A 72089-nucleotide genomic window follows, 5' to 3' on the forward strand; every position below is an offset into this window, starting at 1 on the left:
ACAAACTAGGTTCAGATTACTTATTCAACGTCATGCAGCCTTTGGCACATACTGGCAATGTGAATTTGACCAAGTCTCTTAACTTCTCAATATCCCAAGCAACTCTCTGAGACTATAGGTTATAGAATACTTGGTATTTTACATTGGTAGAGGGAATTTCATCTCCAGAAGCTCCCCTCCCTCATTGGAATCATAGGTCTGAATAAAAAACTTGTGCGTGCATGCACACACACGCGCACACAGAATCCAGTATTGTGGTACCAATTTGTTTTCCTCATACATATCTCTAGGACCCTATAATAAAATTAATTATTATTGGTGATACTTTCCATAGGTTGCCTCCCACTTTTTCTTTTGTCCTTTTCTCATCCTGATGCTATTTCCAGAGCTCTGCTTTCTCCACCCTTCACTTTGCCAGTAAGAGGTGCAACTCTAAAATTACTGCTGCTTTTTAATTTATGGCATTTGGATTTACTAGACAAAAAACAGCTTTTTTGCTCTGTTAGTAATCTGATGGCATGAAGGCTTTTAAAGATGTCAAACTCTTTAAACAAATTAAAAAATCATATTTAAGCTAATATAGCCAAATGTTTGATTATACAAAGACTGGTTATATAAATTTGTGAATAATCCAGGCCCTTTGCTTCTCTTTTTCCTCCTTCCTACCATCTGTTTTTTGAGCATTTCACTGCTGACTACCCCTAAACTAAAAATGAAGAGAAAGAAGAAATAAAATGCAAATCATTCATTCATACATTAAATGAATCAGTAAAATTTGTACCTTGCTTTCAGGTGAGAGTAGTTTTGTTGCAAAGGAAGATTTAAATGAGTGACGGAAATGAGGTTGGATTTTTTTCTGTGGATTTCATTTTTTGCTGCCTCTATGGGCACCTTTAGCGCAAATGGCAGAAAATTAACTATGGACACCTTTGATAGTTCCTGTCAAGCTCTCCCTTTTCCTTAATATTAGAGTTGGAAGGAATCTCAGAAGTCACCTAAAATAACCCCATCATTTTACAATGGACAAATTGAGGTCTAGAAAGTTTAAGTGACTTGCCTGAGGTCGCATAGTTGTAGAGGAGCTAGTACTTCAAACATGTCATTATCCTTGCCTTACAGCACTAGAAGCTTTAGGGAATTCCCCATTAGGTGAGATCTGGGACTCTCTCTCTCAGTTGAGCTATCTCATTCCCACTGGGAGAGCTTACTCTCTCTGTGTATTATCTTGTGTATGGGGTGTACAGGTGTTCATGGAGGACTAGCACCTCTGTTGTGAGGGCTTCCTCAGCCCTTTTCAGGGCTGCTTTCCACCTCTGGTGTTCATCTGTTCCACCTAACTCTGACCTCTGGCTCCAAGAAGCTGTAGCATGCACAGCCGCCACACCCTGGTAAACCATTTTGGCAGAAAGCTAAACCAGATTGAGGGTAACTGAGGAGTTTCGAACCCTTCAGTGAGTCAGGAGGGTGTCTAACCCAAGCATGTGAAGACTTCCCTCAGTGGAATGGGCAGATGAGAATACTTTGTTCCAGGGGCCATGAAGGTGGCTGAAGCAGGTGCTGTGGAGCACCCAGAGCTTGGTCAGACATCAAAGGTGCCAAGGTCATCCACTGTGCCCTGAGCCATCACCAGTCGTCTTGATTTTGTCTTGCCACTGGACTTTGAGGACTCTGGAAAAGAGTGAGGCTGACAACTTCACCCAACTCTATCTCACTTAAATCCAATTTATGAGCAAGTCAAAAGACATCCATACCATTTTGCAATTTTTGCTTCAAAGTCCTGTAGGGACACACAAATGACAATGCAGCAGGTGCAGATACACTGGGAGCTGTAGTCACAGTCCTGCACACAGGCAGCCCAGACAATATGGCCGTCTTCTCACTGGACTGAAGCACCAGTGGGATTCAGCAGCCCCTGGATGTCTGAGCAGCCATTTATTTATTTAAAAAAAGTTTTTTTAAAATTTATTTTGATTCATCAACAATCACTTCCATAAGCTTTTGAGTTTTAAATTTTTCTCCTCCTCCCTCCCACCCCCTCCCCAAGACGGCTTGCAATCTGATATAGGTTCTACATAGACATCCCTATTAAACATATTTTCACATTAGTGATGTTGTAAGAAAGAATTAGAACCAATAGGAGGAACCACCAGAAAGAGGAAACAAGACAAAACAGAAGAAAAAAAATAGCAAATAGTATGCTTCGATCTCCATTCAAATTCCATGGTTCTTTCTTTGGATGTGGATAGCATTTTCCATCATGAGACCTTCAGAGATCCTTGCATTGCTGAGAAGGGCTAAGTCTATCAATGTTAGTCATCGCACAACATGGCTGTTACTGTGTTGAGCAGCCATTTTTTTTTCAAAATGCTCACCTCCTGGTGTGAGGAAAGGGCTAGAAAAGGTGCCCTAAAAATTGCCTCCATCATCTAACCCTGGCCTGCTTACCTTGGCAGGTGTGGATCCCACCCTGTGGTCAAAATACACACAAAAAAGTACAAAAACTTTTGCAAAGGTGATTCCATTCATCATTGGTACATGGAATGTGCACATACTTATAGACAACATGAAATCCAGTACACCTGAAAGACAAACAGCTCTTGTGGTGAGAGAACTCAACAGGTATCACATCCCTATAGCAGCCCAGAGTGAAACAAGGCTGGCAAATGAGGACCAGCTTACTGAAGTCAGGGCTGTATACACATTTTTCTAGAGTGGCTGCAGTGATGGGGAGCACTGTGAAGCTGGTGTAGGTTTTGTAATCAAAACTAATCTAGTCAACAACCTGGTATGCCTCCCAAAAGGAGTGAAGGACAGGCTCATGACAATGTGATTGCCACTTGTAGGAAAGTGCCACACCACCATCATCATTATGTATGCTCCCACCATGACAAACCCTGATGAGGTCAAAGAATGTTTTTATGAAGACTTGGAGATTCTCATCATCAGTGTGCTGAGAGAGGACAAGTTTATAATTCTGGGTGACTTTAATGCAAGAGTAAGCACAGACGATCAGACAGGGCAGGGAGTCCTTGGGAGGAGTGGAGTCAGAAACAGCAACAGTTAGTTACTTATGAAGATTTATACATCTCATGACCTTCTCATCACCTATGCTGTCTTCTGTTTACCTAAATGCAGTAAAACTTCATGGATGCACCCTCCAAGCAAACATTGGTATTTAATAGACTATGTCATTGTAAGGAGAAGAGAAAAACAGGACATGAGAGTGACAAAGGTGATATGTGGTGCAGTGCTAGACCAATCTTAGACTTATCCTCTCTAAGCTAAACATTCACATTCAACAAAAGTGGCAGCCCCAAGGCAAAATGACTACCAGAAGACTTAACACAGATTAGAGCACTTTTCCCACTATAAACAGTTGGTTGCTAACTGGGAGGCAAAGCTGAGCCAACAAATGGTTGGCAACAGTGAAACAGAAAAAGAGTGGGAAGCTTTCAGACATGTGGTGTACAGCATTGCATTTACTCATCTGGGCCAGAACATTTGTAAACATCAAGATTAGGTTGACAAAAATGAGGGGGAAATTCAGAAGCTACTAAATGAAAAAATGAGAACTCCACAGGAGTTTACCAGCAGGATAGTTTGTCTGTCTCTAAGAAGGCAGTGTTTAACTCCATCAAAAGTAAAGTACAATTGAAACTTAGAGAGATGCAGGAATCTTGACTCAGTAAGAAGGCAGATGAAATTCAGTTTTATTCTGATAGTAGCAATCCAAAGTACTTTTATGATGCCAAAGACCTATGATGCATCTCAACTCCTCAGAACTGATGGAGCCATATTGATTAGTAATAAGGTCATGATCCTAGAGAGATGGGCTAAACCAGAGGTGGGAAACCTGTGGCCTCGAGGCCACACGTGGTCTTCTAGGCCCTTAGGTGCGGCCTTTTGACTGAGCCCAAGTTTTACAGAACAAATCCTTTTATTAAGGGGATTTATTCTGTGAGGTTTGGGTTCAGTCAAAGGGCCACACTTGAGGACCTAGAGGGCCACACGTGGCCTCAAGGCCACAGGTTCCCCACCCCTGGGCTTCCATAGTGTTCTCAACAGACTATCATCAACCAATGCTGAAGCCATTGACCTAAGATAGAAGTCAGTCCCTCTCTAGCCACACTTCCAACTGAAAGAAAGAGGTTTTGAATGCCATTGAGCTCCTCTCATGTGGCATAGTGCCTGGGGCTGATTCTATTCCAGCTGAGATTTATAAGCCAGGTGGTCCAATGCTCTTACAAAAGCTGATGGAAATTTTCTGGGTTATATGGCAAGAGGAGGTCATTCCCCAAGTTTTCCTGCTTTGTCCATCTCCATAAAGGAAAAGGAAATAGGTTGTTCTATGACAATCACAGGGGGGTCTCTCTCTTAGTCATTGCAGGGAAGATTCTAGCCAGAGTCCTCCTTAATAGGCTGATCCTTCACCTGGAAGATGGTAATCTACCTAAGAGCCAGTGTAACTTCAGAAAGGTTGAGGAATGGTTGCTATAGTGTTTGCTGCTTGACATACGACATTCTTCCATCTAACCAAGGCCTTTGATAATGTCCATCGTGAGGGCTTGTGGAAAACTGTGTCAAAATTTGGTTGCCTGAAGAAGATCATCAGGATTGTACGTCAATTTCATGACTGCATGCTTGCCTGGGTTCTGGATAATGGATGATGCTCTTGTGCTTTTCCAGTCACCAATGGAGTGAAACTAGACTGTGTGCTTGCCCCCATGCTTTTTAGCATGATGTTTTGAGCCATATTGTCTAACGCCTTTAATGAGGACAAACACAGTATCAAGGTCAGCCACCATACTGATGGTAAATTCTTCAACTTGAAAAGGCTACAAGACAAGACTAAAGTGGAGGGAGTGTCGGTACATGATTTTTTGTTTGAAGATGATTGTGGACTCAATGCAGCCTCTGAGACTGAGATGCAACAGAGTATGGATAAATTCTCTGCTGCTTGTGCTAATTTTAGCCTAACAATTAACACCAAGAAAACACAAATTCTCCATCAGCCAGTACCACACCATCCAAATGTGGAACCATTCATTATAGCAAATGGAGTAGTTTTGAATACTGTGGGTAGTAAGTTCACTTACCTTGGCAGTATACTTTCCAGAGATGTACACATTGATAATGAGGTTGATGCCCACATTGCCAGAGCTAGCTCAGTGTTTGGGAGCCTCTGAGGGAAAGTGTGGGAGAGAAGAAGTACTAGGGTGCCTACCAAACTGAAGGTCCACAGAGCTGTTGTGCTGACCTCATTGTTGTATGCCTGTGAAACTTGGACAGTATACCAGTGCCATGCCAGGGAACTGAATCGCTTCCATTTGAATTGTCTTAGGAAGATTCTGAAGATCACTTGGCGAGATACTGCCAGGACAGTGAGGACACTGAGGACACTCAAGTTGAACTGCCAACCATTCAAGCCCTACTGTACAGAGTGCAACTCCAGTGGGCCGGCCATGTTGTTCAAATGCCAAATGTAAGCCTATTTTATGGAGAACTCACACAAGACAAGTATATACATGTTAACCCAACAATACTATTAGGGAATTTATCCCAAAGAGTACTTAAGAAATTCCTGTCTTCTATTAAGGACAGAGGGAAAAGGACAAAAATAATTATAGGAACCCTTTTTGTTATGGCGATAAACTAGAAACTGAATAGATACCTATCAATTGGGGAATGGCTGAAGAAGCTGTGGTATATGTGGATGCAATGACATTTTATTACACATAAGAAATAAGAGTTATGATAGATTCCAACAAGTATGGAAAGACTGTTTTGAACTAATACAGTATAAAGTGAGTAGAACCAGGAGACAATTTACTCGATAACCACAATAATGTGAAGGGAAACAACTCTGAAAAGCTGCAAAAACCTTTGACAAAAGCAACTACATTTGATGAATTCAAATGACAGATGATGACGTATATCTCACACTTCTTGGTAAAGAGGTGATGGACGAGAGCTATAGGACCAGATGCACAGTCTCATGTAAGGCCAGTATCTTGACTGTATATGTTTATTATAAGGGAAGGCTTTTCCTGGGGGTAGGGGAACTGGCAGGCAGTGATCAATATGAAAATGAAGCATCAATAAAACATTTTGAAAATTAAAAAGATGAAAAAAGAAAGAAAGACTTGGCCTCAGTGTATATTTTTGCCCCAGGTAAGTATTGCTTAGCTGAACTATAGCTAATAAGTCACAAGCAGTTATTCTGAACAACTTGTACAGGAGTAAACATCCCACAAATATTAAAACTTAGAGCACTGAAGATCAATCAGCAAATATTTATTTAGCATCTCCTATATGCCCAAAATTATGCCAGGCCTTATGAGAAGATAAAAAAATAGCTTCTGCTTTAGTCTTGTTGGGGGAATTAGATAACATAAAATAATTAGAGAATTTTAAAGTTGACTGAGGTAGAAAGGGCACCTGATTTGGAGTTCATAGAAGCATACATCTAGGGCAAATATGAACCTGAAAGGCTCTCTAGTCCAGGTGAAGAAATTCATGATCAAAGGCAAAATTTGAACCCAGGTCTTCTGACACCAAAGCCAGTGATCTTTCATCTGTGTCATGCTGAGTTAGAGGATCTGAGTTTTAAACTTTTGTGACTTTGAGCAAGTCATTTCAACTTCTGGGGTCTCAGTTTCCTAATTTTTAAATTGAGGGGATTAGATTATGTAAGCTTCTAGGCACCTTCCAGTCCTAAATTCAATGAATCTACTAAGATTAACAATATCTGACTTAAGCCTGACATTATTTCCTTTATTCGTAGACCTGGCAGTCATTGTTTCCTTGACCTGACAGAACTGCCAATACTAATGAGAGGTCATGTTTTAAGCCCTTCATTTCCTGTTTTCTTCTCAGGAATAATGAAAACTTGTACTAAACATAAAATTTTCTATATATCTAGGATTGTTGTTGTTGTTTGTCTTTCATGTACTTTTTTGTTGCTATTGTTTTTTTTTTTTTTTTGCAAGGCAATTGGGGTTAAGTGACTTGCCCAGGGTCATACAGCTGATAAGTGTCAAGTGTCTGAGGCCAGATTTGAACTCAAGTCCTCCTGACTGCAGGGCTGGTGCTCTATTCACTGTGCCACCTAGCTGCCCCCTTGTTCTTCATTTTCAAAGAGGACCAATGACATCATGGGATGATGTCTTGACTTGTCTATGAGTTGGATTTAAGTGAAGCAGAGTTGCATAAAGTTATTAGCCTTATTCTCTCTTCCTGACTCATCAAAGTCCAATGTTAAGACAAAAGTCAGGATGACTGGCAATGGCCCAGGGTGCAGTGGATGATCTTGGCATCATTGATACCTGACTAAGCTCTAAGTGCTCCATAGCACTAACTTCAGCCACCCTCACGGCTATTGGAACAAATTGTTCTTGTTGTTCCATTCTGCTAGGGGAAGTCTTCACATACTTGGGGTAGACATCCCCCTAACTCACTGATGGGTTTGAGGCCTGTTAGTCAGTTACCCTCAACCTGGTTTAACTCTTCTGTTGAGATGGTTTATCAGAGTGTGGCCACTGCACATGCTACAGTCAGAGCCACAGGTAAAGTTGGGTGAAGCAGGTGGACGCCGAAGGTGGAAAAGCAGTCGTGAAAAAGGGCTTGGCAAGCCCTCACACCTGAGGTGCTGGTCCTCCTGAACATCCTGTACACCCTACATTTAATATGATGTCATCATGTGAGAGATGGGGAAACTCAGGTATAGGCAGCAGAAGGGATTGGTCTTGATTGGTCCCCATCAGGAGGGTGCCAGAGCCAACTTGTCCCAGCACTGACACTTTGAAAATCAAGAAATGCTACATATCAGGGCTTGATTTATTTTGTTGACTGTCTAGATTTTTTAAGTGATGGAGAAAATGTTAGTAATACATGTTAAACATAAAAGTGTCATGTATACTTTTTTTGAGAGTCATTTGTTAAAAATTTACCAGTACACTCTTATAAGACAGTTGAGAGAGTAAGGTATAATGAAGCTTGAATCTGATCTTTCATAGAATCATGGATCTGGAAAGGATCTTAGAGGTTACCTAGCTCATTCTTCTGACTAATGCATGAACTCCCTGTGAGAGTCTTTATTTGAATATCACTATTGACAAGAAACTATCTATCTACTGAACTAACCCATTCAATTTCTGGATGACTTATTATTAGCATTTTCTTCTTCCATATATTGAACTGAAATGCAGCTTTCCTCTGACTCCCCAACTCTGTTTTGCCACACAGAACCACACAGAAGAGGGATTACCTTCTTCTGTTGCATAGTTTTTCAAACATTTGAAGACTATAAACCTATCCCTGATAAGTCTTCTTTTCTCCAGGCTTCTCTAATGATCTATTCACTATTTTCTCTTTTAGAAGAAAAGTGAAGGGAAAAAGACAGAAGGCAGATGGCAGATAGTCTTCTTTTTATTTTTTATAAAAAACAGCATTTTTTTTTGTAAAAACAACAAATTAACCAACAAAACAGCTGTGATCTTCTTCATCCCTTTATCTTCTTTTGCTTTTGTTTCATTTCTTTTAGCACGCAACACTTTAGTACTTTCTCGGCACAGCTTCCAATCTCCTTTTTCTGGCGTGGACAAATGTCATAACAGTTGCCTTGCTTATCGAAACATACCAGAGTGTCATTCCCCCAGATTTTCCCTGGATCGAGGAAAGAGCTGGACGTTATTTTCTCCAGTGCAAAGAGGAATGGACCAAATGGGAATTGGGGTCCTAGATCCATATTTCTTTATTGGACGTCATTCCCCTACACCTGACGTCAAAGCACCATAGTGACAGTGAAGAAACACTGGCACTGGATGGATTGTACCTATGATCCTCCTGCATCAATATTTCGCAACCTTCTCCCCATAAGCGAGGAATTCAGTTGTTAAAAACGAAGGGTGTTCAGTCATTTCCTGCCAAGATGACCACCTGAATCAGAGGAAGACTGTCTTAGTCCTCCTCACCTATCCCCGTAAAATCTCAAAGTTTTCACCAGATTGAATATTGATTTTTAGAAATCCAGTGCAAAACTATCATCCCAGAATTACACAAAAAGTCAGCCACCTGTGGTAAAGTCAGAGCCAGCCCAGAGTGTTGCTATCAGAGGTGGCAATAGACAGGTATAACCTACAAACTTCTGTCTGGGGACAGCAAGAGCAGAAGCCTCCCCTGATGAAGCCCCAGGCTGATCAGAAAGCCCTTGGGTGGGCATGTTGGGAAAGCCCAGGAACAGAAATAGCAGAATTATCATGGTATGTGTGGTGCTGATCAGTGAAGCACTGCAGTCCTCCAGCCCTAACAGCTTAGGGGCTCTGAGGTCCCTGTCTATCCTGACATGCCACAGAGGGCTCTGAAGATCTGATGCTCTGAACCTCAAAGACTCACATGAGGGCAAACACCAGTGAAGTGGAGGTCAGTGCAAGAACCCAGGAGACCAAGGGTAAGAGCTGACCACCTCCCCCAAAAGTGCCACAGGGGAGCAGAGCCTGGCCCTGGCACAAAGCCCTAACTCATGAACTCAAGCTGGAGAAATGAGTAAGTTTAAAAAATAAACAATCAAACACCATCCAGAGTAAAAAAAAATTATTGCAAATTGAACTCCATTAACAACTTTAAGCAGAGATTCAAAGAGGAAAAAAAATAGATTTTCCATAAGGACACCATGAATACCTAGAACAAGGGTTCTTAAGCTTCTTTATATCATGGACCCTTTTGGAAATCTGGTGAAGCCTATGGCTTCCTTCTCAAAATAATATTACTAATAGTAAAGAGAGGTTGCTAAATCATTTATCCCTTTAACTCTACTGCAGCCATAGTTCACATTCTTTCTATAAGAAAGCAATTCAGTTGTCAAAGATTAACATAAATGCATAAAATAAAATACATAGGGTTACAAAGGAAACTAATTATATTGAAATATAGTTTATATATAAAATATATGCATGTATATACACATACACACACATATACATACACATACACATACACATATACATACACACACACATACACACACACACATATATGTTTGTGTGTCAGAGACACCAGTAGGGAGGAGGTGGTTAAGCTAGAGGATAATACAAGGAAGGGAATAGTCACAAGCAAAGTAAATTTCCTGATTTTGAAGGATAAATTAAAGAAGAGAGGAAAAAAATAAAGAACTAAAATCTAATGGGGTACATTAGATGGCCTCTTAGACAACAGATGAACAAATTGTGGCATATAAATGTAAGGGAATATGATTATGTTGTTAAAAAATAATTAGAGACTGTTTGAAATAATCTTGCATGATATGAACTAATGCAGAATGAAGTGAGCAGAGTCAGAAGAATAATTTATACAAGGTTAGCAATATTGTAAAGAAAAGCAGTTTTGAAAGGCTCAAGAATACTCATCAAAGCATTGACCAACTATGTCTCCAGAAGAATGTTACCCACCATCTTTTGACAGAGAGGTGATGCACCACAAGGTACAGAGGCATACATTTTTGGATGTTACCACTGTGTAAATTTATTTTGCTTGACTATGCTTATTTGATACAACTTTTTTTCCCCCTGTTTTCCTTCCCTTAGTTAATTGGAAAGGAGAGGTTACTGGGGAGAAGGGATAATGAGCAATAATGATTTAAAAAGAGAGGGTCATTGTAACACTTTTTAAAAACACAAAGAACTGAAGAAAGCTCAGAAGGAAGAGCAGACAGGCAGGACAGTTTGTAGAATTCATTATATACTTTTTTTTTTAAAGCAAATGATGGAAGTAGATATTCAGTTGTGTTTAAAGTTCTCTTTTTGTGTACTGCTGTATGTATAGAAAAACTTTTTTGTTCAAGTTCAGGATTGAAAATAAAATTCAAAAAAAGAATGAAGGCAGTTTAAGCAAGAGATAGAGGCAATTACAAAAGATAAATAGATAATTTTGAATATATGAAATTGAAAGCTTCATAAAATTAATTCATTTAAAATAACAAGGGAAATAGTGAACTGGGGGGAAAAAAGTCTTTGTATCAGATTTCTCAGATAAGGTTTTGGTATCCAAACTATATAGGCAACTAATAAAAATGTATAAGCTCAAAAACCTTTCCCCAGGAGACAAGTGGTCAAAGAATATGAACAATTCTTTCTCTCTTTTTTTTTTCTTCTTAGGCAATTGGGGTTAAGTGACTTGCCCAGAATTACACAGCTAGTAATCAAGTGTTTGGTCTGAGGCTAGATTTGAAATCAGGTCCTCCTGACTTCAGGGCCAGTACTCTATCCACTGCGCCACCTAGCTGCCCCCTAATATGAGCAATTTCTCAAAAGAAGAATTGCAGAGTATTAACAACTATATGAAAGAATGTTCCACATCACTGATAATAAGCAAAATGAAGATCCAAACAATCCTGATTTCACCTCATACACAGAAAATTGGCAGAGATGACATGGCAATAGCCAGTATTGGATGGGTTGCAGAAAAACAGGCACTCTAATGGTTGGTGGAGTTGTGAATTAGTACAACCATTCTGGGAAACAATACAGTATTATGCAAATAAAGTTACTGAAATATCCATAACCTTTGACCCAGAGATTCTACTGTGAGGGATTATACCCCCAGAGGTTACTGACAAAAAATAATGCTCCATATATACCATGGGTTCTTAACCTAGGGTCTATGACCTTGTTTTTTAAATATATTTGATAACTGAATTTTGATATAATTTTTTTAGTAATTTTATACATTTTATCTTATGTATTTAAAACATTACAAGAAGGGATCAATGATCTTTACAATTACCCCTTTACAAGGGGTCCATAACACAAAAAAGATGAAGAATTCTATATCCGCCAAAATATTTATAATATAACTTTTTTTGTGGGGGGTAGAAAAGGCCTAGAAACAAATTACAGTAGGGCCCAAGACCTACTAGGGATGGCTGAAACTATAATATAAACAAATGCCTGCTGACCCCATATATATATATATATATGATCTCTCTCCCACTCTTGTCCCTCAGTGCCCCCCCACCACACCATTAAAAAAAATTTTAAAAAGTGAAAGTGGAAAAGGGAAAATAAAAGCAGAAAAACTGACTCAGGAATTTGGTGTCATCAGACATCCTTGTCTTGGCGATTTGGGGTTCCTTTGTGGTTACTGAACTTATTCTGAACTTGATGTGGGAAGTGAAACCTGTAAGGAATGACAAATATGATTAATTCAGAGAAACATGGAAAGACAAATCAATTTATGCAGTGGAAGAAAACAGAGCCAAGAAAACAACATATGGTTGTTGTCCTTCTTTCCTGAGGAGGACCAAAATGGCATCACTATATTAGGATCAAGGCACAGTGTATCTGACTGTGGTTGATCAGAACAATACAAGCTTGGGGAAATCTTGGAAGACTCTACTATAGGTCAGGCACAAATAGTCCATATGCATAAACATTTGGAGTGGAGATGTCTCTAAATTTGTGCATCTCACATTTCTTTTGAGCTACTGTAATTTGTTTGCGACCCCTCAATTACCCTCAACTTAGTTTAGCTGTTTGCCAAAATGGTTTATGAGGGTGTGGCCGCTGCAAATCCTACAGCCGCTTGGAGTCACAGGTAAGAGTTGAGTGTATCAGGTGGACACCAAAGGTGGAAAGCATCACTGAAAAGGACTTGGCAGCCCTCAAACTAGCGGCACTAGTCTTCCCTGACATCTTACACCTCAATTAATAGAATTAATTGTTTGTTCATTACTAATTAATTAATTCAGATAATTACTAGTTAATTCAGAGAAGCATGGAAAGAATTACATCAACTGATGCAATGTGAAGAAAGTAGAGCCAAGAAAACAACATATACAATGACTACAAATACATGAATGAGATTTAAAAAAAAAAAAACAACCACCACAGAGCAATTGAAAATGAATGTTGCAGAGAGGATTCTGGGAAGATGGCAGAATAGGTCAGAAAATTCCAAGCTCTCCAGATTTCCCCCACAGACAACACAAAATAGTGCCTCAGGGAGCATGCAGAGTGGTAAAAATAAACAAGAGTTGGGGCAGAACAGTGTTCCTCCAGGGACAACCAGGAAAAGATCCAAAGAAAAATCTCCCTATATTTTTCATTATTTCACGTGTATAATTGTTATCATATTGCTTCCCTTCTCAATTGATGGGGGAGGGACAGGAGGGAAGGAGATACTTGGAACACAATGTTTTTTTTAAATGTTAAAAATAAATAATACATCATCATTATTATTATTTAAAATGAGTGTGATTCTGCAGCCAAAAGAACTAATACAGCTTTAGCATGCAATAAAATGGGCATAGGGTCTGGTATGAAAGAAGTGATAGTTTCAGTGTACTCCGTTATGAGCTGGAGTACTGTCTTCAGTTCTTGTTACCACATTTCAAGGAGGGCAACCAGGATGCTGAAGGGCTTGCCATGTGATTATTGATTAAAAGAACTGAGAAAGGTTTTAAGGAAACAGTAGCTTCCTTCAAGTATTTGAAGAGCTGTTCCATGGGAGGTGGATTAGACTTTCATTTATTTTTATTGGTATTATTATTATTATTATTATTATTACCACTACTACTACTAATAATTCAAACCTGGAACCATGGTATAAATCCAACCAGGTTTTAGTATATACTCTTTTTAATATTTACTATACCCTTTTTGTTAATATTCTATTCAATTTTATTTAATATTTTAATTTATCTTAAATTAAATATTTGAAAATCTAATGTCTTTTCTACTCTTATTATTAATGATAATAATTATTATAATGATGATAGTGACTTGCCTGAGGTGTACTGGTCTAAACTGTACTTGAGCAGTACAAATACCTCTTCTATAGAATCCTTGGAAAAATGGCCATCCAGCCTCTACCTGAGAACCTCTAGTAAAAGGGAACTCACTACTTCCTCATACAACCTATTCGCTTTTTTATGCTCTAATTGTTAGGTATTTTGTCTCTTACATTACCCTTAATTCGTTTCTTCTCCAGTTTTTTTTTTAATTAGAAAAAAGGCCAAACTCCCAAACTCTTACTCTTTCACTTCCCTCCCCTCACAGTATGGTAAACAGTGGCCATCATTCCTGACACACATCATTCCTGACCTAATAAAAATATATAGATTCCAAGGGGAAAAAAAGATTCTAGATCTCATTGTTATCTGTAAAAACCTAGGCCAAGGAACTCCCAAATAAAGCAGGACCTCCTCTTGGGCACCATGGCTAGTGGAGGTACCCCCTCTTGATTGTCTCCATCAGCTTAAGGGTCTCTTGGAAGAAGTTATTAGAACGTGACTCTTACTATTCTTGGGGTTATTGGGCAGCCTCCCAGTTGAGTACTCTAACTAATCTGGGCCACCCACAAAATTGGACAGTTCAGAATTTACCTCACATAGAAAAGAAACCTCAAATCTGGACACACTGTCCTTGCAGCTGCTTGGGATGGTTTCTGTAACTGCTGGATATGCTCTCTCTTCTCAGCAATTGTTAAACTAGCCCCTTTTCATCTCCTTTCCTATCATCTCTGGTGAACCTTGGCATCCAGTTTCTGAGTGCCAGTGAAGGTTTGTATAGGGGTGTAAGGATCAAGTCCTGGTCCCTTAAAAAAAACCAAAAACCAGTGGAATTTCATTTCTACCACACATCTTGAGTTCTCTTTCCTAGTAGGTTCTCAACCTAATTTCAGAATTCCTTAAGGAAATCATGTAACCTCTTTCCAGCTGTAAAGGATAATCAGCATCATCGTCCCCCACCCCAAGTGGAAAGCACAGTCACCTTAAATCTTGAGGTTTTACTACCGAACTTAAAAGTGAAATAAACCTGTTAAGGTAAAACTTTAAAAAGCAGAAGTTTAAAGAATTTTAAAAAAAGAAGAAGGTAAAACTTTAAAAAGCACAAAGTTGCCCTATCAATGACAAGGCAAAAGGGAGTCTCCCCCCTGTCCTTGTAATATCACACTTGTAATGTGGGGGTGTCAATTATGGTACAAAACTGAGAAAATACAGGGAGTTCAAAAATACTGTAATAATGGCTGACTCATGCATTGTTATAAAGTGACAATGGAATCATGAAAACGTCCTCTAACCATTAGGAAGGCACACACAAGAAAAGATAGACATCTTCCTTAGTACAAAGAGATATAGACCATCAGAAAAGAAAAACTTAGAGTCCACTATGCAGAAGAATATTATCCCATAAGAACTTCTTTTGGAAGTTCTCTTACATGGGAATATTTAGATAGCATCTAAAAGTGAAGAATTTGCTAGCCCCCTCCCATTTACTTCTTTGCAGAGGTGGGGAATCATGGACGTAGAACATTGAATACATCAAACTTTTTCAGTATGTTGGCTAGTTTTGCCAAACTGACTTTTTCTTTAAAAAAAATTTTTTTTGGGGAGGTGGCACTTTGGGAAGGGAAAGAGAGAAAACACTTTGGGAGATATTCAGTAACACAAAAAAATCAATAAAAATTTATTTTAAAGAAAAGTGATTTGCCAATAGGTAGGAACTCTTAAGCAAAAGATAAAAATGTTTCTACTCTAATCTAGTGGTAGAAAGGTCTTCATTAAACTGAACATATGATTTCTGAAAAGAGATTGTTCTCCATTTAGATATTCTTAATACAAATCCTTTATACTAATTCCATTACAACACAGATATCTCTATGAAAAACATTTTTTAGCAATGGATTCTTTATTTCACATTATATTTGATACAGCAAAATAACTTGGACAGTCCCTTCAGATTTACCATAGTGGGATTTGACCTATAGTTATAAATCCCAGGTTTTGGAAGTGGGTTAAATTGGTAGATCCCCTGTTCAACACTTTAACCCCTTGACTAAAGACCCTGACTATCTTTATCTTCTTTTATTTGGGGAAACAAATTCAATATTTTAAGTACATCTTTCTAAAGTTCACCTGTTACATTCTGTCCTCTGGCCCCCCAACATACACATCATTTTAATCTTTATTCATGTTTCCATCCTACCTGCAGCTGCCAAGAGCCAGACAATGTAGATAAAGTAAAGTACCCTCATTGATGAAGCTCAACTGGAATCTCAGTGTATCTGGAGAGGAGAGATGCAATGGTCAGCTATATCAGAGGCTTATACAATAAAGGAGATAAAAACATCCTCACGCAGTATTTATATCAAGATATAATCAGGTTTATTGAGGGAGTGAATGTGACTGAAATGCTGGTCACACAATGTTTACTGCTTAACATTTCTTTGTATATGTCATGGTCACCTAGCATACTTCAATGCATATTTTCTACCCATTTAATAATACCCATTGTTCATGTACTCTGAGCTGTTGTCTAACCAATAAAGAGAGTTTCTGTTAATTAGAATTCTAAGACTGAGGTGTTACTTTGACAAGCCCCAAATTACAATAGGTCACGTAGGCTGGGATTTTATCCTGACTCTGCTACTTATCACCAAGGGGAGCTTGGGCAAGTCACTTCTCTGAACTTCAATTTACTATCTGTAAAATGGGGATAATAATATCAGTTCTGCCCATTTCACAAGGATGCTGTGAGGCTTAACTTGAGGAAATATATGTGAAAACACTTTGTAATATTAAAATTATCTACAAATGTAATGTGATTTTATAATTGCTGAGGGAACATGGAATTACTTCTGAGAGCCCCTCCAGTGTAAAGGGGCCCTGTAGGCCAGTGTGAAAAGCACTGCTTTCAGAGTAAGAAGATTTGGGATTGGTATTGACTCTGTCTTTTAGTACCTTGATGATCTTGGACAAGTCACTTACCCTCTATGGACCTCACTTCGCTCATCTGTAAAATAGAGGATTGGACTAGAGAATCTCAGAAGTCCCTTCTAGCTTGAAACCTATGATCCTCTGTACTGTAAGTCTTCCCTTAAATCCTACATCTTAGAGGAAGGAGATAGCAAATTAGTCAGAATTTTGAAGATATGTGAGTTGAGAAATATTTCTTCTATCAAAAAACCATTTTGCCCTCAAGTACAATAATTTAACAGTAGGAAGAAGAAAAGCTTTTATAGAATGCAAACTACATGCCAGGCACTGTGATAAGCAATTTTTTTTTTTTTTACAAATATTGTCTCATTTGATTTTAACAACAACCTTGTTTGGTAGGTATTGTTATTATCTCCATTTTACAGTAAGGGAAACTGAGCAAACACAGGTTAAGTGACTTGCCTGTGGTCACTCAGCTAGTGAGTGTCTGAGGCCAGATTTGAACTCAAGTCTTCCTGACTGTGGATCTGGTGTGCTGTCCACTGAGCCACCACCTAGCTACCTCAAGAAGGAAGAGTTAGGGGAAAAAAAGTATTTAAGGTACCATCAAGGGGCAATAAGTCAAGAAAACCTGGTGTCTTGACACATGTGGGGTGTGTGACCCTGGGGCAAGTTATGGAACCTCTCAGTACCACCATGCAACTCTCTTTACAACTACATATTACAGAACAGGTACGATTACTAATACAGGCATATGAGTAGAGAGAATTTCTTCACCAGGAATTCCCTATACTAAGGAAATGAGAGATCTGCTTAGAAAATAAAAGTGTTAAAAAAGATTTATGTATGTGCAAATACACCCATATGGTATAGTTATGTCAGACACATACATAGGTCATTCAAGAACATTATTTGTTAGAGGATAAGTAATATATTTATATCTACCCATAGCTACATTTATATCTAATCTATATCTATATCACTCTGCTCTATTTAGCAATTGGGTAAGCACCGAATAATCATGAAAAGATCATGAGAGGCAGTGAAGGCTGGCTTCTTTCCTGAGCGGCACTGGTGGGAGATAGGCGTGAACAGACGTTCCTATGTGCGTCAGGCAGTACAGGCTGTTCTAGGACAGTCAGCTTCTCCCAGAATTCTACAAAGTAATGTTCTAGCAATGCTTCCTAGTTTGGCACAGTCAGCTATCCTTTGGTCAAATCCCAGACATTCTGTTTACCAGTCATACAACAAAGCCTGGAATCTATAAACTGAGGCAGCAGTGGGTGTCTGCTTTCATCTTAGGCACACTGAAATAAGTGGAGAGAAGATCAAATGTCATTGTAAATGTGGATTGAGTTGCTGTGGCAGGATGGGTGGGAGTGGGGAAGGAGAGGGAAGCAGACACACAAACATTTTCATTAAAGGTTTGCTCAAGGATGGGGAGCAGTGAACAACTCAGCATGGAAATCAAAAGGCTATTAATTCCTATTTCTGCCACTGCCTAGGTATTCTGTAGTAAGTTTTTTTTTTTAATGTCATTGGGTCCCAGTTTCTTCATCTTGAAGGCAACAATATCAACTGAGATGCTAATGGTGAAGGACAAATACTACAGAAAATTGAGACTAATATGGTGCCAAATGCCTGTAATCCCAATTACTGGGGAGGCTGAGGCTGGAGGATTTCTTGAGCTTGGGAATTCTGAGCTACTGTAGGGTAAGCTGAATGGGTATCTGTATTAAGTTCATCACTTTGATGAACCTCTGGGAGTAGAGGACTACCAGGTTGTCTAAGAAAGGGCAAACCATCCCAGGTCAGAACAGAGCAGGTCAAAGCTTTTGTGCCAATCAAAAGTGGAATTAGGACTCTGAATAGTCTCTTGCATTTCCAGACTGGGAGAGATTGGGTGAGTCTTAAAAAAAGGATATGAGGAAAGCTGAGGGGTTTTATCTAGCCCCTTTAAATTCTACATTATAACCATGAAACCACTGGACCAGAGAGGCTTACCCTTCCTAGGATGGCACCAATCCATCACAGACATGGCTTCTGGGAAGTTGGACAACTGACTTGGGCAGTTGGGTATATGATGATGCAGCAGTTGATTGGCAAGGACAGACCTATTGCCCTGAGATGGGAGAGTGCCATTTGCTAGTTGGGGACACACTGAGGGCCAGTTGGGTTAGGTGGATGCTCCTTCTGGCACAAGGAGTTCAGTAGCAGGAATAGCTACATTGTCTATGGAATCACACGATCCCCTACCCATCACAATATGGCATTACTAATATCCATATTGGCAGTGGACCCATTCCACATGCTCTTCTCTCTTATAATTGCTCCAACCTGGTTGTTTAGCATATGATATCTCTCATGTGTGCTGACATGCTTTATAAGCTACTGCATACTGCAGGAGGCTTCCACAAAATTCCCCCATTAATTCTGACCCAAAAGGGGAGAACTTTTGATTGTTTTGTTCTATTTTCTCCAGGGCACAGATCACTTGTCTAGCTTTATGGCTACTACCTAGGAATAAGAGCAGATGAAGATCTTCTTTGCTCAATCCCTCAAGGCTTTCTTATATTTCAGACATGTTGCCTAGTGCTCAGTCCACTGGGACAATAACCATTTGCTAGGGCATTCTTTGTTACTGGATTAGTGGTTGTTGAAATCTAGGCATATATGTCTCTCTTTTAGTGGATGGAGCCATCTGTAAACCAGGCAAAATGGTACTCCTCAGGAGCCTGCTCTTTACAGATGAGGACCCATTGAGCTAGCAGGGGAGGCAGAAATTTAGGGCCTGGACTGAGGCCTTAGTCTCTGGCATATGTGCCACCTGTCTGTAAAGAGCAATGACATAGCATGGACCTAGGCAAGTGATTTTGAATGTACCATTTTCATTTAACAATAGAGACCTATTGTGACCTACCCATCTTGTTAGAGGGATCATCATTCATCATTCAACTTATAATAGGCAACTTTATACAGAGGGTGATTTGTATAACCCTGTGTCATCTGTTCAGTAGCAACTAAGGACCAAAAAGAGCTGAGCAATTGCTTTTCAAAAGCAATATGGTGAATGGTTGCTTTGCGGAAATTGCAGTTCCAAAAGTCTAGCAGTTGCTTATTCTGACCACCTCTTGGTGCCTGCCAAAGGCAGGACAAAGACCTTTAGAAACATGGACCCTTCAGGTCATAAGAGCACAAGGGAGGGATTGCTAGAAAACCTATTTTAGATTTTCCAGAGCTGTAGCCTGTTCTGGGCCCCATCTGAAAGAGATGGACTTGCAAATGCTTCAATAAATGGGGACCATCAGGAGCCCCAGATAGGGAATGTGTGTTCTCCAAAACCTAAAGAGTTCAAAAATCTTTGGGCTTCCTTCTTAGAGCTTAGAGAAGAGAGTGTCAGTACCTTATTCCTGATTGAGTCCAGAATCCTTTGGATTTTTCCCAGTTGTATTCTCCAAAACTTTACTGAGTGGGCTGGACTCTAGTTGATCCTTATGGTTGATTTCCAACCCTTTGATCGAGGGCCAATGTCACCATGGTCTCATTTGATCTGGATAACATTATGTAATCAGTGTAGTGATTATACCAATGATTTTAGGAAGGAAGATCTGTCAGATCTCTGCCTACCATAATGTGATCACATGAAGGAGAGTTAGGGCTTAGCACAGTGTCTGGCACATAGTAAGTGTTGTATAAATATTTATTGATTGATTGGCTAAGGTTACATAGCTCTGGGGAAGGAAAGTGAAAATATACTGGACTCCTTCCTAGGTGAAAGTATATTGTTCTAACTAGTCTCAGCTACAAGAATAGAGAAAAAAGTTTAGGTGATGTCAAAAAACCATACTACTTATTCTGGGCCTGGGCTACCTTGTTTACAACATTGATGAAGTTGGAAATAACAGTAGTGATGAGTGTGAGGCCTTTGTTGCATTCTCTATAGTCCACTGTCAGCTTTCAGGTGCCACCTCCCTTTCTCATGGACCACACAGGGTTGTGTTAAGGGGAGTTGGTAAAACAAAGTACTTCTGCTTCCTTCATCTTCATCACTAGAGAAGAAATATCTTTCACCTTTTTGTGGATGCAATATCATTTGGTGTTTACTACACAGGATGATTTAAGCAACTCCAAGGTTTCCATTTGACCAAATCAACTACAATTACTACATAGAAGTCACTTGAACAGATTCTGGAGTCCAACAACCCATATACCCTTTCCCTTTATGGTCTGCCTTCTGATCCCTCCCTTGAATGATCTAAATGGAGCAAGGGCTTTAGAGGATGCCTTAGGCTTGGGTGGGGCTGAAAGGTCTGGTGCTTAATTTCCCTGTACAGTTTTTTTTCACTAGCACCCTCACATGCTACTTATAAATTGCTTTTTTTTCTCATAGGGTGTTGCAGGCTGTGGGGAACCTGCATAAATCCAATGTATTAAACACATTTCCTTTAGGAATTTCACTCCTTCCTGTGTAGATCCCCAGTAAGGAACTGACTGCAATGAGAATTTATCTTTTTGGAGCCAGATGTGAATACCTCCCTGTTTCATTCACCAGAAAAGGGACAAAGAGTAGTAGTCTGCCGAGAGCCTCTTAATGATTTAGCTACTTTTGTAACAATAAGTACTCGGAGAGCTCCTCAAACCTATGGAATTCTTTAGAGAGAGTCTCAGCATCGGCTCCATTAAACCACACCTTCAGGAGTCATTGATCCAGAGATTGTCAAGTCACTGTTTGAACTTCTCTTGCAACCTTATCAGTTCTTTGGTAGTGAAATCCTGCCTATTCCCTGCTTCCTCAGGGAAAGAAACCACCCTCCTCCCAGGAGCAGTAAGAAGACAAGTCTGAAGCTTTCATTGTAACTACTAGTGGGATTTCTCAAGTCTCGTGCTCTCATTCTTCTGTTTTAGGGTTCTGATGTCAGTGGGGTGCAGCAAAACCTCATGGAGATCTTGTGGGCTCATTTCTGTGGCCCGGTGAAGCTTACTCCTATCAAAACAACTCCCTTCACTTGAACTCTGATCAGCTCCATTAGCTGCCTTCATTGCATGGTGCTGAAAAGCTCTCTCTTAGGAGCTCTATGTCTAGTTGCTGAATTTGGGGTTCAGTTTACTTTGGTCTTATTATTATAGCAATTCAACTACTGTAGGACGGTAAACAACCAAAGAATGCTGAACTTGGTGGTGTGTGTGTGTGTGTGTGTTTCACTCTTCCTGGCAGACTCCTCTAGCATCTAACAAGCTAATTTAACACTTCACATGAATGAAGTCTGTATTCTTTGTTCTCATATACTGCCAGTTAGTCAATTAACATTTATTAAGCATCTACTATGTGCCAATCACTGTGCTAAGCACTGAGGATACAAAGAAAGATAAAATACCATCCTTGCTCTCAAGAAGCTCACACTATGATGGGGGAGACATCATCAAAACACCTATGTTTGAACAAGCTATAGGTAGGATAAGTTGGAAATCATCAAGAAAGGGAAGGCACCAGGATTAAGGAGGACTAAGAGAAGCTTCCTATAGAAAAGTGGGATTTTAGTGGGGACTTGAAGGAAGTTCTCCCAGGAGGCAGACATGAGGAGGAAATGCATTCTAGACTTCAGGGACAGCCAGAGAAAATGCCTTGAGTCAAGAGATGGAGTATCTGGTTCAAGGAACAGCAGGTAGGCCAGTGTCACTGGACTGAAGAATATTTAATGACATAAATAACATGGATTGACATGGATGCACATGGATCACATAGTAGAGACTGAAAAGGTTGGGGAGGTCAGATTATGAAGGGGCTTTGAAGGCCAAATAAAGGATTTTATATTTTGGTCCTAGAAGTGATAGGAATCCATTGGAATTTATTGAGTAAGGGAAACTGTTATGGTGAGATCTGTGCTTTAGGAAGATGATTTTGACATTTGAATGGGATGAACTGGAGCGGGGAGATATTTGAGGCAGGTAAACCAAACAGCAGGTTATTGCAATAGTCCAGGAGTAATGAAGGCCTGAACCAGATTGGTGGCAGTGGCAGGGGAGTGGAAAGGGCATATGCGGGAGATGTGATGAAGGTAAAATTGATAACCTTGGCAACAGATTGGATATGGGGAGTGAGAGTGAGGTGCTAAGGATGATACCTAGGTTATGAGCCTAGGGGACTGGGAAGATGGTGGGACCTTCAACAACAATAGGGAAATTAAGAAGGGGGAGGATTTGAGAAAGACAATGAGTTCTGCTACCTGCTGTACTTTTGGTGGTAGTCCCTGCTCGATTTCAATCTGGGTCACCTGACTGACTTCTGCCTTTCTGATTAGGTCCCCTTGGATCTTTGAAGTTCATAGTTTTGCATCTTCAGAGCCTTCTTTGGCATCTGAAGACAGTGGTAGGGACCTCAGGGTCCCCGGGCTGTCCCAGTCTGAGCACTGTAAGGATGTAAGGTCACTGATACCTTCTTCTAACTTCCTGGCACTTCCGAGGTTTTCACCCTGGACCTTTCTGATGATGCTGAGGCTTTCTCAGGGAAACCCTCCACTTTAGCCTCGCAGGACACAAGTGCTTCTAACCATCTCTTGTTGTCCTGGTGGTCACTTCATTGGAAAGGTCCTCCTTTCTTATTGCCTATAGGATTCCAGCTGACTTTTTTGTGCAGTGCTGGGATGGAAGAAATTGCTTAATGCAGTTTTTCACTGGTTTTCTCCATCATTCTTCAGTCTGGTGTGAATTTCAGGTTTTTGCTAGAGTAGGTATGTGGGAGTTAGGCAGCCTGTTTCCCATTAAGGGCACCATCTGTCAGCTTCTTTTGACTAAGCTGAACCACAGAGTTCTAGAATCAAAAAGGACCTTAAAAATAATGTTAAAGTTGAAAGCATCAAGTCCCAGAGAGGTTAAATAGTTTGCTTAGGCCACATAGTCAGTTGTTATTGTTGTTTGTCCTTCATTCTTGAAGAGGACCTTGGCATCAGGAAAGAGATGCCATGACTTGCAAGTAAACTGGATTTAAAGGTTGTGGTTTTGAGGACTATGCAAAGTCACCAGCCTCACTCTGTCCTCTGGAGCCATCTGGGTCCAGTGGCAAGATATAGATCAGGATGACTGAAAATGGCCCCAGGTGCAGTGGGAGGCCTTGGCCTTTTTAAGCTCTTTCCCAGGTCTCAATTTGACTGAGGCAATGCCCACTCAGTGATTAAGGCTAGGTAAAAATGAGGCAAAGAATGGCCTCTTTTACCTAGTAAAAAAATAAAATAAAATCAATCTGGGAGGGGAAGACCAGCAGGGTTTCTGGCCAAAACAGAAACAGTTGCTATTTATACTCACTCTGAGCCATTAGGGCCCAAACAATGACCAAGTAGGGCTTGGCCTGGGACCTACTGTTGGCCAAAAAAGAAATCTAGCCTGTAAACCCTAAGGTATCTTGCAAGGTTTCAGTGATCAAAATTTATATTCCTTTAGACAGACAAGGGTATGATTCCCTATGTGAACAAAGGGAGAGGAGGAAAGGAAGGAAGAAAAGAAGGAAGGAGGGAAGGAAGGAAAGAAGGAGCTACATAGCCCAATTGGAACTGACCAGTTGTGTCTCCAGTGGGGCAGCTACAACTACTCACTCAGGTTGTTGTTCTTCCTTTGTTCTCACAGAGGACCGTGACATCAGGAAGGAGATACTATGACTTGCAGGTGAATTGGTAAGTGAGGGAGGGTTGTGCAAAGTCACTCTCTTCTCTGGAACCATCTGGGTCCAATGGCAAGATATAGATCATGATGACTGGAGATGGCCTTGGATGCAGTGGGAGGCCTTGGCCTTTTTAAGCTAAGGTCTTTCCGTAGTTTTAGTTTGCCTGAGGCAATACCCATTTTAAGGCTAGGTAAAAATGAAGCATCACACTATGTTTCTTCCTATCAGATTATATAGAAAGAAAATGGACATATTTGAAATTATTTTGGGGATTTTGGCTCGTGAATCACATGTCCAACATGTAATACCATTCATAGCTCAATGGCTAGTGAATCAAGATTCCTGGGTTCTAATGCTAATGCAATCATCCATAGCCTCGCTATAAGTTTGATGAATGAATGAAAAAGCATTCATCACAGTAAGTGACTACAATGTGCTAAGGCTTATGGATAGAAATATTTCTAGACTGAGTTACTTCCCTTATTGGGAACTCATTCTCCCTTTTATGTAAAATGGAGGATCCTTTCCTTATCTCAGACATCTTTCAGACATCTTGTTCTTTTCTATAGCCCTTTTGTAGAATATCTCTCTTTGAAGAGGTCAGAATTTTTTACAGGCATGAATTTATGTATCCTCACACACCCCCTACACATCCCCATCCAGCTCTGGATTTATGAAAGCAGCTTTAGTTTTTTAGGGTACTGATTGAGTTTTTATAACTTTTCAACCAATAAGCAGCATTCTGTGGCTAGGATATCTAAGTAAAGCATTTCACAGAGAAAAGGGGTGATCATTCCAAGGAGAAAAGGAGAGTATTTGGAATGCAGTCAGCAGGATTTATTAACAGAATAAAAAAAAAACATTCTCTATTCCAGGGGAAATGACCAAATACTTTTACAATTGTGGAGGAAGTCCTTTTAGAAAAAAAACACAGGGCTTCTTTTTATTCATGGACAGCATGTAGTTACAACCATTCACTTTACTGTGTCCTTGCATAGGACTCTGGGGACTTTCTAATATTAGGCCATCAGGTGGTTGGGGGATTTCTATTTCTTTAGTCTAACAAGATGTCATGAAATGATTATGGTTCTTATTTTTACCTACAGTGGCAAAGCTAAAATTTGAACCCAATTCTTCTGAATTCAAATTTAAGTATTACTTAGAAGTTTGGCAAATGTTTTTTGTATAGTTGAGATGCTGGTGCTTTTAGAATATGGGAAAGGGAAGTTGGGAGTATAATCGTACACTTTGACCATGAAGATGCTAAGATGCTATTTCAGTTGCTGCCTCTTAGAAATTTCTCAAGACCAAAATGCTTCTTGAAACTAAAATCCTCTACTAGGGGGCCTTCATTTTTAAGACCCTTCCCAGTGGGAAACAATGTCTCCCCCTCCACATTTGGCCCTATTTTGGGCATAGTTTTCTTGGTTCACTCCCAGAGATTTATTATCCCAAGGAAGGAGGGATAAAACCATGAAAAAAAGCTGTCTTCAGTACTGTAAAGTTTTATTGGTTGTATTATCTTTAAGATGCAACCTCATAGTTTTATTGGTTATATTTTTTTAAAAACATAGTCTCAAAGTTATTGATTATGTTCTGATATGCAACAGCAAAAGTGGACTGAAATGGCAAACATGAAGCATTCTGGTGGCTTCTTTTTAGCCAGGGGTAGTGCCTGCTGTCACTAGACTTTAAAAAAGAGAATCTTTGGGAAATCCATGAAAGCTGGACAATTGCTTTCCAAGTTTGGGGTTAGTGTCTGCCCCTTGGTGGGCAGCCAGGAAAATCTGAAAAGTTCAGAAACAGACTTCTGGGGTTGGAAAGGTGTTTGCCCAACCTCACATGGGCACCAGGAATATTCGATTCAGTTCAATTCAACTCAATAAATATCTATTAGAAGGACTTATGGCTTCAGAACTGATTCTAAGATTTTGGGGATCTTTATTCCTTTCTCAATATTCACTTAAAGGCAAATCTCTGCTTTTCAAAATCAAGCTAATATGGAGGGAAATGCTAATTCCACACGTTGGATTACCATCTCTGAGACTTGTCTAGTGGTTTTGTTATGGTAAACTCCTTCATTTTTTGCTTTTATTGGGCAGATAGTTGGTTCAGTGGATAAAGTAGTAGGCCTACAGTGAGAAGGATCTGGGTTCAAATTCAGCCTCAGATACTTAATAACTATAGGACGCTGAGCAAGTCACTTTCCCTCTGTCTGCCTCAGTTTCCTCGTTTGGAAAATGGGAATAAAATAATAGCACCTACTGTGCCGGTCACGCCATGCACTCTCCTCCTATAAGGAGCAGGCTGCCAGAGTCATACTTACCAGTCTTCAGTGCCCACCCGGATAAACACAGAGACGAGCCCGATCAGGAGGTGCAAACACTCGAGCTTTATTCAGAGGCCATCACAGCAAGGCCAAGCAGGAAGGCCAGAGCAAGAGAGCAGGAGCAAAAGAGAGCGAGCTCCGATCTCTACTGTTCCTTAAGTACCTACTTAGCCCCTCCTCAGCCCGCCTACTAGTCATTGATTGTAGGATCAGATACCGGAAGGGGATGTCTGGGTTTAGCGCTGCACCAAGGGAGAGGACGTGACACAGGAGGCTAGGACCAGATACAGGAAGGAGGCGTCTGGGGTCAGTGCATAGACAAAGGGAGAGTATGTGACACAGGAAGTCAGGCCCAGATACCGGGAGGAGGCGTCTGGGGTCAGTGCTACACAAAGGGAAAGTACGTGACCCAGGAAGTCAGGAAGGAGACGTCTGGGGTTGACGTTGCACCTAGGGAGGGGACTAGACAAAGGGAACTCGTTCTTTGCCATCCCACTCCCACGTGGCACAGCCCCCTGCCTCAGGAGCACGTGCTCCGGCTACTTCCTTGTATTCTGTTCCTTCCCCAGCTTATCACAGCCCCACATAGCACTGCCCACTGCCTCGGGAGCGTGAGCTCTGGTTACTTCCTAATATCTTGTTCCTACCCCATCTTGCCATAACCTGCACTTGGCAGTAGTCAACATCAGACAATCCCTTACAACCTACCACTCAGGATTGATGCAAAGATAAAATGAGATAATATTTGCAAAGCATTTTGTAAACTTTAGAGGGATATCCATGTATGTATGTATGTATCTATCTATATGTTAGCCAATGTTATTATTGCATCCTATTATCGGTGTAAGGAAGTTGTGGCTTTGATTTTCAGTGTCTAGAAACAATAATAAGCTTTAAAAAATCTGACAAAATGCACACTCTCTGTGAAACCTTTTCTATCTAATTTCTGAATGCCTGGTATCATATATTATGGGCATTAAGTTATTATTATTATTTTTTTTTGCAAGGCAATTGGGGTTAAGTGACTTGCCCAGGTCACACAGCTAGTAAGTTTCAAGTGTCTGAGGTCGGATTTGAACTCAGATCCTCCTGACTCCAAGGCCAGAGCTCTATCCACCACCTAGCTGCCCCCATTAAGTTATTATAAATTTATTATAATGACACTATTCTGATAAAATTAGGTTTTCCTTTCTCTTTCTTTTAACATGAAGTAAGAGCCCCCCTCTCAAACTATGAATTTTTTCCTTGTTTTTCCACCAAATATATGTCTCTAAGTAAGTTACTGATCTTCTCTGGGCCTCATTTTCTTTTCTGTAAAATAGGGAGAAGAATATTTGCACTATTTACCTCATAAGTTTGTTGTCAAAATCAAATGATATAATGAAAGCAAATGCTTTGTAAGTGTGAAGCATTATATAAATATGAAGTATTATTCCCAACCACTTTACTCCATTCTTTGGGTCCCCTATACCACATAAAAACATTTGTACTAATGACTGTTTATAATATAAATATTTTAATTATGTAATCTATAATCTGCTTGTGTGTTCAATTTATAGCCAGCTAAAAACCTAGAGGTATTAAGCTAGGTATTTTTTTTTCCTGGGCTCAGTTCCAAGAACTGTACCTTCCTACATAATTACTAAACCAAACCATGGGGAAAAAACCCACGTAATTGTAATATCTTATTTACAAATCTCTTAAGATTTATATGGTATTTGTCAGAGATCCAATATGTAAAATTTCACTGCTGTGAAATTTATGAACTCGTGAATTAATGTGTACGTAAGGTGAAAATGTGTAATTATAGAATTGTTAGATTACAATATATTGCCCCTCTTTCTGTGTCTCAGTCAATACTATCAAGTCATCGTGGCCATATGACAACTAGCCTGTGCTAGTCTGTCCTGCCCCAAATCTAACTGAGAGCCAAGCTAAGAATAATCACTGGAGCTGCTACTATGATATACGGCTGGAAGGGGAGGGTAATCCCAGAATAAAAATTTCCCTTGTAAGCTGCAGACAGATGCTTTTTGCTTTTTCTGCTTTATGAAAAAAGAAACAGTACTCTAAAATAGTACCTCCATAGGATCCTGTCTTGTACAGCACTTACAGATTAAACAAATTTCCTAGAGCCAAGTATGGGTTCCATTTTAAGGTCCCTAGAGAGGAAGGATTAAGACATAATTAAATCAACAGTTGTGGAGACAGAGGTTATATCCCAAGGAAGAGAAGGTAAAAAGGGTTGTGTGGGGACTTAGGGGAAAAAAGCAAACTACACAAGTGCAGGAGAAGCTATAGTTACAGAATTCAAAACCATATAAAAATTAATGCTTGTTCCAAATAAGGAGGCAGTGAGGTAGTATAGTGGGACACAGGGCTTAGCGTCAGAAAGACTTGAGTTCAAATATGGCCTCAGACACTTACTACCTGTGTGACCCTGAGCAAGTCACTGTCTGCCTCAGTTTCTTCATATGTAAAGTGAGGATGATAATAGCACTTACCTTCCAGGGTTGTTGTGAGGATCAAATGTGATAATATTTGTAAAGAATTTAACACAGAGAATAGATGCTTAATAAATGGTTATTTCCTTCCTTCCTACTATGTCGATGCCTCCTGTTATTATTATTCAGAACCTAGAAGTTTTAGTGAATTGCAAGTTAAACATGAGTCAATGGTGTGACATGGTGATCAGAAGAACTAATACTTTCTTTTTTTTTTTTTTTTGGCTAGGCAATGGGGTTAATTGACTTGCGCAAGGTCACACAGCTAAACTAGTATATGTTAAGTGTCTGAGGCAGGATTTGAACTCAGGTCCTCCTGACTCCAAGGCCAGAGCTCTATTCACTGCACCAACTAGCTGCCCCAGAACTAATGCTTTCTTCAGCTGCTTTAATACTCTCTAGACTAAGTTTCCAGGTCTTGACCCTGGCCCACCTAGGTAGAAGGAGCCTCTATTTCTGGTATGACCCTGAGCTGAATGGAGAACATCAGGAAGCGATATGGATAATCTCCACTGGTAAACAGTGTCCAGGGATTTGACTGTTTATCTAACATTTCTCTTCTGTGGTAGAAATGGTGATTAATAAGCAACAATACTTTGTAGTTCAGAAAACCGAGATCACTATTTATATGGAGTTACCAAGCAAGTGCCTAACTGAGTCAGGAATAGAACCCAGCTTATCCAATTATCCTTCCATTAGACCACAAAGCCTCTAAATTTTCAAATTTATGGTCCTTTAACTAACAAAGCAGAAAGCATCCATTAGATCACATCAATGGAGTATTGAGTTACAGAGCCAACATGTAGTGTACACTAGAAAGAGTATTATAGTAGACTGTATCCCAGTGGGTCGCAGCCTCCTTGAGGGAAGGTACTGTTTTGTTTTTGTATTTCCAGTATGTATAATAAGTGTATTACACATAGGATGAGATAGGACTGGATCTGTGATTTCACTGGTGTCGGTAATACTCCATAGCACCTTCTCTTCAATGGATGGCTTCGGAGAGCTGCTTGGGAAGCACTGAGAGGTTAAGTGATTCCTCCAGGGTTATGCAGTCTGTTTGAGTTAGATTCATTTTGGTTTCTGATGCCAACTCCTTATTCATCATGTCTTGCTGTCCCTGCTTTGCACGTAACCTGTGGTTAATAAATGTCTGATGAATTGAACAGAGTTAAATTGTTGGTCCTGGCATCAGGAGATGAGGGTTCAGTTGGTGAGATGCTAGCTTTGTGAAGATAGGTAAATCAACTGACCTTTCTGATCCTCGATTTTCTCATCTACAAAAATGAGCATGTTAGCACAGCGCACTACCTACCTCACAAGTTTTCCACAAGGAAAGCACTTTGCCAACCTCAAAGCATGATAGTAAAATAAGTCATTCCCAGTAAGTACAGACCTATATAATTCTTGAATTGAAAGGGATCTCATAGATCAAAGTTTAAGTGAGTAGTAAAATGATCACATGAGGGGAAGGAGAAGTAAAGAGCAAAATATTCCTAATGAACTGCTAGAACAGCCCTCGGCGGAGTGCACTGCAGTAGAATGCTGAGCCATGACTGGATCAGAGCGGGTGCGGCATGGTAGAAATGGGCTGGGTGTAGAATCATAGGATCTGGGTGGGTTAAAATCTCAGCTCTGCCATGTCACATCAGGCAAGTTACTTTACCTTTCTCTATAGGCCTTAGTTTCCTTAGTTGCAAAATGAGATGGTTGGGTGAGATGACAGCCAAGGTCAGTTCTAAACGTGGTTGTAGCTGGTTTTTTTTTTTGCCTTTTTTTTTTTTTTAAGGCAATTGGGGTTGAGTGACTTGCCCAGGGTCACACAGCTAGTAAGTATCAAGTGTTTGGTCTGAGGCCGCTTTTGAACTCAGGTCCCCCTGACTTCAGGGCCAGTGCTCTATCCACTGCGCCACCTAGCTGCCCCGTAGCTGGTTTTTAATAAGGGTCATTTCTCCTTGGCAGTTGGGCTTTGGAGCAGAAGCCAGTCACCTATGTTAGCCACAAGAGAGGCTTGCTCTTGTCCTTTCTGAATGGTGCTGTCAGGTCTCTGTGCATTTGAGGAAAAGCTGCCTAACTTCTTGGCATTCCAGGTATTAGTAGCAGCCAGAGGCAGGTTGCCAGAGGCAATATCAACTAATGGCCTGAGCTGACACAGCAAATTCTATAAAGATACAAAAGAGAAAGCCATGGATTAGCATGGTATGTAGATTCTATGTCTGGCAAGCTGGCTGGTGGAAGGGACAGCCAGCAAGAGGGGACAAGAACTTGATGCTACCATATGCTCACTGATATTCAAACATTTTGACTATGTTACAAATTGTGTGAATGGAGTAGGGATAGCAATGGGGTGGCTTAACAGAAAAGGAGACAAAGTGAACTAAGGACAGAGGCAGTGTGCAACAAAGGAAAGAACATTGCCTCTGGACTCAGATTACCTGGGTTCAAATCCCACCTCTGATGCTCATTACTCTTATGACCTTGTGCGAGTTATCTAAATATTGGACAGTAGCTTCACAGACAAGTAGGATGGAGGGAGAACATTTATAGGGGAGGTATAAGTATGTTTATAGACTGGAAATGGAACTAGTTTATTAATGGAACACTGGAATGGAACCAGTGGAAAGAGAGAGATTGAAGATACACAAGAAAGAAAGAGTGATTTTAGAAGCAAGGTCTTGGACAGGAGGGGATGATGGGATCATATAATTAGAGTTGGAAAAGACCTGAGATGCCATCTAATTCAACCCTTTCATTTTACAGATGAGAAAACCAAGACCAAGAATCTACACAGTTGTGTTAGAGGTGGGATTGAAACCCAGGTCTTTCTGACTCCAAGTCCAGCTCTCTATCCACTATGTCATGGGATGAAGGACACAGGGGAATTGGTTAACTGTCCTAAAAGTGATGGAGAAGAAGAGATAGGTTAGGTGAACACATAGTGAAATTTTGAAATTAGGAGGAAAGTTGAGTTTCCCTCAAAAGGTTTTAATTTCTCAACAAAGAGGTCAATGAAGTAAAATAACACTAACTAACGTTGTGTTACATATACTAATGTTGTGTTACATTAAACTATAAGGTTTTGATTCTTAAAATATTTAAAAGTTTTTATCCATCTTCTCAACATGATTAGATCAATGGACCAATACACGGGAAGGGGAAGCAGAGGAGGTGCGGCTGGAAAGAAAGCAAACATCAGTTAAAGCTAAGTCAAGTTAATACTGGGGGGTCTGTGGAAAACTGGAATCCAAAGAAATGAAATGGGGAGGAGGGAGAGGGGAGAAAATGGCTGGGTAGAAATTCAGGTTGGCAAGTCTCAACTAGATCAGGAAGCAGAATTGAAAGGAGAGCAGGGGATCGGGTCATTTATCTGACTCAGCACTGCCTGCATTCTCTGTCCCTCTCCTGACATGCTAGTACGTCTCAGGTGGGGTCTGCCGTGCTCCTTCCTGATTCAGCTGCACTCACTAAACAGTAGACTCATCCAATGATCGTCGTGTTTTCTTCTGAAACAATGATAGTATGTCATGCACACACTTCCTCCTACCATTCTGATAGGAAGGTTAGCCCTAGATAAAATTGTTAGTAGGAGAAATTTTATTTTTTTTTTTACCTTTCTTGCTTCTACCTCATCTTTTGGTGCCCATTATCCCTTTTTTAGCATCCAGAGCAGTTTGATAGAGCACTCCTTCCTGGAGTCAGGAAGACTGGAGTTCAAATCGAGCCTCAGACACTTATTAGTTGTGTTATCTTGGGCAAGTCACTTAACTTCTGACTCAGTTTCCTCAACTGTAAAACAGAATGTAAAAATTACACCTACTTCTCAGGGTGGTTGTGATGATCAAATATTTGTAATATTTGTAAAGTGCTTAACACAATGCCTCGCAGATAGTAGGTGCTTAATAAATGCTTGTCTCCTCCCTTCCTTCTCATAGAGACTCACATAATCTCTTAGATTTGACTCAGTACCATCCTATGGTATAGGCTTCCCACAGAAGGTAAATCTAATTTAGAGGCTACTGAATAATCATTCCTCTTCCCATCAGACCTGCCTTGAATAACTCACACTAAGAGTAGAGGCTGGCAAGGCCTCATATCTTTTGCCACACTCTTCCCCCATGACAGAGCTTTTAGTCCGTTAGCTACAGAGATCACACTAACTACCCTCTTCATTTTCCAAGAAGCAAGATGTTGAAGAAATCTTTCTAAAAGGCTAGTGCCTGAACTCTTTTTGAAATGATTAAATTTTGTTAATATCTTGTGTTTTTAAATCACCTTGATTTCTGAATATGTCCCTTCCCTTTTCCTTATTCAACAAAATATTCCTTCTAATAAAAAAATAGAAAAAAAAGGAAAAAGAGCAGTTCAGCAAAACTAGACAACATATCAATAGAGCCTGACAGTATGTATTCCACATCCACAGTCTTCTACTTCGAAAAAGACCAAAGATGTATGTTGTCATCTCTCCTTCAGGGACAAGCTTGATCATTTTAATTAGACAACATACTTTGTTGTTGCTATTGTCCTTTCAATATATGTTTTCATAGTCTTTGTGCATATTCTTTTCCTGGTTCTGCTTACTTTACTCTGCTAAGTTAATAGGATCATAGATTTGTAACTGGAAAGGACTTATGAGTACACTGAACCTAACCCTCTCATTTTAGTGACAAGGAACCCGAGGTGGGTCACCTAACACCTTTCTGAGGTGGGATATAGACCCAGGTCTTTCTGACTCCAGGTTCTGACTCCTAGCTACTACATCATGCTGTTAATGTGTTTTCTCTAAAGTCTTCATATCCATCCTTTCTTATCACACAGTTAAGTTTCTACTATATATTCATGTACCACAATTTCTATAGCCTTTCTCCAATTGATGAGCATTTACTTTTTTTTTTTTTTCCCAATTCTTGGCTACCACAGAAAGTGCTGCTATGAATGATTCAGTGTATATGGGGCCTTTCTTTGCCTGAGTTTTTGAACTTTTAAATTTGAGGTCACCCATGAAACAGCTACCCCTTTTCCCTCCCCTCTCCTGAGTCCAGTGGGCATGTGCATGTCCCCTTCTGCCTCTGGAGTAAACATTGCAGTGCCTCGATTGAGATAATATTGGTAAAGTGCTTAGCACAGTGCCTGGCACATAATGGGTGGCGTAGCTCTATCTACCTCCCTATCCTACATCTCCCAAGAATATAGATTTACTCTGTTGGATATTGGTCTGTTTTTGGAACCCTATTTTTTCCTTCTTTGTATCCCTAGTACTTAGTACAGTGCCTGGCACAGAAGGTGCTTAATAAATGGTTGTTGATTATTTACCCTCCCCCTCATCCCAATTAGACTGTGAGCTTCTTGAGAGCAGGAACTATTTCTGATCGTTCTTTGTATCCCTAGTGCATAGCAAGGTTTGTGGGATGTAGGAGGTGCTTAACAAATGCCTGTCGAGATTGACTGTTGAACAGAGGAAGGTGGTTTTAATTCACTATGCCTGTGTGTTACAAGGAAAGGTTTTTATTTGGGCTGGGGAAGAGGAGGGCTGTAACAGTGATGCAAAAAAAAAAAAAAAGAAAAGAATGAAAAAAAATAACAGTTAACATTAAAATATTAGACAGAAGAGAGTAGAAGTATGATAATTTTTCCCCACTCAAATTAACCAGCATTTACTCAGTTTATTGTGATTTGATGGACATCAGTGATTATATTAGTGTTATTAGGCCAAATAAAATTAAGATTAAGTTAGTTATGTGTGGATAAGAGTTAGGACCAAATAACCTGTAATGTATTAATGATATTGATATTATGTTTTAGTGATATCATTGTAGATTATAGGATAAAATCATATGACTGTGCGTTATACGAGTAGCATATTAAATTTAACCCTGAAGCTTGTTATAGCAACATCAACACCCTTTACCCTTATGAATCACTGTTGCTGTTCCATTGTGACTTTTCCTTTCTCCCACCACTTCCTTATTTCCTAGGATACCACTGACCAAAACAGCACATGTTTGATTTCCTATGAAAACCTCTACTGAGGTGGCAGGTTGAATGCCTTTACCTGGAAAAACCTGCATTTATAACTCAAAAGCCTGCTGACAAAGTAGTTATGATTGATGGACATGCCTCTTCACCAATTATAGAATTTCTCTCCTTCCCCTCCCCCTTTCTAGTGTTATCCAATCTTAAAACTTTATGGCTTTGTTCTGTTTTTAGTACTCTCCCAAGTCTATAAAAGTATCTAGCACCCAAGGGTAAGAGTCCCTGATCATAAGGAAGATCTTTGGCCCAATTAATTAGAGACCTCTGGACTCTCTAATAAATTAAAAATGATTGGAGTGCCTCAGTGTCCTTTTGTTGCACATTGGATTGGAATTTTGGGGGTCACTTTCTGGTGATCCAGATGGGGCTCAAGATGTGGACCCCAGCCTCCTATAGGCTGTTCTCCCCAAGGGACCCATCAAAGGCATTCCCTGAATGAATTTTCACCACTGTCTCCCCTACAAAGGATGGCCCTGGAAGGTTGAACTTCCCCCTGATCTTCCACCCCCCAAATTCTCTGAACCACAGGAAGCCTCTCCAAACTGCAGGTGGTAAGTCTTTTCACTTTAATTTTGAAAGGGGTTTCTAATTTAGCTTGAAAAAGGGATTAGCAAGCATTCTGTCTTAAATTTGGTGTTACTTTATTGGATAACTTTTAGTTAGAAGGGCTCTAAAGCCTTTGGAATTAAATTTGAAATTAAGAAAAATTGAAAACTGTTAGAAAGTGAACAACAGTTTTAAAGTATGAACCAAATTAATTCTCCCCCCCTACCCCTTTTTTTCTCTTTGGAAAAGAAGGGTTAGAAAAATCTATGTACTGGTTTTGCAATAATAGTTTCACTTCTCCTTTTCCGCCAGTCAAGCATCTCAGTTGATTGACTGCAAGGTCTGGGAAACCAGCCAGCCTGGGAAACGTGCTAACTCTAGCTATCTGCAGGGTTTCCTTTCTTTCCTCTCACAGGTTTAACTATAGGGGATTACTAAAATTTTATTCTAATCTGAAGGGGTTTTTTATGGTCTTTTTAAATTTGGAATTTGTCTCTGGATCTCTCTAGGTATAAAAGCACTACATTAGCCTTTTAGACATAACTGAGGCACCAGGACTAGAACTGAATCTGCTGTCACCTCAGTTACCAACAAGGGAGCCTGTGTCTCCCTCAGAAGGCTCCTTAGCTTAATAATTGATGCTCAGAAGTGAGTCACACTTCAGCCACACCAAGGTTGTTATGAGTGGCTAGCAGTGATTGCAATCTCAAAAGCAAGGGGTGCCAACTAGAGAAAACACCTTTTAGGGCTGTAGGCTGTCACTAGATCCATAAGCCAGAACTGGTGACTAGACATAAGCCAAATCACTATCCATGGTTAAGGTATTCTGGGGTCTGTTAGTTTCATGAGCTGGAGTCAATGACTAGACTTCTAGAAGACTTCTAGAAGTATCTCTGCAACCATAGGAGGAAACTGACTTAGCCACGAGGCATCATGATTACCACACCTAGTAGGAGACAGCAAGACTATACCTAAAGGTCAGACACCAAAGAAGGTAGAACCACTTGACTTTTTGGATAGGGATTCCTAACTCCTAAACCTTAAAAAAACTAGAAGGGATTGGAAGAGAGGAAGGGATTTTCACTGAGAATTCCCAGAGACTGTCAAAGCTCCCAAAATAACTCTATTATCTTTTGAATGGAAGGGCCCCAAAAGACAGGGAGAAAATTTACCCCTAGACAATTAGGAGAGAAATTAGTGCAAACAGAACTGCTTCTTTCAGGTAAAGGAGGAGAACTATCTCTTCTGCAAATGAGAAAATCCCTCTGAGGAGTACAGCAATATCTCATCCACCTAGAAATAACCTTGAGGACCGTAGACCAGCGCTACACTAACAAAACCAACCAGAAATGTCCTAAAGCTGAACCCTTAAACTAGATTAACTTAGATAAGTTAGAAAATAACATCTAAAACAAATCCCTGGATAACTGAGTGCTAACTGTAGGAAAGGACCTGAGTTGGAAGCGTTCTTGAATGTCTTTGGAATGCCTTCTGGAACTTCTCAGCAGATACATTAGGCCAAATTAGGGCATCTTGGGAATTACTAGTGGGGGTGTCCCCACAGAATTACCTCAAGAGAGTTCCAGAGCAGAAGCCTCTTCATTGGGGATGTCCAGAAAGAGATAATGGGTCATGACAAGCATTCCTATAAGATCCTCCTTAGGCAAATTTCTTATTGGTAGAAGAAGAGATTGTTTTTTGATCTAGATGTCATGGGAATGGGGTAGACTCCCATCCAGTTGGGGAAGACAAAGAAGAGAGTCATCAGGCTATGCAAGGTAAGGTAAGAAAATACTAGGAAGGTGATTTGTTTTGGCAAATATTTGGAACTTTTGATTATCCTACCATCAGAAAATTGAGACTTTTTCTTGAACCTCACGTAGATCAAATATTACTGGGAAACTCAATCTGAGACTAAGTCCTCCATCTTCACAAATTTTGAAAATTTTCAGGGAGGAAGATTTTGCTAAAATATACCCATTTCTGTGTGGATCTTAAAATTGATTGTACACACTAAATTCTTTAGTCAAAATTTTCAACAAGAAGCAAAATTCATAAAGAAGAGAGTAAAGACTGAGGAAAAATTTGTAGCACCAGCAAGCAGGTCAGTTTGTAACTTCTCCCTTCTTTTCACATTTAGAGAAGCTAAGACCAGCCGTAAGAATTATGGGACATGTCTGTTGTTTCTTCAAAGGGCTCGCTTATATAAATGTCTGTTTTATCTGTGCTGTGCTAGTATGTTTTGTGCCAACCAATAGCTGGCAGGTGTTTTACCTGCATTTTCTTTTGGTTTGATCAACCAATAGAAATAGGCTGAAAAAAAAATGAACTTTCAAAGGTCATAAGTTAAGACAATCTCCCTTTTTTCTCCATTTCCAATGCTGGCCATGTTGGAGATTTTGCTGAGATGAAAGACAGATACAGAAATTAATTGGAAAATAAGATACAAAAACTAATTAGAAACCAAATTTGTGAAAACGAATATTAATTTCTCTACTGAAAATTTCTAAATTCGGATGTTTTATGAAATATTTTGATGAGCTTTTGAGGTAAACTTTATGTAAAGTTTGATAAAAACAAAACCTGATAGACCAGTTACTACATAAAATGGGAATTTTAAAATGATGAGAGATTGATTTAAAGCTGCAGTTAGAATTTTAAAAACTTTTATTAATCACGAAATCTGTTCAATAGAGAAGTAAAATTCAGAGAAGTGTTAAAATAAGAAAAACTTAGGAAAATAGTACAGTAGAAATTTGAGTGAAACTCCTATGAGTTTAGATATTTCCACAACTCAGAATTTAAAAAGAAACACATTTGTTCAAGATGGAAATGTTTTTGTTTTTGTTTTTATTAGAAGGCAAAATAGGAAAATTCTTAGACCACCTTCATTCTCCAAAGGAATAAAAGTAAATCAAGTTGGAATTTATATAACTTTCTGTTGCTTACTGCTTTTAAACAACTGACCTGAGAACACTAAGCAAATTCTGTTATTGGTCCAACACTGAGACTCCCAGAGTGAAAGTGAATTCCAAAGTGAACCCAGAAAGAAAAGCTCATTTTAAAACCATGAAGCAACTAAAAAAGTAAGTAAAATGTAATGTTTTCTGTGAAAGCTATGATAAATTACGATAAGATTTACTAAGGATAGAATTAAATAAGAATACAGCATTAAAGGAAAGTATAGGAATAAATTAAATGCATGCACACCTGATGAAGGGTACTCAGACTACCAATGATCAAATTAAAATGAGTATATGGCTTATAAATATTAGCATAAAAACAGGAATTTTGGGAGAACAAAACAGAAGCTGTAAATTATTTCAGGATGTTTCTTTCCTCATTGTCAAACATAAATTAAAGCATAAGCACATTGATAATATTGGGCCCTGAAATTTGAAATCTTGGCAGTGAATGGCCCTTATGAAAGTTAAAAATTTTAAATTACTACCATTACGAATTATACAACTATATTTCATTTAGGTAAATTCAAAGTTAAATTAGTGCAATAAGGATTTCTGTTCATTTAAACCATTAGGAAATTAATTCCTCTTTTGATGACAGGCAAACATAAAACTCTTAACTAAATAACATAATAACCTACAGTATTGGAAAATATTAAATCTTTGTAAAAGAAAAGGCAATTAGGAATGAAATCATTCACAGCCAACAGCACCAAAATGGAAGCTGCTTTTATACAATGGTAATAAACTATGAATTTAGAAAGGAAGGCAAATTAAATGTGGCAAAAACTGTTCAATTATTCAGTTAGAGTATATAATTGAGTAAATAGTTATAATAACTTACTGTAGTGAGAGGAGTAGCAGAGACCTTTTAAGGTACCAGTATCTGTGATATTCCTGTGCCATAGCTGAACTCTGGCTGACCCCTGTGATCATTGCCAAGTGAATTCCTTTGTGAGATAGATGGATGAATGTTTTTCTAGCACAAAAGAGGTTAACTTTGAGAAGCAGATAGATAACTTCACCTCCAAGGTCACCAATGGGGATCTATGAGGGAACTTAAACTTTGCAGTTGTGCTCAGTGAGTTGTGTTTGGGTTTATTTGACTGTCACATAAAAGACTACAGGCCTTAGAGAAACTGGAGTGAAATTTGCAAGCTATAAGGAACCAAAAAAGGGTGACAGTCTTGCAATTAATTGGCTTTATGTAATAAAAACTTGTACTGAAGTGTAAATCGAAATTCAGTGGAGTAAAGATTAAGTCTGTATGATTAGGAAATAAAGATTAAAGGAATTAAGCAAGTAGAAGAAAGTAAGAGAAGAGTTGGATAAGGGAATAATAAAGGAATGAAGAGAATTTAAGCAAGAAGGGATAAGAGAAGAATGGGTAGAGAATTTAAGAAAAGTTAGTCTGTTTGCATTGACACAGTGGGAATGCAGGGCTTGAAAAGGGTTTTGAAGTTTTGAAAAAGGAGATTTGAGGAATGGTTTTGGTCCTACTGAAATAAAAAAAAAATTGAGGGAGTTTTAAAGAAACAGGGTAGGAGGTAAAACTGGAACTGAGCTTAGCAAGAAGCTAGAAATTCTTTGAGATAAGAGAGATCAGGAAGCAGCAAGTAGGCCAATTTGACTAGATCATAATGTAATAAAGTAATGGGCAAGAAACCTGGAAATAGGGGCCGAAGCCCAATTGTGAAGGGTTTGAAATGGTAAACATTGGAATTTTTAGTACCAGGAAGTCATCACCAATTGCCCAGATCATCATCATTATCACCAAGTGATAAGAATCTCTGTATTTAGTCAGAGTGACCCTAGCCTGGTATGTGGTTGGGATTGTACTCAAAGACTTTCCATTTTGACAGGACCTATCAGTGCTTATGCTTCACTGATACAATTTGTGAGTTATTAATATTATCATGTCCTCTAAAAGACCTCAGCATACATGAAACCCAGTCTGGGCATAATTCATGTTTTTTTTTAAACTATGTTACCTTTATCTTAATAAGTTACATTTTCTTGAGTATTTAAAGATTCTAGCCTTTATTACACAGATTCTACCAGCTTACCTGATATGGAAAAGTACATATAACCTTCTTCTTTCATTTAAGAGGAAGCTAAACAATCTATTCTTTGTGGTTGTTCAGTTGCACTCTTACCTGGAAGCAGAAGACCACGAGATCTGGAAATATCTACTAATACTAAGATTTTATGATCCCTTCTCCCAAACTCTCCAAGTGACCCAAGATAGAAACTGGAGAAGGAAAACAGGAGAAGAAAGCATAAAGTCTATACTCCCTGGAGTATTTCATCATCACTACAATGCCATTTGTAGAGAGTTGAGTCTCCATGCACTATAAAACGTACGTGTATTGCTTTTGGTGCATTAGTGCATTAGACATCTGCTCTATGATCTTATGCATCTGAGATGCTTGAAGATTTTAGGAGAATTTCCTTGGGTGAATTAGGTTTTGTTTCATGGAGATCTTCAAATAACGAAAATGTGTGTGCCTGTTATGAACTCCAGTCCTACTTTCCCAAATGCTTCCTGGCCATTTTAAAACTGGATGTCAACTTGCCCCACACAAGAGTCATGATCTTTTCCCTAAGCCACCCTTCTTCCAAATTTCCCTTTTTTTCTGTGGAGGGCACCACAGTCCAATTACCTAGGTTCCCAACTTCAATACCATCTATGACTTTGTGCTGTCATCCACCTGACATATCCAGCGAGTTACCAAATCTTTTCATTTTTTTTCCACATAGACAACATCTTTCATATCTGTCCCCTTCTCTCCATTCACATAGCCACTAGCCTCGTTCAGGCCCTTATTGCCATTTACCTGGATGAGCGAATTAGCTTCCTACTTGGTTTTCATGCCTCAAGTTACCACATTCAACTTCATCCTCCATATGGCTGCCAAAGCAATTTTTATAAAGTGCAGATCTGACCATGTAAACCTCCCTCCATTCATTCAATAAACTCTAGTGGCTCCCTATTACCTCTAGGATCAAATCTAAATTCCTCTCTTTCATAACTTTTCTGTTTACTCCCTTCCATGTAGTTTATGATCCAGTCATGCTGGATTTCTTGCTGTTCCTCACATGACACTTCATTTCCCATCTTTTTTTTTCATACTAGCTGTTCCCTTGGCCTGGAAAACTTTTCCTTCCTGAATACCTTCTCCTGAAATGCTCGTTTTCCTTCAAGATTCAGCTCAAGCAACAACTTTTTACCTGTGGCCTTTCCTGGTCCTTCTAGCTATTTGAGCTCCTTTCCCCCTACCTCCTACTCCTCCTCTTGTACTTACTTTCTCCCTCTTTTATGAGTTTGGTATAGACAAACACACATTTTATATATGCATATATATGTATATATACATATATTCATATTGTCTACCTGATTAGTTAGGCTGTCTTCTCAGCAGGCTCCTTGAAGGCAGGGATTGTTCTATTTGAGTCTTTGTATCTCCAGTGCTTAGCACGTAGATGGTGCTTAATAATTGTTTGTTGATTGACTGCGAGCAGTACACTGGAAATTTTATGGAAGAATGTTATCTAAAGAAAATATCCTTTCAGGCTTATTGGACAACAGTTTCATGGACTCATTTAATTCCTGTCCACTGATTTAATTTTTTTTAAATTGGGAATATATTAGTAACAAAGCTAAAAAATGACAATTGTAAGCTGGCTGTATTTCTCAAGGTAGAATATATCCTATTAGCAGATGTATCTTTTCTTGACTTCTATCCTCATTTTGGGAAGGTAACAAAGAAAGGATGTTTTCCTGAATAGTCTGGTCCATCCTACTCTCCATCTTCCTTCTTACACAAATGTTTTGGTGACGGGCAGGAAAAACTGCTTGCCCCAGTCCTCCCAGTGTTCTTGTTGGCAAGAACAATTGCAGTAGGCAAAATACTCTGCCTAGCTGAGAGCAATTGGAAAGGTCCACATGATAATGAGGAGGACTTTGTTAACTTTTTTTGTGTCATGAACTTTCTTAGCAGATGGGCAAAGGCTACAAATATTTTTCAATGTATAAAATAAACTATGTAGGATTACATAGGAAATCAATTATATTGAAATACAGTTACCAAAATATACAGAAAAACAAATTCAGAGATCCCAGGTTAAGAAGAAGCCAAAGGGCCAAGGACTGTGAAGGCCAAGAGAAAAATGAGGGTTGGGGTACCCTACATCCTCTTTTTTCACTTCCCTCATTTTTCTCCTCCCTTCTGTCTTCTCTCTCCCCTTGCCTTTGCTTTCATTTTCTCTTCCTAGGTTCCCATTATTGTTTCTTCTTTTGGTGACAAAGTTTCTGACACTGTAACAAATTACCTTGGTGCATAGAGGTATAACTATAATACCCACCCCTCTTTTTAAGAATGAAAATGTCAGGGGGAAAGGTTGAGCATTAGTAAGTAAAACCACATATATTTTTTCCTTTTTATTTCAATGGCACAATAATGGCAGCCACTATTTTTAACTATTGGATAATTTGATCTTAATTATATGTTGTGTGGAGGCTCTAATAAGTTTACAAATCTGCCAGCAACTCCAAACACATATGTCTTAGAAAATGTTACCCTTTCCCCGGCTTATTGTAGGAGTAGAAATGTCTGTAATTGTGAATAATTAAAAGGTAGTAACCCAAATGCTGATTTACTGCAAGCTCCAGGAGAATGCCAGAATTCTAGTGGTAAGTCTAGGAGGAAGAGGAGAGCAAAGAAGGCAAAGAATTTGAGAGTAGACAAGTGAACAAAGAGCTGGGATAGGAAATTAGGGGCTAAGAGCTGGTAGGTTCTTATCCACAAATATCAGGATGTGACCCAGGAAAATTCATTTTGCCTCTCTGTATCTCAGTTTCTCTGTAAAATAGAGATAATTATACATTTTCATTTCATATCTTGCAATTGCACCATGTGGTTTGGTGATTTCTTATAAGAAGTGTTCTGAGTGATGGGGAAGAAAACTTATGTTAATAAATACAAGCTAAGAACACCAGGACTTTGCAGTGACAAAGTCCCTTCTCTGAAAGAGTTTGAAGGACTTTACTGGGGTCCCTGATGTTGCAGTAATTATTTATTATTACTTTTCTGTTTCACCAAGGAAACTGAAATTCAGAGTCTAAATAACTTGTCCAAAGTCATACAGTATATGGGTGCTATGTTGGCTCCCTGTCTAGTATTGTTACCACTATATCACAATGCTGCCATTGCTAAATAAGCTTAATTAAATAGCACAGTGGGGGCACTATAGGCTGCTCTATTCAGCAAAGTTATTATGAATGAGGACTTTTTTTGCAAGAAATTTTTATAGGCAGAAGGAGTGCAAATATATGATTGCAGACTTCCTTGCTGAAATAGAACATTTGGTTTTGTGGTTTGTTTTTCTTTATAGTCGATGGAATTTTCTTGCAGTAAGAGCATCAGTTTCTTTAAATCAGAAGATTGGGCTAGATGACTTTTAAGGCCTAAAATTTTCTGATACTCTGGTAACTGGATAAATGAACCAATCCTTAGCAAAAATCTCAAAACAAAGTGGGTGCCCATTGATTGGGGCATAACTGAACAAATTGTGGCATGTGATTTTAATGGAATATTATTGCATCATAAAATCATACCAATATGAGGAATTCAAGGAAACTTGGGGAAAACTTCTATGAACTTAAATACAGCAAAGAAAGTAGAACCAGGAAAACAACTACATGTCCATCATTCTACCCTTTCCTCCATCCTACCAATCAAGCTGTTCTGTCTACATGTTCCCCTTCCTTTCTCTGCGACCCTCCCTAACCAGACTGCATTGCCATCATTAACCCCTCCTCTTCCAATCTGCACATATCACAAGGAAGTTTCCCTTGAGAGTACACATATATTTAGAAATCTAATTTGTGAAACAGGGCTGGCCCTATATTTAGGCATATTAGACAACCACCCACATGGTGCGATTTGATGAGGGAAGGGAGCCAAAACACTACCTTGCTCAAAATATCTCACTCTTATCCTCCAAGTTACCACACCCAAAGACCCTTGTTAAAATGCACATATTTGGAGGGAATGGCTAAACAAATTATGTTATATGACTGTTGAGCTGTAAGAATACTATTGAGGTGGCAGGTAGGTGGCGCAGTGGATACAGCACTGACCTTGGATTCAGGAGGACCTGAATTCAAATCCAGCCTCAGACACTTAACACTTACTGGCTGTGTGACCCTGGGCAAGTCACTTAACCCCATGGCCTAGCCAAAAAAAAAAAAATACTATTGAGCTATAAGAAGGGATGAGGAAGCCAGTTTCAGAGAAACTTGGGGAAACTTGTGTAAACTGATACAGAATGAAGTGAACAGAACCAGAATACTTTATGTAATAACAACGTTGTAAAGACAAACAACTTTGAAAGACTTGAGAACTTTGATCAAAATAATAATCAACCATGATTTCAGAGGACCCTTGATGAAACATGCTACTCACTTTCTGACATAAAGGTAATAGACTTAAGACTCAATAGACTTATTGAGATATAGATATATATATTTTGGACATGGCCAATGCAGGAATTAGTATTGCTTGACTATGAATATTTATTCCAAGGTTTTTGTTTTTCTTTTTTTTTTTAAATGGATAGGGTGGGAAGAGAGATATCTTAATAAGAATTTAAAATTTTAAATGCATATATTTTGTTTGGTGAGGTTGACACACTAAATCATTAGCACATTCTAGCATACTATTACAGAACTGTTCATCTAACTGGTTAGTGGAGAATAGGACTTGTAGTAACGGGGCACAGTTTTGATGAGTAGGTCAGGGATGGTCTGTTAACATGACCCATTGCCTGAAGAGGGGGGCCAGGTGGATTTTTATAATGGGGAACTCTTGGCAGGCAGGGAAACAATATGAAAGTCCTGGGCACTTGAAGAAGTTGTCTAAAAGAATAAAGGGGTGTCTGATACCAGAGAAGTTGATCAAATACCTGCAAACAGACCTTACCTATTTTTGGCCAGCTCCAAAGAGAGTACTGAGAATAACATACATAAAGTGAGTACTGCATATGGCAAACATAATGAGAATTTAAGGTGGAAAATTAAAGATATTTTCCCTGGGGAAAATAAAAACAAAGGCATATTTCTAGGAAACCGCATAGAATCTTCCCTGAGGGCTAATTTCAAGAATAAGGCCAAGGGGAAAAAGGAAGATTGTAGGAGCGGTTGAATAAAGCCTAGTTTAGGAGGTAGTAGGTGAAGGAAGTGTCACATTTAATCCTATTTGTCCTACAGGAGTTTTCCAAGTCCAGACAAAGGAAATTGTATCTAATGCCTGATCACACATGTGCATCATCCTGGACAGTCTGTGAGTTCCTTTGAACTCTCAACACACTTGGCTGCCCAGACATTAAGAAGTACAAAAGTTGTTTTAATAGAGTTAATGGGAAATGATGGGTGAATCATAATCTTATAACCAAAGTGGTTCATGGCTTTCCTTGAGCTATTGAGAGAAAAGACTTGGAAAGGCAGCAAAGAGAGGGATTTGAAATTGCTTGCCACCCACCTACTCCACAGGAGCTCTGTAAGGATTAATGTGGGAATGTCTAAGAGCTGTGAACTCCAGAAAAAGAAGTCATTTTGTCAATGCAAAATATTATTATGATTTGCTTAGGCAAGGAGAATTTAGGGGGAAAACACTCCCACTCATGCAGCATTTTTTCATTTTGGGCTCTCAGAAGACTACAAAGACAAGGCTGCTGCGGGGAAAAAGGATCAAAACACAAAAGACAAGGGATCCTGGCCTCTATCTATGCCACCTTAGCCATGCTACTTATTTTCTATGTGACCCTGGGCAAAATTCTTAGCCTTTCTGTGTCGTATATGTTTGAACATTGTTCCTTCCAATTCTTAGAATTTGGAGGTTAATTATTTCTAAAGAAGTTCAAATAAATGTCATCATTCATCCAGCAAACATTTTTCAACTGTCTACTGCGGCAATTTGGTGGCACAGTGGATAGAGTGGTAGGCCTGGAATCAGGAAGACCTGAGTTCAAAATCATCCTCAGACTAGTTGGATGAACCTGAGCAAGTAGGCCTCAGTATCTTCAACAGTAAAAAAAAAAAATGGGCATAATAATTGAACTTACTTCTCAGGACTGTTGTAAGGATCAAATAAGATTATGTTTGTAAAGTGTTTAGCATAGTGTCTGGTATATATTAGGTGTTTAATAAATGTTTTCTTCTTTCTTTTCTAGAGTGTGCAGACAGCTCTGATAGGTACTGGGGAATACATAAAATTTAAATAAAAAAAGGTATCTTATCTAGGTCACTTAAATCTTATCATATCTTATATATAAATACTCACACCAAGGGGATAGAAAGAGGATGGTTACAGAGGTATAAAACCTATAGAAAGTGTGGTGTCTCTGACACTAAAGGAAGACAGAATATCTGGTAGCAGGGTTTAGTATCAAAAGCCTACAAAGATTCATATTTTAAAGCGATCACTGGTGACCCTGGAGGGGAACAATCTGAGGAGACTGTCAGGTTGAAGACAGATTGTAAGGGGTTGAGGAGAGAACAGGTTTTATAGATTTCATATCTATAAACCAGATTTTATAGAGATCAGATATAGACAACTTTTTCAAAGAATTTTATCCAAAAAAAGGGAAAAAAGAGAGGGGAGAGTACTTGGACAGATTACAAGGGTCAAAGGAAGGTTTCCTTTCTTTATTTTTTGAGGATTAGGGAAACACAACAATGCGTGTAGGAACACAGGAAGAAACTGGTAGAGAAGGACAGACTGAAGATGCAGGAGTGAGAAGTGACAACTAATAGTATGAGATGTGGAAGAGGCAGCATGAAACAGGGTCGAGGTGTAGATAGATAGATAGGAAGACTAGTCGCAGTGAGAAGGGATGCCTCTTCTGTTACCAGAGGAAAAGAGAAGGACCATGGAATTTTACAGCTGAAAGAGGCCTCAGCAGCCATCCGATCTAATTTATACCTCAAAGTAACATATAAACCATATAACTAAAAAAAGAAAAAAGACCTGAAAAGTGTTCACCCAGCCACTAGACGGTGGTGGTGATAAATTCTGAGAGACGGAAGGGGGCAGTTGAAGGAATTTGTGTTGCATGGTGTCAATTTTCTCAGTGAAGGAGGAGGTTAGGTTATCTACTGTAAGTCTATGTTAAGGGGGGGAGAAAAGAAGAAAAAGTTTAGACCATCAAAGAGAGATTCCCCATAAAAATTAAATAGAAGAATTGGTGAGTATCAATGAGGATCTGGCTAAGGTTATATAACATAAATTAGCAGTGAGTGAAATAAAATTTGATTTCAAACTTCAAGTATGCTAAGTAGTCATGGAGTACTAGTGGAGAAATCAGTTGATAAGTATTACATTGGGATGAAGATTCCCTAGGTGGAGGCTGCAGTAAATCAGGGGATGAAGAGATTTTAAGGGAGTAGCTAATGAGACAATGAAGTGACTGCCCCTGGAGTCATAGGATCATAGAAACATAGATCGAGAGATGGAAAAGGCCTTAGAAGCCATCTATTCAAACTCTCATATTTTATGGAGACTGGCTGAATATGGAAGCAAGTGAAAATAGAGTGAGGGAGATGGACTAGGAAAAAAATAGGTCAAGGGCCTGGAGTACACAATAAGGCTAAATAATAAACCTATTATTCCTCATGAGAAGTGAGAAAGTGATTAGAAATGGAATAATAGGAGGCTGTGGTTAGAGAGTTCCAAAGTTCTGTATTTGGAGGTGGTTTAATTCCATGAGATAGTATCTGGTTTAAGTGGGGTGGAGAAAGCAGTCATAGGATCATAGATATGGGAAGGGACCTCTGAGGTTGTCTAGTTCAACTCTTTTATATCACAGTTGAGGAAACTGAGACCTGTAGAAGTTAAGTGACACATCCACAGTCACATAAATCATAATTGGGTGAGATGGTGTTTGAATCCACATCCTCTGAATCCAAGTCCAGCATTACTGATACTTTCCTGACTCTGAGGTCCTCTTTGAAGTGGGAGAAATCGAGACACATCATGTTGTCATCTTTATTGTCTTCTTTTCTTTCTCCTCCTCCTCCTTTTTCTCCCCTTAATATTTCTAACTTATTCTGTCTTTTATATTAACTGTCTACAATATAACAATAGCTAACATTTGCATGGCATTTACCGTGTGCCACGCACTGTGCTAAGAGCTTTTACAATTATTATCTTATTTGTTTTTCACAACTACCATGAGAGATAGGTGTCCTTATTATCCCCATTTTATAGATGAGGAAACTGAGGCAAGCTGAGGAAACTGAGGCAAACAGTGGTTAAGTGACATGCCCAGGGTTATACAGTTAGTAAGTATCTGAGGCTGGAATTGAATTCAGGTCTTCCTGTCTCCAGGCTCAATATTCTATCCACTGTACCATAATATAGAATCAAAATAGGTTTAAAAATTATGTTGTAATTAATGAATTATTTATTTTCTCTCTTCCTAATTTCCAGTTTGTTAATGTAGTTTATGCATAAACATCTATGGTAGGTAATGAAGAAATAGAGAAATTATTAAAGACCATAACAAGGTCCTCCAAATAAAATCAACATACTTTGATATAGTTGCCCTATGACAAATGATGAGCTCAGGAGAAAATGGCAAAATATATACTGGAAAATATAGTTTAGTTTTGAGAAAGAAAAGCCAATAGATCACTCAGATGTAGCATACCTATAGGATAGTTATGTTATTAGACCTGGTGAGCACCAAACACCACCACAAAAAATGAAATTAATTTTCTCTTAACAGAAGGAAATGGCTGATCACTAATGTGAGAGTCATATCAGAATCAGTTGCATATGTGCAATCAGATCATTGGCTAGTTAGAGCAAAAGTTGTAAGTAAAATAAAGTCAGAAAAATGATAAAAATGAAAAGACATTTCAAACAATTTCAATAGCTTCAATCTTATCTATTTAAATGAGTCAACAGGATCTGGGAAAAGGCAAAACTATTGACATGTTATCACCATTTCCTGCAGAAATTTAATCAACATAAAATAGTCATACCAATTAAGAGAGTGAAAGAATGCAAGAACTACCTTAGCCAACATATAATCTCCTTACCAAGCTTGGTCCCATGGAAGATATATGAGAAGGCACCTCTTTGCTCTTCTCTGCAGAAGTAATGAAACAAGATTGTGGATCACCATCTAATGTTAAACTTTGGGAATATGCTGATTAATTTTGCTGAACTGTTTTTCCTCTCCTTGTTTATTCTTTGTTGCAAGAAATTGTTTTTTTGGAGAGACAGGAGTTACAAGGGAACATTAGGTGACGTAAAATCAAAAGATATTTATAAAAAAAATTTTAAAACATGTTCACTGGAAAGAGGCAAGTGTGGTATAGTGAACAAATAGCTGACCTCTGAGCCAGAAAGATCTGGACTTAAGTCCCATCACTGACACATGTAAATTAACCTCTTAGTGTGCTAGGAAACTTTCTAAGATTCTTAGTGTACTGGTAAGCTTAGGAAGCTATCCCAAGCCAAGGGTATCTGGCTGGCACAAATGACTGATCTGGCAAAAACAAGGAATATAAAACAATAGATTGACTTAGCTTACAAGTATACAAAGTAAGGATACCTGTTGATAATCCTGATTTTGACTCTGGTCCACTTGAACTCTTATCTTAAACACTTGTCTTATGTCCCTTTTAACTCATTTTAATAATGTTGGGGTGGTGGCAAATGCAGCCAGCAGGTATGCCATGATTCTTCTGTAAAGGACTCCCACCTCTTGTGTTGAGTGGTTTATGTGCGTCTGGCTGTTCCAGCTAACAAATAACCAGGGCAAAGCCTCTTGTTATGCATGAAACAAAGAACCGCTTATGCTCTAGCTGTGCCTGTATGAGAGGACGGCTACTGCCCACCAGCCTCCCCAGATCTCCCACTGGCTTGGAATCCTAACTGTTCTATAGTCAAGGAGCTACTCCTTTCAAATTCTATCCACACTGCCGCCTAGGAATATCTATCTTGAAGTCCTTGCTGTTCCCTTGTACCTTTCTTTTAATGGGTATAGGCCTGACCATAGATTACCACACATTTGTAGAAGAGATGGCAACCTGCATTGATAGAGGGACTTGCCTCATTAGGACATCACAGGTTCAGTCCCCATCCCTATTTGTAAAAGAACTTTTGTGGTAATAATAACAAAAACAACAAAATTCCCTGGAAACACAGTGGGCATCTATTAATTTGGAAATGGACAAATAAAAACAAAACAAAACAAAAAAACAACCCAGCCCAACCAATCAACTCCATTTTATATGAATGTAATGGAATATGACCGTGCTGTAAGAAATGAATATGAAGAATACAGGAAAAAAACATGAGATGATTATGACCTAATGTAGAGAGAAGAAAAAAAAGAAACAGAACAACATATATGAAGATTACAATGCTTCAAATTAAGGCAGTGCTAAAAAGCAGCTAAACTAAGATTAATTATAAAGACTAAGCCCTGGAGAATAGGTGATGAAAGTCACTTTCCTAGAGGTAGAAGACAGTAGATATGGGATGTTGTGTATATGCTGTCTTTGAGAGTAGTCTCTGGGTTGACCTGTCTTACTTACTGGTTTCTCTTTGTAACCTGGGAGGGCTCCCAGTGGAGGGAGGGGCTGGGAACATGGGGGAATGATTGGCATCAAAACAAAAGGCATCAATACAACTTCCAAGTATATCATTGGGGGAAAAAATTAGTCAGTGAATTGATCACTGTATAATAGTATTTTGTATTTATATAGAATAGACCAAGGGGTCTTAAGCTTTTTTTGGGGGGGGGTACAGTTCCCTTTGGCAATCTGGTAAAGCCTATGGACCTCTTCTTAGAATAATCTTTTTAAATGCATAAAATAAAATACATAGGATTACAAAGGGAACTAATGATATTGAAAGTCAGTTATCAATATGATTTTTAAAAATTCCACAGACTTCAGGTAAAGAACCCTGGGAGTAGAAAGATATTATTTCAAGGGGGAAACCCTTGAAAGACTAATGATTTCATCAGATCCATAAAGTGATCATTAGAAACATACATACTATGAAACTCTGGTGTTTTCTTCCACATAAGAAATAAGTACAGAATCTTGCCTCTTCAATTAATTATTTATACATTCATCAGTCTTTCTAAGACATAATTATCCAAGTAATTCAGGCAAACCCACTCCAACCTGTTTTTACTTCTCTTGGTATCTCTTTTAGCATGATATTTTGTATGTGGTATATGCTTAATAAATATTAAACATCTTTTTACTTATCTACAATAAGGAAGAAACATTTTGTTCTTTTCATTGTACTCTCAGAGCTAAGACAAATGGTTTTCTCTCTGTTGACTTGAAATAACCATCACATCTGCCAACATTTAATATATAAGCTATCTGTTAACTAGATGCTAACATTTGTACTTATACAACTGAGCATCATCTAGTTTTCATTCCTACAGTCCTATTTTTATGTATGCTCTCCTTTTGTTTATGCTATTGGTTATGCATCACAGAACACTTTTCAGATCAGCTTACATGGAAAAGGAGGGCAAACACGAGAGAAATTTTCATTTAAGGGTATTTTCTGGGTCATCCTGAATTCATTATAAGATCAAATAAGATTTCAAGTAGTCAGTGTTACTGGTCAACATCTCTTACTCATTCTTATATGGATGACCTTCCACTTGGATGATGAATGTAACAGCCGTTACAAATGCAATGGCTATTTGTAAACCAAGCTGTGCTCCTTACCAAACTAAGATAATGTTTTCCAAAACATAAAAAGGGATTTCCTGATTTACTCTTTTCTTCTCTATAATCTAATCTAATCCCAGTTTATACTGATTCTCAATCTTTATCCTTTTCACATTAGCCAATCTTCATTAAGCTTGGAACATTAAACCTCTCTTAACTATATGGTCAGAGAATTAAGTTAATGGAATTTTCTGATAGAAAGACTTGTAGTCAGAAGACCTGGGTTCTCCAGTCCTGAGCAGGCTATTTACTAGTTCTGCAACCTTGGGCAACTCTCTTTTCCTCTTGGAGTCTTAGTTTCCATCTGTAAACTGGACACACTATTTTACCTACTAATCTCACAGGGCTACAGAGAAGAATATCTTTGTAAAGTTTAAAACATTATATAAATATGTTTTATATTCTGATTACCATCCTTTATGAATTGTAATCATTTTTTGCTTCAACCATTTAAAAAATAAAATATGTTACTGTACTTTCTTACAATAATAAATACCACATTTCAATTTAATGTTTCCCTGATGTTTCACTAGCTTGCCTCAGGTTCATCATTATAAATGTCAAGTGAGGGATTACACAGCAATAATAACTTACTTTTTGTGTAGCACTTTCTGCTGAACAATTTATACACGTTGTCTTGTGTGGTCTTCATGGTGACCTAGGGAGGTATCATAGTATAACTATCATCCCTATTTTCCTGAAAAAATTGAAGCTCAGAAAAGTGGTCACTTGCTCAAGGTTGTGGGGATGATAACTTGTTAAGGTGGGATTTAAGCCCCTGTCTTTCGACTTTCTATATAGGGATCTTCCTCATACTAATGCTGCCTCTTGCCATCATAAGATCGTAAATAAAGAAGGGATGGGGAATTAGGCTAAATCTTTAGAGTTCTCAGGATATACTTAGGAAATGACTTCTTCTAATCAAAGTATAACACTTGTTTTGCTATTTGTCTCATGAAATTTGATAATAAATACCTTAATATAATACATAAAATGGTAAATATCTGAATTAACTTCTGGGTACTATAACATTGCTCCCTTTTTACGAATTAGTATTTGAAACACAGTTTTAAGCAGTTAGTTTCTTAGTTATGTTTTGCCTTTTGTGACTGTCTCTATTACACACATTAGCATTCTTGTTGTAATCTTCTGCTTGCTCTTCTGTCTCAGGTTCATTAAGTTTGGGTGGGAAGGGATATTATTTACCATACTAAGAATTTGCATTAATGTTATTCTTATATCTTGCTTTTTAAAAGTTTCTCTCAGAAGAAGACATTTTTGTAAACATATTCAGGTCATATTTTCTTTCTTTTCTTTTCTTTTCTTTTTGGTGAGGTGATCGAGGTTAAGTGACTTGCTGAGGGTCACACAGCTAGTAAGTGTTAAATGTCTGATGCTGGATTTTAACTCAGGTCCTCCTGACTCCAAGGTCAGAGCTCTATTCACTGCATCACCTAGCTGCCCCTTCATATTTTTCTTTAAACTCTGTTCCCCTTCTCCCCCCGATCTGTTTTTTTTTTTTTTACAGCACCTCCTTGGTGAGATTTATTTATTTTTTAACATTTTTACTTGAAGTTCTGAGTTCCAAATTCTCTCCCTCCTTCTTTCCTTCCCCTCCTCCCTCCCTGAGACAGTAAGCAGAGATATAGATTATACATGTGCAATGACATTTAACATTTCCATATTAGTCATTTTGTACAAGACGACTAGAATAAAAAAAATGAAAGAAAGTGAAAGATAGCATGCTTCAGTCTGTATTCAAACAATATCAGTTCTTTTTCTAGAGGCAGAAAATATACTTTATCACGAGTCCTTTGGGATTGTCTTGGATCACTGTATTACTGAGAATAGCTAAGTCATTCACAATTCTTCATCGAACAATATTGCTATTACTGTGTACAACGTTCTCCTGGTTCTGTTCACTTCACTATAAATCAGTTCATGTAAGTCTTCCAAGGTTTTTCTGAAATCATCCTGCTTGTCATTTCTTACAGCACAATAATATTCCATTACAATAATATACCACAGCTTGTTTATCCATTCCTGAACTGATGAGCATCCCTTTGATTTCCAATTCTTAGCCACCACAAAAAGAGCCACTATAAATATTTTTGTACAAATAGGTCCTCTTCCCTTTTTTGGGTGTCTTCGGGATATAGACCCAGCAGTGGTATTGCTGGATCAATAGGTACACAGTTTTATAGCCTTTTGGCTATAGTTCCAAATTGTCTTCCAGAATGGTTGGAACAGTTCACAACTCCACTAATAGGGCATTAATGTCCCAGTTTTCCCACATTCCCTCTGACATCCAACATTTCCCTTTTTGTCATATTAGCCAATCTGATAGGTGTGAGGGGGTGCCTCAGAGTAGTTTTAATTTTCATTTAGCTAATCAATAGCGATTTAGAGTTTTCTCATGACTGATTTCTTTATCTGAAAACTGCTTGTTCATATCCTTTGACCATTTATCAATTGGGGAATGACTTGTATTTTTATTTTTTTTAAAACTGTAATCCTATTCATTTCTTTTTTTGTTTGTTTGTTTTTGTTAGGCAATGGCGTTAAGTAACTTGCCCAGGGTCACACAGCTACTTAAGTGTTACGTGTCTGAGGCCGGATTTGAACTCAGGTCCTCTTGACTTCAGGGCTGGTGCTCTATCCACTGTGCCACCGAGCTGTCCCTATGACTTGTATTTTTATAAATTTGCCTGAGTTCTCTATATATTTGAGAAATGAGGCCTTTATCAGAGATACTTGCTACAAAATTTTTTCCAAGTTTTTTTTTTCTCTCATCATTTTGGTTGCATTAGTTTTGTTTGTGCAAAAACTTCTTAATTTTATATAATCTAAATTATCTATTTTTCATTTTGTAATGCTCTCTATATCTTCTTTGGTCCTAAATTCCTCCCTTATCCATAAATCTGATAGATAAACTATTCCATGATCTCTTAATTTGCTTATAGTATCATCCTTTATGTGTAAATCATGTATCCATTCTGACCTTATCTTGGTGTATGGTATGACATATTGGTCTATGCCTGGTTTCTGCCATATGGTTTTTAAGCTCTTCTTAACATTTACTTTTTAAAAACAATTCCAACTTGTCCTGTATATAATCTATTTGAACATGTTTGGTTGCATGTTATCTCTCTCCTATTAGACTGGGAACTCCTTTTCCTTGTCTTTGTATTCCCAGTGCCCACCAGCGTGCCTAGCACTGAGAAGGGACTCCACAAATGACTTGGCTTGTTGTTGACATGCATCAACAAATTTAAAATAGCATCTTTTAAGGCATGACTGAAATTTTCTTTTCTTTTCTTTTTTTTTTAGTGAGGCAATTAGGGTTAAGTGACTTGCCCAGAGTCACACAGCTAGGAAGTATTATGTGTTTGAGGCCAGATTTGAACACAGGTCCTCCTGACTCTACGGCCAGTGCTCTATCCACTGCGCCACCTAGCTGCCCCTCGGAAGTGTCTTAGATAGGATTTAAACTCAGATCTTCATGACTCCAAGTTTGGTGTTTTACCTGCTATGCCATTTAGCACTTTGTAAAATTACAAAGCACCATACAAATGTAAGGATCATTAACTGAATCTGAGTCTGTGTAGCTCTCAATTTTGGTTCTTTCCATTTCTGTCTGTATTTGCTTTCCCTTTTAAAGGCCAGATACAAAGTCATGACTCAGGTGTATGACTACCTATAACTTAATCATCCTCAAATGTGTGTGGGGATGTTTCATCTCATATAAAGAGAGGTATCTTTAAGGTTACATTAGTAGGTGGCAATGAGGACCCAGGACAATGTATGAATGAAAGAAGACATGGATGAAAAAACATTCAAGTGCTTCTCATGTGCTGAGATCTGTGCTAAGAACTAAGGATACAAAAAGAAAACAATGAGATAGTTCCTAGTAGCTAGGTGGCACAGTGGATAGAGTTTTGGGACAAGCTCAGAAAGACCTGAGTTCAAATCAGACACTTACTAGTTGTGTGACCCTGGGCAAGTCATTTCACCTGTCTATCTAAATTTGCTCAATAGTAAAATGGGGATAATAATAGCATCTATCTCCTAGGATTATTGTGAGGACCAAATGAGATAATATTCATTAAGTGCTTAACATAGTGCCTGACATAAAGTAGGCACACTTAATAAATGCTGTTTCCTTCCTTCATGCTTTCAAGGAGCTCATAATCTAATTGACAGAGATAACACATATAAGAGAGTTCGCTTATAAAGCAGATGGAAAGGCTTGAAAGTCCTCAGGATTCATCAGTAGGGTAGATGGGATGGCCCAGAAGTCCTTAGGATACCCTGGCAGGTCAGATGACATTGTCTAGATACATGAAGGGCGTAGTGGCAAAGCTGATGGTAAGGCCTGGTGCTCTTCCATCTCACCAGAAGCTGGGACAGTAGTTTCTTTGCTTTTCCTCAAAGAAGACACTCCATCTCCCAATTCCAGGCATTTTCACTGGCTGTCCCCCATGTTCCCCAGAGGAATCGTATTCTCTCCATCCTCATCTCTGCCTCTTTGCTTCATTCAAGTCTAAGATAAAATCCCACCTTTTGCAAGAAACCTTTGCTAGTCCACTTCAATATCAGAGCCTTCCTTCTGGGGCTATCTCCAATTTATCTTTTATATATCTTCTGTGCGTATAATTGTGTGCATGTTGTCTTCCTCATTAGATTGTGAGCTCGTTGACAGCAAGGTCTATTTTTGCCTTTCTTTGTAAATCCCTGGCTATTAACGTCTGACATGGTAAGAACTTAATAAAAAAAAAATAACTTAACAAATGCTTGACTTGTTCTCCTTAAACTTTTCTCCCTAAAATTACCTGTGATCTCTCAAATGCCAAATTTAATGCCCTTTCCTCTGTCCTCAACCTTCTTGACCTTTCTGCTACATTGAGTACTACTGAATACCTTTTCCTTCTGGATACTATTTCCCCCCCTGGGTTTTCATGTCACTCCTCTGTTGTGGTTCTCTTTGTACTTATCTGGCTGCTCCTTCTCAGTCTCCTTTGCAGGGTCATCAATGTCTTGTCCACTAAATAAGGGAGTATCCCAGGTATTTGTCCTAGGTCCTTCCCTTCTTTATCTTGGTGTTCTCATAGCTACTATGGATTTAACTATCATCTCTATGCAGATGATCCCAAAATTTACATAACCAGTCAGTTCTCTCCTGAGCTCCATTCCCCTATTTCCAAACTACTTATTTGACATCTCCATCTGGAAATGCCATAGCCATCTCACACTCAACATATCCTAAACAGAACTATCACTGAACAAATGAATGAACAAAAAGCACGTCTAAGTATTTACCATGTGCCAAGTTACTTCCCTATTTCTGTCGAGTTGCTATTTGTCCAGTCATCTGGGTTGGCAACCTAGGATTCATACCTGACTCTTTCTCACTCCCCACATCCAATCAGTTACTATTCTTGCCAATTCTACCTTCTCAATGTCTTTCTACTCACGCCATAACTTCCCACTTCAGGTCCTCATCATCCCTCATCTGGATTATTGCAATAGTTTCCTAATTGGTCTTTCTGCCCCTAGTTTAGTCTTTCCTCTTTCTAATAAATCTTCTACATTGCTGCCAAATTGATATTTCTAAAGTGCAAGTCTGACTATGTCAAACTACTCATCAGTGGCTTCACATAGATTATAAATATAAATCCTTTGGCATTTAAAGCCGTTAACTAGCTCCAGTCTATCTTTCCAGGCTGGTTGCCGGTTACTTGTCCTCACACACTCTTACAAAACTATGCCTTTGCACAAGCTGTTACCCATGTCTGGAAAGCACTCCCTTCTCATCTTTGCCTTGTGGAGTTTCCAGCTTGCTTCACAGTTTGGTTCAAATGCACCTCTTTCACGAGGCCTTTGCTTATTCTTCCAGTTGTCTTCTCTTCCTCCCCTACTATCATGGATTTATTTTGTATATCTCCCCTAAGTTCTCTTTATTGAACTTGCTGTGTCTACCTAGCAAAATATAAGCTCTTTGAGGGCAAGAGATGTCTCAGTTTTGTGTGTGTGTGTTGCCAGTATCTAGCAGTTCCTGGCCCACCATAGGCACCTAAAAATGCTAGATGCCTAATTAATTAACATGATCTTTATTAATTTTTCCTGTTATTTTGTTGTTTGTGGTGGTGGTGGTGGTGGTGGTGGTGGTGGTGGTGGTGGTGTGTGTGTGTGTGTGTGTGTGTGTGTGTGATATTTATCTTATGATACTTCTCTAAAATAATTTATTGTCTCAATTCTGCATCTTGGGCTTTCTAGATTTACAACCTATAAATAAGGACATTTTACCAATGCTTATTCCTTCAATTTCTGTCTCCATGTCTTAGTGCTATAGTGAATATTTTTAGGACTATGTCAAATATAAGTTTTTTTTTTTGGTGAGGCAATTGGGGTTAAGTGACTTGCCCAGAGTCACACAGCTAGTTAAGTGTTATGTGTCGGAGGCCGCATTGAGATGCCTATTTCTTATCACTTGCCTATTTTTTAAAACTCTGGACTCATTCTTTATCAAGGATAGAGTTTAACTGTAGGAACACTTTTTGACCTCTTTCCCTTCTACTCTCTTTTAATATCCTTCTGAAATATTTAGTGATATATAGCTAATAGAGTATGTTCATATATGTGTGTGTATATTATAGATGTATATATGAATTGATTTATCTTGGTTTAAAAGTGTAAACTAAGTATTTATCCGCTAAATTTGATGTCTTGGCTTTTTTTTTTTCAAAAGTTGCTTTGAAGTATATTTTCTGCTATTCAAATTCTTAAAATTCCTTCTGACTTGTGTTTATTACATTAAAATAGTATACTTAGCTTTGCTACATAGATGCTTTTGGCTTACTGACCAACATTTAAAAATCTCATGTATGTCACATTTAAGTTTCTCTAGTTTTTTTCCTGGAAAAATCTACTGATATGCTGATAGATTTCCTTTGGTGTGTTTATATTTTCTTTCACCTTGCACCATTCTTGTTTTGTCAGTGTAGTTTTGAAGTGTTATGATAACATATTAAGAGAATTTTGAATTTTTATTTATTGGGGTCCAATGAATTCTATGTGAACAATGATACTTTTTTTTAAAGCTTACTGAACTATTTCCTGGAATATTGTGCTAAGATTCTTTTCTTTTTCTCAATTGTCTGGCATGTCAGTTTTCCTGATGGTACAATGACTTGACCTGTCATTCAAATATGTCACTTGCCTCTGCATTGTTTCCAACTCTTTCCAGTTGAGTCACCTTCTGATCTTATTTTTTTTAAACTTTCTTTACAGTTTTGCAATCAGGAGTTATATAAAATCTATTGTTGATTGCTTCTATTAATAATTCCAGGTTTTAAGAAAATATTCTACATATTGGGCTCCTTCCCCCTCCTCCACTGATTCTTTTTTGTCCTTTATTTTTTTCTTAGCATCTTTTAATTCTAGTTTCAGTTCTTTCATTGGAATTTTTTTGACTGATATAGGTTCTTCCTTTATTTTTCTCCTCTGATTTTCCTGTCAGTGTTCATTAAATGCACTTTAAGTATGTCACTGATATATTTGGACTATCTTCTATTACTGGTTTCCTCCATTTTCATTGCTTCTGGTGCTTTAGACTTTGTTTCACTTGCTCCATATATATATATATATATATATATATATTCATAGTATCTGAGGTCCTTCTTGCCCTCACACATTTTCATTTCTAAAAACTAAAATTTTATTTGATGGATTTTAACTTTTTCTCTCTCTCTTTTTTTCTGTTTCTGTTGCTTTTGAGAGGAAAAAAGACACCTGGGCTCCCTGAAACCTCTCGCTCTTCAAATCTTTCCAGGAGGTCCAATGGGTTATATTTTATACCTAAAAAACCCCACAAAACTTTGAAAGTGCTTAAACACAATGCTGAACAAATGACAGGTGCTTAATAAATACTTGTTGAATGGAACTGAATTAATAGGGAGGAGGGATTTCTTATTAAGGATTAACAAAACTGTAAGGTTTTTAAAGAGATGAAAACTGAGCCCTGTTATGACTTAAAAAGCATAAAAAATATTCCAACTTCTCCCTGAAGAATTTCTCAATAACTCTTGCTAGCATAGAGCTTTTCCATTCTTGAGGATCCTCGGCAATTTGTATAGGCATCATTTTAGGATCTGATTAGATTTAATTTAGCGCAATATTTCTTCTTACAATGTCTACCCCATGAAGTGTAAAGATCATCTATCAAGCTTTCAAAGCTGTCCATTATCTTGTTCCATCCTGTGTAACCTTACTACTCTTCAATATGAACCCTCCCCTCTAATCAAGCTGTGTTCTTTCTTATCTCTTGCATGCCCTTTTTTTTCCATTTGTTTATATCCTATGCATCCTTTAAGGCACTGCTCAAGTTACTACTCTGTGAAGACTTTATGATGCCAGACTATACTGACTTTTTCCTTTCTCTATTTTGTTTACTATCTGAACCACCCCAATTATTTTGGTATATTACTGAATATGATCTTATTTTATAACTGTGATGTTGTGGAAAAACAGGAGACCTAGATTAGAATTCTGGCTCTGACACTGGCTAGGGGGACATGGTTCAAATCACTTAACAAATCTATATATTCAGGACCGGTCTTCTCTTTATCTTGAATAAAACACCTCCAATTGCCTACTGGATAATTCTAAACTAAGTTTCTTGTAAATGTCACAACTTTAGTATGCCCAAAAACACATTATCTTCCCACTCCTCTTACAAACTTCCCTATTTCTGTGAAAGATGCCATTTTTCCAGCCTACTTGCTTATTAACCTTGGCATTATCCTTGACTCCTCACTCTGTCTTACCAAACATATCCAATCAGACGGCAAGTCATGTTTCTACCCCCACAATACTTCTCACATCCAATCTTTTCTGTCAACTCACACAGACACCACCTTAGCTCAGGCCCTCATCACTGCTCCCTAACTGGTCTCTGCCTGAAGTCTCTCCCTACTCTAGTCTGTCCTCTACACTCTTGCCAATGTGATTACCCTTAAGTGAAGACACCCCTCTAATATATTCCAGTGGCTCCCCAGTGCCTCTTCTGTTTAGGTTTTAAAGCCCATCACAACCTGTTTTTCCATCCTCTGTATTCCCCTATCTGGACTCTGTGATCCAGACAGCCTTCTTTCTGTTCTTCCCACATGACATTCCATCCTCAGTCTCTGCCTTATCATCCCTCATGCTTGGAATGGACTCCTTCCTCACTTTCCAGATCCAATCAGTTACCAAGTCTTATTTATATTTGTTCTCTTCATATTTATTCTGTATATACTTGTACACATGTTTGTTTTCCTAATGAGAATGTAAACTCATTGTGAGTAGGTATCGTTTCATTCATAGTTACATTCCTAGCATAGTGTCTGGCACATAGGAGATGTTTAATAAAGGTTAACATTCCTGAGTCTCAGTTTCCACATCTGTAAAATGGGATAATATCTATACTTATTTCATAGGATTGTTGTTGGGAAAACATTTTGTAAAACAAAAATCACTATGTAAATGTGAGTTATTATGATTTAACACTTTATGAACCAATACATAATAATATATAGAAAATACTTTCTTAATATCAGCTTCTAGTACTAAAATAGATAAAATTGCTTTATTCTATTTGATTTAGATTATCAATGATATGCTGGTTATCCACTCCATAATATTTTATCAAGGCTTGTTAATTTTATCTCCATAGCTTCTCCAGTATCTGTCCTCTTCTCTCTATTCACATGGCCATTGACTGGTTCAGACTCTCGCCATCTCTCATATAATAGCTTCCTAATTGATCTCCCTCCTTCCAGTGTTTCTCTACTTCAATCCATTCAATTTATTAATCCACAAGACCAAAATCATCTTCCTCAGACACAGGCTATTTCCCACTTAACTCCCCTCCTCAAATCTGTCTCTAGGATAAGCTCCTCAGCCTGGTATTAAAGTTCTTCCACAGAGTAACTCCAGTCTACTTTTTAAACCTTATTTCATAATACATCTATTTACAAATTGTTCTAGCCAAACTGGACAGAAGCTGTTCCATGAACTTGGAATTTCATATCTTGCCTTTGTGCATTTGGACAAACCAACCAATATGCCGAGAATATGTCTTCTCTTCACATATGCTTCTCAGAATCCTCATTTCCTTCAATGCCAGCAAAAGTGTCGTTTCTTCCATGAAGCCTTCTCCCAGTTACCACCCTGTCCCTGCTTAAATTATATTTATATATCTGTGTCTATGTTGTACATCCTACTTTCCTCCCAGCAGAATGTAAGCTCCTTGTGAGCAGCGACTGTTTTGTTTTTGTATCCTCAGCACATCATTTAGTACTAAATGCACAGCAGACACTTAAATGTTTGTTGAACTGAATTCACAAATTAGAAAGCACAGCTATGTGAAACTATTTATCATGGGGACAAAGAACTCTAAGCCTCTCAGTAAACCCTAAGAGTTTCATTATTATAAATGCAATTTCTTGTGTTTATAATTATAGCCATTTCTTTCTTCAGACAAGTACTATTCATAAGTAAAACATTGGCCACTAGGTGGTGAACTTTTTTGGCCACACCAACTCACAAAACTACCTCCAGCGGCATGAACGTATTGCATGTGTATATATATATGTATATGTATATATATATGTATATATAGGTATATAGGTATATGTGTATATATAGGTATATAGGTATATAGGTATATATAGGTATATATGTATATATGTGTATATATGTATATATATATACATATATATGTGGGTTATGATTAAGTCTGATAAAATCACAGACTTTTTGAAGTACTGAAGGAATATGACATAGTAACTTATATTCCTAATTATGCCCCCTAAGTTATTGACAAAAAGTTAAATTATGTTCAACATACTGTTTTAGAAGGCAGGAAAGTAAGAATGGATTTTGCAAAGATTTCCATCAGAAATAGTTAAATTTGAAAAAAAAAGTGGTAAATTCACTTCCTCATCTAATGATGTTGTATAAATGAGATGTTGCTGTATTGTTTACTTTTACGTCAACCTACAACTGATTGAGTATAAACTGTTTCTGAGCAATAATTGCTTTTATTTTAGCATTTTTGTTCTATTAAGAATTTTTTTTTCAAGAGAGAACCACAGAATTTTTAGTCACAGAAAGTAAGAGATCCTTACTGAAATGTCTTGGACTTCTTTTCAGTAGGTTATGGATGTGGCACTGTTGCATGTCTACTCAAGACTTTATACGCATTAAAAGTTTTTGATAAGAGGTACATTTTGTTATCTTACATTGAAATGTTACTTGCTTCATTAATTTCTTCTAATAAATGCATTTTTTGGGGGTGGAGTTCAGACCTGCATGGCACAGTGGAAAGAATGATGGATTTGAAGTTTATAGAAATTGGATTCAAATTCTGGCTCTTTCATTTATGGTTGGTTTTCAGCAAATGACTTAACCTCTCTGGGCCTCAACTTTCTTTTATGTAAAATGAGGGAGTTGCAATAGAAGACTTCTAAGATTCCCTCTGGCTTTAAAACTATACAATCTAAAGACTTTCTTGGTATAGGAAACTCTTGTTCTCATATTAACAACTCAGTTGTAATCTCAGAGTATTAGATTGCTGGGGGCAATGAGAGGTTAATTTATTTGTTTCACAACTAGTATTGGTCAGCTGCAGAATGTGAACCCAACTCTTCTCCACTCTAAGGCAAACCTTCTAGCCACTAGGCCAAGCTGTCTCTAACCAAGTACAACGTACTTAAAAATAGTTATTAAATATATTATTACTGCCTCCTTTAATGACTCAATTCATTGGTTTGATGACTTAGATGGAAGTTTCACCATAAATAATTATACCTCTCCAGAAGTATTTCCAATTGTTTTACTTTATAATTTTAAATATGCCCATTCAGCATAAATTAGGCATAAAGCTGGCATTTGTTAAAGACATTTTATAAATGATGGTATTTAATACATTCAAACTAGAAGAAGCATAATTCAAACTCCCAAAGGCCTTATATATGGTACACGGTTTCTATTACTTTTATAATTAGAATACTCAGAAACATTATCATTATAAGTAGTTACAAAAGCAAAATTTGGAATCATCTTTTTATGAAGACTTCTCATCAGGAATTGCTGAGGTTCTAGTTCCTTAAGGTCCTTGTTTAGCACTCTTAACAGTATTTCTCAAGAATTAAAAGTAAATTATTTCCCCCCTCAATGAGGTAGTCTAAAAATAACTCCCGAAGCATACCTGGGTATTAATAATTGTCAAATAAAAAATTTAGTACTACAAATTTATGTAGCACCATTTTTTTCAGTACAGAAATTTAAGTGCCAAATATATGTTGCTTACTTTGTCCTTATAGCATACCTGGTGGTTAAGTTGTTATTTAATACTTTGTGGCTGGGGAAACTGATACGGAATAAAATCAAATGAGCTCACAAAGACTTAGTTCAATGAGAGAATCCAGGCTTTCTGCCTTTTGGTGAAGTGTTCTTTTCTTTTCACCTGACCATTAATTACATGCCCTGACCAGGGCTATAATTACACTTTCTTTGGAAAATCATTATAATTCAAATCCATTCAGTGCTGTTTCACTTGTGTAATGTGTTACCTAAGTAGTGTGTGCTACACCTCTTTTAATGATATAGCACATTGATAACATTTTCACTCATTTAAAGTCATGTTTACTAACAAGAGTCTTAGCAAGGAAAAATTTGAAAAAGTGATTTTCGCTCACTTAAATCGCCTTTGCAACAACAACAGAAAAAGGCCAAGTAATGACTTCTCATAGCTATCTATTTCTAGTCCTAGAGAACTAAACATATTAATTTCAAAATTATTTAAGGATAAACTCTTATCAGCCTCTTATTTTTCTTCTCAAATAATAACCATACAAATTAATGTGTAGGTGTATATATGTAAAGTGATAACAGCATTTGGCCAAAAAAATGTACTTCAGGGCAGTGAAGATATTCAAGGTCATTATGTACCTACTTAATCCTCACTTCAGTACTCAAGATTTAAAAGTCTAACTAATCATCAACTGGTTTATCCTGGAAAGCACTGCAGAAAATGAGCAAAAAACCTACTGACAACAGAGAGACAAAGTTGACAGTGACAATAAATTCAGGGGGGTCAAGGGAGGTAAGCCTGGAGAGAGCAGGGGAAAGTCAAAGTTGGGGTATGCCTGGGTTGTTTGTGGGAGTCTCAATTAAATTATATTTATCTTATTATATGATTCAATTAGGATGGGAATGAGGAGGAGGCTCAATTTGGGGAGAGTGTGTGTGTGTCTGTGAGACACAGAATAGTGAAAAACAACCATTTTAATTCTAGAGGCTTTAAAGTACAGAATGAGGTCATCCTATCTCCTGGAAGTGACATAGCACCACCTGCTCAACACTTACCCCGCCCCTTCCCTCCTAGGTCCCGCCCCTCCGCCAGCGGCGGGCAGGGGGTTAGGGGGCGTTTCTCCTAGAGAAACGCACTGAGCAGCGACACTGAGGAAGGGGTGCTCCAAAGCCTCTGGCACTGTCCTCTCCAGGGATCATCTCGGACCTCCCAACCTTACCCAGCGGGTTTCTGAAACGCCAAGGGGTCAACCTGATGGGTTTCGGGGTCAACGGAAGAAGGAAAGAGGAGCCCTGGCGGCGAGAAACCCCCGGCCCCCCGCCCAGCAGCTGAGGACCAGGAGGACGGCCATCTTGGCTGGGCGGGCCGGGCTGGGGAGCGGCGGGCGCTGTGCGATTGGGGGGCTCGCCCGGAAGTGACGCGCACCATCCGGAAGCGGAGGGGGTTCCCCGGCCCACTCCCCCCTCGTTCGTTCGCTCCCCCGCTTCCTCCCCGCCCCCCTTCCTCTCCATTCGTTTCCCCCCCTCCCCGTTCCCTGCCTTCTTTTCCCCCTTCCCTCCCCATCCCTCCCCCCCAACCTCCGGAGCTGGGAAGAGAGTCAAGATGGCGGCGAAATCCGATGGCGGCGGCGTGGGGGTGGGCTTCGCCCAACTGCACAACCTGGACGAGGCGGTGGGCAGCGGCGGCGAGGAGGACGGGGAGCCTGGGGGAGGCGGCTGCGGCGGCGGAGACGGCAGCGACCCCGGCGAGAGCAGCTCCCTCCACATCTGCCACTGCTGCAACACCTCCTCGTGCTACTGGGGCTGCCGCTCCGCCTGCCTGCGCTCCCTCCTGGGCAAGAAGCCGCGCCGCAGCGCCGCCGCCGCCGACGGGGGGGACCAGCCGCTCCAGCCGCCGGCGGACGCCGCCGCGCCCCCCCAACCGACGCCCCCCGGCGGCGCCGAGCGCCCCCAGCCCCTGCCGCCGCCGCAGGTGGAGCGGCCGTGGCTCGACTGCCTGTGGATCGTGCTGGCGCTGCTCGTGTTCTTCGGGGATGTGGGCACCGACCTGTGGCTGGCCCTCGACTACTATGGCAAGGGGGACTACGGCTGGTTCGGGCTGACGCTCTTCTTCGTGCTGGTGCCGTCGCTGCTGGTGCAGAGCCTCAGCTTCCGCTGGTTCGTGCAGGACTATACGGGCGGAGGGCTGGGCGCCGTGGAGGGGCTCAGCAGCCGGGGCCCCCCCATGATGGGGGCCGTCTACGGCCGCGGGCCGCCCGGCGTGGTGGGAGGCCCGGCCACGCCGGGGGCCCAGCGCCTGTGCCGCCTCTCGGTGTGGATCTGGCAGTCGGTCATCCACCTGCTGCAGATGGGGCAGGTGTGGAGGTAAGAGAGGATCGCTAAGGGGCGGGCAGGGGGGCGGGGGGCGGCGGGCGGCGGGCCGGCTGGCGGATGCCTTGGTCGGAGCGCGCCGGGGTGTCGAGAGGATGCGGCCCTCCAGGTAGCGCTCTCCCCCTATGCGCTTTTCAGTCGTTACCCGTAGAAGAACCTACGCTCCAGGCCCTTGAAAGTGGGATGCTAGTGCTTCTCCCAGAGGGTCCGAAGCCCTCTCCGTTTTTTCGGGATCCTTGGCCACACCTTTTTGTCCCGAGGGAGGCCCCAACCACCCCTTTCCGTATTGCTTTCTCTGGTAGGTCGAATCTAGACCCAAGACTTTACTCTCTCCGTATCCTCCCTCATCCTTCCCCAAATCCCTCCTTGTTTTTCTCGATCACCTGCCCACTGCGCCTTTCTTTAATTTTTTGCCTCTGTACCCCGACTTGCTTTTCTCTGCTGCACCTGGTCTTCGTTTTAGGGAGACCTCCTGTCTTTTCCCTGTCTGCTCTGCGCTGGCCTATGTGGGGTCGTCTGAGAAATCCTTGACTGTCCCCTTCCGTAGGTCTTAACCCTTTTTCATTCGCCTTTTTTTTCTTCTCCGTTCTTTTCTAACAGATGCCTCCAATCCTCCTCCCACCTTCCAGTAGTTTTTCAGTGGCAGGTGGAATTGTGCAGTATGTCATGCATGTTAAGTGTTTAATACTTCTTCAGGGAATGCATTGTGTTAGGTACGTTTGTTCTGTCTTCTTCTCCACCTTTATTTTTTGTTGGCAGGTCAGGTACTTGAGAAGAATGGTGAATGTACAAATGTACACACAAACTTGTCTATATTCTTTTTCCCTTCTCCGAACATTTCCAAGTGCCAGTTGAATCGGTAACAGCCACTTGGAGATGCTCCTTTTGCTTGGTTACGCCTGAGCCTTAACAACCTGACAATTATATTAAGCCCTTAGTAAATCTGCAGTGTTCCCCTGACAAACCAAGTTAAGTACTTGTCTGGAAACGGTAGGGTGAAGGTAAGAAGGTGTTTGGAAAATAACTAACTTGATTGGAGAGGTCTGCATGGGGAAGAGCACTTCACAAATATTGTTTCTGTGAAGAGATACAAGTTACCGAGGCCGCCCTGACTCTTTAATGCAGAAGATTTGCAGTACCTCCAGTATCTGCTGGTTTAGGGCATCTGACACAAGCGGTGTCAGAGGAGTACTTCAGACCAACGGCAAGAACAGACATAAAATTCCATTTTAGTTGGATTGTTCATCTTGTTCTTCATTCAGATGACATATATTGTGAATTCAAAGTCTGAGGGTTTTATGGAACTTAAATGAAATAATTGCAGCTTATGGGTCTCAGTCTGTGTGGGGAGGTAAATGGGGGCACCTGAATGGGAGTTCTTAATTTTTCTGGTTATTAGTTTGTATGTTGAGATTGAACTAGCAACAGTTTTTTTTCTTTAAAAAGCAGTCTTTTCACTTCTTATTCATTTCTTGCTAGTGAAGGTTGTGAGTATAGAAGAGATGTAGAGCAAATAATTTGCAGTTGGCATTATGATTCTATTCTCTTGTATGAATTTAATTTTGAAAATTAATTATTTGAAGTAGAAATACAGTTTTTTAAACAGTGTAAACACGGTAAACTATTGAGCTTAGGAGAAAACTATTACATTGAGGAAAGCTTTTGTCCTATTGCTGTTAGGAAATAGAAGGAAATGAAGAAAGTAATGAGGAGATGCTGATTTCCAAATACCTAGAGTTAGTAGTGCATATTGCACTAACAGTGAATTTTTGACAGAATTAACAAATAAGCAAGGCTCCCTAAAATATGAGGGAGGAGAGTGAATAATAATGTTTAATTAGGATGACATTTTTAATCCCTTTATGGCAGGCAGAAACGATAACTTCCAATGTAACTTCCTGATTATTAATAGCTATTAGCAAATATTTTGAACTTGATAAAGGCCGTATTGACTTTTAAGAACTTGTAGAGATAGTATGAAATAGTAATATCCCTGTTGATGTAGTTTTCCTGTTTAGCATTTGGGGCTGTGTGAAATAGGCAGTATTAAAAGAAAGGCAGTTTTTTTGTAGTCTCTGTGCAAAGCAGAAATCTATTGAAATCTGCTCTTACATGTGTTGAAACAAGGCAAGGTTATTTTTGAGTGGGGAGAGAGGGAGATAAGAGAGACATTTTAAGAGATTCGTGGCTTTAATTTTTTTCAGACAGGAACATTTCAGCAAAACATGGACTTCATGCCAGAGTAACATTTGCTACTTAACTTTTCCTATTTTTTAATCATCTTGTTACTGTAAAAGCTTAGATTTCAGAATTATACTTTTTTTTTTACCGTAGTAAGAAAAAAGGTCATAATGTAATTAGACAGTTACAGATTTAATTCTGTTAAAATCTCTATAAGATCTTTGTATTCGGCTTCTTTGGATGAAATAATCTAACACCTTTATGGAGTGCTTCTTTTTTGGGAGCAGAGGACATTCCCAAATTTTGTTGTGTTATTTACCATGGGTTCATAGATCCATTACAGATTAATTTTGATTGTCGTAAATATCACTAGTTTGTATTAAAAAATAATTCCATTTCCCTTGACCTTAAAAATTTCATACTATATATCTCTTCTGTCAAGTCAGAAACTATCCATCAACAAATATACAGATGCAGAATTAAACCGTGGGCTTTGAAATGTCTTTCAGAATTTACATAAAAATTAAAAGTTATGGTTCACTTTTTGCACAGACCAAGTGGGGCAGGAAAAGGGATAGTTTGCAAAATATTTAATGTTAACTTTTGCAGACATCAAAGTGTGACTCCATGGAACTAGATGCCCCACCCAAGTTAAGCTCCTGGCCTCTAATCTCATCCCCTTCATGCCAGCTCAAGCCTTGACTTAGAGTACCAAACTCCTCTCATTGCTTTCCTTTATAGAGGGTGGAAACCAAAGTTTCAGCTTACTTCCCTTTGCATCTACTGCCTTTCCTGGTTTCTACTGAGCTGAATGATATGCCCCCAGGCTGGGTACTTCCTGGTCTCCCCCAACTCCCACATCTTTTTGTGTGTCTCCCCCTTCTCCAATAGATTGTAAGCTCCTTGAGAGCAGAGACTATCTTTATTTTTATTAATTGTATCCCCAACCCTTACCATAGTTCCTAGCACATGATAAGATATTGGATTGGATTAAGTTCTGTTTACAGTATGTTTTTTCCCTTCTAATTACTTAAGATATTACACATTCTATATAGCCTTAAGTGAAAAACATCTAGTTTTCTTGAGAATATCCCCAGGGATACCACTTATTGACATTTGAGAAGTAAACATACATCAGAAAATGTTTTTCTTATTGGAAAGTAAGATAACTGTTTTCTTGGTGAGTTTGTCATTTGAGAATATTTTATTTAGTTTGGCATAATCATGATGTAGTTTAATCTAGTTTGTGTTGGTATTTAGAAGTAAACTTTTCTCTTTCTTAAGTTGCATCTGAATTGTAGTGCCATTTACTTTATTTGAATGGAAGCCCAAAGAAACCTTAATTGTAGTTTCTATAAATACTAAAAGAATTCCATCTTAAAAAATTATCTTTAAAGGAGGAAGAAAGGTCTTTTAAAAGTAATTTATCTTTTTTACCTATTACTAAACTATATACGTACATAGTAATATGGTTATATGTAGAAGGTTAGGAAACTAACATCAGAATTTCCATTTTAGACAGAAGAGCAAGGGAATTAGAAAGCAGACATTGTGAGATGACAGTCCAGTATGGAATATCTGGAAGAGTGTGTTTGTTGGAGGGAGAATAGTTATTCCACAGTTGTGTCAGACTCTTGAATAGATGGTGATGTAAGAGATAGAATACTAGTTGGGAGTTGGGTGATACTGCAATAGAAATAACACTGGTATAGGCCTGGGACCTGTTGTTCCCTGTGAAATATAGCAGGTTGAGGAGGAGCCCTTGGTTATCAGCCTTAGTTCAGGGGAATGCTGTAGAAATGCAAGGGCAAATGTGGATTTCAGTAAGGCACCCTATGAAGTCCCTCATGTTAGCCTTGTGGACAAGATGGAGAGGACAAGATGGAGAGATGGCCTGGACAGTGTGATAATAAAGTCAGGTAGATTTGTTACTGGTCAGCTTCAAAGAGTATTTAAAAAATCTTTGTCATTTATTAAAGGATCTTTGTCTCATATATTGTGCTACTAAGTGCTATCTATGTTCAGTACTTTTATCAGTCACATCCAGGTATGCTTTCAGATTTGTGGAAGACCTGAAACTGGAAGGGATTGTTAACACATTGGATGATGATAAGGATCTCGGAGGATTGTGATAGGTTGGAACCATGGACAAAACTTAACAAGATGAAATGTACTAGGAATAAGGGTAAAGTTTTGCTTTTATAGGTTTAAAAAAAATCAGTTGTACAATTGAAGAATTTGCTAATTTATTTAAAAAAATTTTAATTTTAAATAAAGTTTTATGGATGCTTAAAAAAAAACATTTATTTCCCTATATTCTGTCATCCCCTGTCCTCATTGAACTTGCCTTTGTAACAAAGGAAAAGTTAAGTAAAACTGTTGTTCAGAATGACACCATTTTGCTGCTGCTGTCCCCCACCTCTGCCTGGAGGAGGGAAGGGTATTTTGTATGTATTCATCTCTTCTACACCGAAGTTTGTCTTTGCAGTTGTGAGTTGGATTGTCATATAGCATTCATTTACATCAAAGATTCATTGTAGTTAGTAGATAGATGTCTGGGCTTAAGACCTACCAGCCTTAAGACAGACACTTTTTTTGAGAATTTGAACAAGGTGCTGCACCTCTCAGCCTTCTGGGGGACCTAAAGAGACCTGTTTTAGTAGAGGGAGTCAA

General features: G+C 39.0%; 1 protein-coding gene and 1 long non-coding RNA gene across 3 annotated transcripts in view; one reads left to right on the forward strand and one right to left on the reverse strand.

Moving 5' to 3' along the window:
- Window positions 1-8493: 8493 nt before the first annotated feature.
- Window positions 8494-26730, reverse strand: LOC114037030. Its single transcript, XR_003568402.1, has 4 exons — window positions 26692-26730; window positions 15981-16059; window positions 12076-12171; window positions 8494-8664 (listed from the first exon to the last, which is right to left on the reverse strand). It is a non-coding gene; the product is annotated as an uncharacterized LOC114037030 (long non-coding RNA).
- A 39738-nt stretch (window positions 26731-66468) lies between these two features.
- Window positions 66469-72089, forward strand: part of XKR6 (XK related 6) — a 383982-nt gene continuing 378361 nt past the window's right edge. The window contains exon 1 of one of the 2 annotated variants that reach the window (XM_027853973.1): window positions 66469-67229. In XM_027853973.1, the coding sequence (XP_027709774.1) occupies window positions 66469-67229 (761 nt within the window). The remainder of the gene's footprint in view (window positions 67230-72089) is intronic. The other variant, XR_003568420.1, reaches the window with a different exon arrangement.

This window comes from Vombatus ursinus, unplaced genomic scaffold (genome assembly GCF_900497805.2).
Source record: "Vombatus ursinus unplaced genomic scaffold, bare-nosed wombat genome assembly UNPS02010219.1, whole genome shotgun sequence".
Classification (NCBI taxonomy): Eukaryota; Metazoa; Chordata; class Mammalia; order Diprotodontia; family Vombatidae; genus Vombatus; species Vombatus ursinus.